Raw genomic sequence first — 59,973 nt, forward strand, 5'->3', positions numbered from 1 at the left:
TCTCCCACCCTCTGATGTTCCCCCCAATATACTGCTTCCCTCTCATGGACATTGGGGGCAGCATCTGTTCCCCATCTTGGATTGCTGCCCCTTGGAGACCCAGTTCCCTACCACCCAGGGCAAGCTGCTGCTCTGATAATCATCCCTGAGGTCACTGGTCTCCATCTCACCTTGGCAGTAGACCTGTAAGGTGAGGGATGGAATTGCATGCATTTTCTATTCTGGCAGTGTTCCTAGTGACTAGCCCAGGGCTGGACACAGTGGCCCTATCAATGGTATTCTGTAAGTGAATGGCCATGCATTCTTATGATCCCTTCTGCATAGTCTCCTGTGGAAGGAGGAATGGCAGGGAGATGCTGAAATGTTCCCGATGGGGTGGGTGATGACGGAGCCAGGCCTTTACTCTTAGGAACGAAGCAGGCAGTCAGATAAAAGAACACAGGAGAGACAGTAAGAGACTGCATGGGGCTCCTACTGGCCCCCTTTGCCCTCCCTTGGCCTTACGAGGTCCGTGATCTCTGATCTTTTGGGGTGGGCACTGAGGGTTGGTCTCAAGGCCTCATGCTTGCTAGGCAAGTGCTCTACCACTTGAGCCATGCCTCCAGTCCTTCTGTTTCAGATAGGGTCTCAGGCTTTTGCCAAGTCTGGTCTCAGACTATGATCCTCCTGTCTCTACATCCCAAGTAGCTAGGCTCATAGGCGTGAGTCGCCATTCCTAGCAGTCTTTCCTTTTGTTTAATTTTCAAAAATTATCTTTAAAAGTCATACGAAAGTATTTTGCTTCAACATAGTGGTCCGTGAGTATACTGCATCTTGATTGCCATCCCTTCTGTTCTCCCCACCCCCCATCCAAGGAGCTAAAAAGTGGCTGTGAAGTACTCCTCTTCCTCCTGCAAAACCTCAGCAAGGGGTCAGCTTCGTAACAATCTTCCCACCAAGGGAGAGGGTAAGGCAGACGCACATGGCAAGCAACCCTAGGTGGCCTCGAAACTGGCAAATATGAGTTCCTTCCTGAGCTCATCCTCCCATGCACCACCCTGAGCTCTTGGGCTCTAAGCGCAGGTGTGAGGCAGAGTGGTTTTGACTCGGTAGTTAATGACTTGGAAAGACCCTGTGACTCCCTGCCCCCCGACCCATGTTCTCTCAAGGAAGAGTAAGGTGTTTGCATCCAGGTTCTGGACATGCAAGGGGGCTGGGACAGGCAGAGGAAGGGAACACAAGGAGAGGACTTCCTGGCCTTGACCTCATCCCTCTGTGGGTTTCACCTGCACAAGTAGGAGATGATTTAGGTAGCCATTGCCTCTGGGAGCCACTGACTAGCGCGCCCAAGAGGTAAAGCCCTGGACTGGCACCAGTGGCATACCTATAATCTCAGCTACAAGGGAGGCAAAGGTTAGAGGAGGACTGTAGTTCAAGGTAGCCCAGGCAAAAGTTCACAAAGCCCCGTCTCAATCAACAAAGCCAGGTGTGGGGCACACACCTGTCCCTTCAGCAGTGGGGACGTGCAAACAGGAGGATTGCACTCCAGGTCTGCCTCGGCATATCTATGAGAGCTCTTTGAAAATAACCAAAGCAAAATAGTCTGAGGGTGCGGCTCAGCAGCACAGCACCTGTCAGACAGGTGTAAGGTCCTGGCTTCAAACCCTAGTACCACAAAAAACGAGTTTTTAAGGAGGCGAGACATGGGGTTCGAAGGCCTTGCTAGCGTGTTCACTTTGGGAAGACAGATCCTTCACTCTGATGGATCTCAGGGTAGAGGATGTGGGAAAGACCTGTAGCTGCCCTCTGCCCCCATCCCAGAAGACAGCTGCTGCTGTGATTGACACACCAGTGATACCAGCTAATTAGCAGGTGTAGACCTTTATAATTTTCTAAGCATGCCTTTAGCTTTCTTTTTAGTTGGAGGCTTCAGGTTTTCCCTCAGGGTCTGTCTCTTTATAGATGTAGAAAATTTAAAAGGAAAAATTGAAGTGACTTCTCACACCCCAAAAGAAAATAATACCACAAACTGTTACTAAAATGTTGGCACATTTTTTTCCTATGCTTTTCCATATTGTGTATGTGCATATATATATATATATATATATATATATGTATATATATATATATATATATATATATATAAAATTTTATTTTTTGTCAGTTGTGGGACTTGAACTCTGGGCCTGGGCACTGTCCTTCAGCTCTTCAGCTTAAGGTGAGCACTCTACCATTTGAGCTACAACACCACGTCTTGTTTTCTGGTGGTTTATCGGAGATAAGAGTCTCATGGACTTTCCTGCCCAGATTGGCTTTGAACCTCGATCCTTAGATCTCAGCCTCCTGAGTACCTAGGATTACAGGCATGAGCCACTGGTGCCCAGCTTGTATATTGTTTTTTGAAGTATGCCACTTGTTGGTGAATAGATTCTCCTTTCAGGACATTAGAACATTCTAGGAAAGGCTAAGCCCTTAAAACTTCCTGGACATTGTAGGGCAGTGAGTGGACTATACTGTGATCACAGCTCAAGAGAACCGGCCTTCCTCTAGTGGCTGGTTTGCTTTTATGTTCTGGATCCAGGATTCCTTGCTCTAGTGTGTGTACTCCACCTTGGATTCTAGAAAACCCAGAGCCAGCAGCATGGCTCCTTGGGAAAGGGAGCCTTCCAGAGGCCCTGGTCTCCTGGCTTCATTCCTCACCACTTCTTGCTTTTCTACTCTTCTCTCTTTGGTGTGCTCTTCCTAGCCCAGCCTCTCTTACAGTTTTATTTCAGTGTGTGGAAGGCATCTGTTTGGAACCGAGGTGGCAAAGTGATTGTGATGCCAGGTGGGGGTGAAACAGTTGGTGGTGGAGCATCTGGGGTCTCATCAATGAGTTGGGGTGCTGTGGTCTCCTGGACCCCCCAGACTTCCTGTCCTAACGGGAGCTTCCGTCTCCTCTCTGAAGAGAACCCCCGATGCCAATTCACGGAGGCACCGTGCCTGCCGGTCTCAGTCCAACGCTGGTGATTCTCTTGTGCTCCTGGGCTTGGAGAAGTGCGTCTCTGAGTGATCCTGACTCCACACCGGCACCTCCTGCTACCTGGAGGAGGCCAGGAGGCCTTCGAGGGCCTGGCCTGACTTAGCCACCGCTCACCGGGGCAGGCCCCATGGCTCCAGAAGCATCTGAGGGTCTCGGAAGGGCTTGCAGCGGCTGAACTGTAGATGTTTTTTGACCTTTCTGTAAATTACTGAGAAAGTTTGGTTTGTGGCAGCTCAGCCTCTAGGATTGGAAGTTCTCAGCTCAGTTGCTCCCAAACTAGTCATTAGTGGGACTGTGGAATGGAGGTCTGGGAAGGGTTTGCTAAGAGGCAAATGTTGGAGGGAAGAGAGGATTGGATTACAGGCCAGGAGGCCTGGGATTTGGTCCTGTGTCACTGCTCGGTGACTGTGACCCTCAACAAAACTCTTCGCTTTCTTACCCCTGGCAAGTGTGGTGCTATGCTCTGGATCTCTGGGTTCCTTCAGGCACCTCAAAAGGACCATGCAAGGCTGCTAGGAATACACTCACAGACAAGGCTAATTCCTCTCATGGGCTTACTTGTGCTCTGGGGAGTGAAGAAACAGAGTCATGATCAATTAAGCCAGTGAACAAGGCTGCTTAGACATTGATGTGAAAACAAAACGGGCTCGGGGGAGTGTTTGGGGAGAAGGCAGCTGTCCAGGCCTCTGACGCCCTGACCTGAGGGTCAGTAATGGGTGTGTGCGTGAGTGTGCAGACCCCTGGGAGTCAGGAGGATTCCCGTTTGGATTGATGTCCTTCACAAAATAGCCCTTCCTGAACAGAGGTGACGGAGCCGGGACTCCAGCCCTATGCACTGGAGGCTTCCTGTGTGCATAGAAAGGAGGTTGCCAGCCCTCTGCTAGACGTAGCCTGGTAAGAGTTCTTCCTAGCCACCCAGGAGGCTGAGATTTAAGGCTTGCAGTTCAAAGCCAGCCCGGGCAGGAAGGTTCATGAGACTCATCTCCCATAACCTACTTTTCTTTTTTTTTTCCTGGTCATGGGGCCTGAACTCTGGGCCTGGGCACTGTCCCTCAGCTCTTCAGCTCAAGGCTAGTGCTCTACCACTTGAGCCACAGTGCCACTTCTGGCTTTTTCTGCTTATATGGTGCTGAGGGATCAAACCCAGGGGCTCATGAATGCAAGGCAAGCACTCTACCACTGAGCCACTTTCCCAGCCCCCCCATAAACTACTTTAAAAAAAAGGCCAGAAAGGAAGCTATGGCTCAAGTGGAAGAGCACTAGCCTCAAGCAAAAGAAGTTCAGGGACAGTGCCCAGGCCCTGAGTTCAAGCCCCAGGACCAGCACCAAAAACAAAACAACAAACCCAGTTCTTCCACAGAGCATGCAACACAGAGCAGATCCCTGTGGAGCCATCGCCTGCGCTCCTGCGTGGCAGGCGATATGATAATAGGGCCTCGTGGCTTTTGAATCTGTTCTCTACTGAGGATGATTGGACAGAGTGGGCTCTGTGACCACGCCGGGCTCCTAGGCAAACGGTCACATTTTCCCTAGTAACAACCCTACTATGGAGGTGCCTGTCCCATTTTGAAACAGGGAAAGCAACAGTTCAGATCACTTAAGTAACTCCACCAGCATGCGACAGGACTGACATAAAATTGTTCAGAGTACACGGAGGCATGCTCTTTCCGGTTGGCACAGGGAACTTCAGGTAGGGTCTTATCCAAGAGGGAAAATTTCAATCCAACTTGTGCTCAGAGTCCCAGCTAGGACAGCACACAGGTGTGTGGAGGGAATGCACCTGAGGCGTCTGTGTTTCATCTGTGAGGCAGAGCACGCCACAGAAGCAGAAGGAATTAGGGGAGCGTTCATGAGCGCACTGAGTTACCCGAGTGCGATTCTGTTCCTTCTCTGGGCCTCAGTGTCTTCAGCCACAGAAGGAAGAGGAAGCTGGAATCGATGTCAGCTAAGAAATCCAAAGGCCTCATTAACCTGGACCACTGGCAGGGGTGAAGATTGGCCTCCGCCTCTGTCATTTCTTGTCTCACATGTGATAGAAAATGGAACAAAAATGATTATATCTTTTCTGGACCCAACTGCAGCCGACAAAGCAGGAAAAAAGCAGGCGAAAGGTCACTAAAAGCCAGCCATGTGGCAAGGCCAAGGCCCCAGGTGGCAGGGTGGACAGAGCCCTGGGCCTCTGAGTAAGAGAGCCAAGGAACATAATTCTGAGGACTTTTCAGAGTGGAACAGGAATCTGGACTTACATAGAAACCCTGGCTTTTGATTGCCGCCCACCAATCCCAAACCTAAAACAAATGGGGTGATGACTGAGGAACATGGGAAAGACAAGTCTATCTAGGAGCTAACCATACCCTGGGCAGGGCAGGGCAGGGCAGGTGGTCTGGAGGCCAGGCCAAGAGGAGGTACAGTGGTGGTCACAAGGCTGAACTCCCTAGACACCATGGAGTCATCATGGTCTCTGGCTGTCCCAGTGTGGGCACACTGGTCAGCACCGGTCAGCACCGGTCAGCACCGCCTGCTCTTCCCGGAAGGCCCAGCTCTCCCTCACTGTCTCTCCTTTCCTGTGTCCAGCCAACATGATCACGGCGGTGAAGGTGAATGGAGTATGGGCCATAGATTGGAAAGAGAACATCCTGAGTACATGTTAAGGACTAGATACTTTACAGACCTGCTGTCACAAAGAGACAGGGATGTAGGCTCGGGCAGTGAACCTGAAATCTCACAGTGGCTACGTTGATCATCCTGGGATTTCAGCTTCACAGCTTGTATTGGAGAGGCCTGAGCTCCTCTTGCTAGATCTGCCTTTTCCCTGCACACTATCAACTCCCTTCCAATCATTCCATGCCAGTACTTTTTCTTGCTCCAGGGGGTTTGAGGCCCACAAATAGTGAAAATCAACTTAGTTGATCAAACTAACATTTAAAAATGAAATAGAGATGGAATGACGTCGGTCAGATGGAAGATTAGGAGTTCCCACCCCTCGTTTACCCACAAAGCAATAATTTAACCAGTACCCACGGATGAAAATAGCTCTGGGTGAGCTCTGGGGTACAATTAGGAAACTTTATACTTCAGTGGAGAACATAAACTGAGGACAGACACACAGAAAAGTGTAGGAAGTAATTTGCGTGCATTACCCCAAAGCCCAGCCGACATAACTCAGTACCAAGAGGCTTCACCACAGCCGTGCCTTCCTACCGTCAGTGAGAAGAGCAGGAGGAATCTCCCACTCCACCAAAGACTCCAACAGCTCTTATGGTTGCCAGGGCACCGAGAATGTCCACCTCTGAAGAATATGGATTCTTGACCAGTGCAGCTGGTAGAGCTTGCTTAGACCCAGAACTGCTACTGTGCCCTCCGGGCCCAGGGTGGAGCCTTTGTCTTTTTGGTGCTCTACTCACCGCCACATATGCATTCATGCTCACATCTGGGCTTGGACTCACCACCATGCGTGGGCTCATGCTGACATCCCAGCTCCAGGGCTCTGTGCTAATGTCCCTATCACTAGCAGTGCTCACCCATTGCCACCGCCTCCACAGCAGCTACCCCTCTTGTCCTGTGACCTGTGTCCCAGCGCATGACTGGGCCTGACACCTCCACATCCCACCAAGACAGTGTCCTCACTCATAAGTGGAGATCTCTCCCCGCCATGGCAGCCCATGATGCCATGAAGAGGTAACTGCATCTTCAAGTGTGCAGATGGAATAAAGGACAAAGAACACACACTAGCAAGGAAGCATGATACCTCCTAAAGCCACAAACTTCCAAACACAACCTGAAATGAATACAACGCCATTATTGCCTGTCAAATAATTGTTCCTTTAAGAAGCCTATCAAAAACCAGACAAGTCAATTACATCTATAAAACAGTGCTTAAAATGAAAAGTTGAACAAAGAAATAACCAAAAAAGAATTCTGGAATTGAAGAATACAAAGGAAGAAGTGAACAGTTTCAATATGTACTATCCACAGGAGACTTAATCAAGCAGAAGAAAGAATTGTCTGTCAGACGAGGAGAAAATTGTGCAATTTATGGACCATCATCAATTGGACCAATATACACATTATCAGAATCCCAGAAAGAGAAGAAAACGCAATGTGTCCAGACAGTGTATTTACAGAAATAACGACCAAAAACCTTATAAAACTGAGGGGAAAGATGGATGTCCAGAAAGATATAGCATGAACCCAAAGGCGACATGGGCACGTGCCTTTATCTCTTTCTTCCCCTCCCAGAGCGCTACTACACTTGCGTTTGAGTGATCTGCGCAGGCTGGCAGTCCCTGAGGCTCTGCTTCTGTGCTTAGCCCCTTCTGCTCTCTGCTGTAGGTTTGATAAGCCCTGTTGCTCTGTCTTCACATTCATCGCTCTGTCTTCTGCTACCTCATGTGCTGTTGAGTCTACCACATGACCTTTCAACTTTGGCCATTTTCCGGTCTAGAAATGTACATGAAAAATCATTTTCATTTCTGGGACTGGGAAGGTGGCTCAGTGGTAGAGCACGTGCCTTGCATGCCTGAGGCCCTGGGTTCGATTCCTCAGCACCACATAAACAAACATGCCAGAAGTGGCGCTGTGGCTCAAGTGGTAGAGCGCTAGCCTTGAGCTGAAGAGCTGAGGGACAGTGCCCAGGCCCAGAGTTCAGGTCCCACGACTGGACCCCCCCAAAAAAATCATTTTCATTTCTCCCTTAGATTTCTCGTTTGTTGACTCTCCTTAACCCACATTTAGTTCTTCAGCACGGTTTCCTTTGATTCCTTGGACAGACCTGTAGCCGTGGCCTGAAGTCCTGTCAGAATCCCTTGTCTGCTTGGTTTTGTCTTTCTGGTCACTCCTGTTTTTTCCATGTCTAGTAACTTCTAGCTGAAAACTGGACATCATAGGAAATTGGTTTTGTTTTCTGGAAAGTTAGTGGTTTGTTTGTTGAAGCAACTTAGTTAAATTTCAGAGTTCATTACCTTGATGGTATGGAGCTGCTAATATCACATTCTAATTTTTTTTTTTTTTTTTTGCTGGTCCTGGAGCTTGAACTCAGGGCCTGAGTGCGGTCCCTGAGCCTCTTTGTGCTCAAGGCTAGCACTCTACCACTTGAGCCACAGCTCCACTTCTGTCTTCTTTCTGAGTAGTTTATTGTAGATAAGAATCTCATGGACTTTCCTGCCTGGTCTGGCTTCAAACCATGATCCTCAGATCTCAGACTCTTGAGTAGCTAAGATTACAGATCTGAGTCGTTGGCACCTGGCTTCACATGTATTTTCTTTGTTTTTTGGTCTGGTTCCCTGAGGGTGTATAATAATGATCAGTATTTGGGCAGAGATTCTGCTCAGATCTCTTGAACAAGGAAGCCTTCCACCCCCTACTTGCCAAGCTGTGTGTAGTTGGAGAAATACAAGCCAGTCCACAGCCAGTCCCTGACTCCCCTGCTCTTGATGCCGGGCGTCCTCTCTCGGGTCTCTGCCACCTGTCCTGGCACCCCTGTGTGAGCAGTCAGGTAGGAAGGGTCTCACTGCTCTCTAGGCCTTCCTACACATAGGCTCACCTCATTCTATTTCTGGCTGGTCTTCTGTCCACCCTGAGCCGAGGCTACCACCTCAGCCAGCAAAGCTGCTAGTTCCCTTCTTGTCTAGATTCTTACACTCTGAGCCTATGCAGGGTTCCACCATCTCATCCCAGACAGAATGCTGCTGATACAGCTGCTGGTCCTCACTGCCCACCACCCACACTTCCAATCCTGTGTCTCCTCATCCAAAATGAGGTGGGTGCCGTCGAGGTGGGGCACTAGGCAAGAAGACTCAGGGCCGTTCGGGTCCACTAGTAATTCCTCAAGATGAGGCTCTTCTCACTCAATTTGTTGTCAGCCATTGGCCATTTTCTGGGGCCTACAATGATGGTTCCGTTTCATTTTACAATGTTATCTATCTTTGCTCCGGCCAGCTTCGCACACTATCATCTTGGAAAGGAAAGTTGGTATAGATTGTATTTTTCTTCCACCCAAATATTCTACTGCACACGGCCTTTGATGGTAACCAGAGAAGAACTGGCATGAGGAGGCTGCTGTAGACTGGGAGAAGGGGAGCTCTGAATTTGCATGAGTTGCGTCAAATGTGCAAAAACAAGTTGGGAGCTAACGAGGTGGAACACTGAAGTAGGAGTTTCAGAGCCGGCGTCTGGTCTCCTTCTGCTGCGAGGACATGTCTCAGGGTCTCTGTCTAATGGATGACACCCATCACCTTAGCCACACACCTGTCTTGGGTCTTTTGATCCTTTCCCACCACCTCGTTCGTGGACCCTGTGACCCTGTGGGGGAGAGAGGGGCTGAAACTTTCACTTCTGCTCACACATCTGGAGCCTAACAGCAATGTCATTTCCTCGTTCTATTCTGAGTAGCTGCTAGAATCCGTGTGTGAGTGTGTATGTATGTGTGTGTGTGTGTGTGTGTGTGTGTGTGTGTGTGTGTGGCCCAGCATCTGTGTAGGGAGGGTAACAGAAAGGTGAATTTCCCCCTCTCAGGCTCCACACAGGCCAGCATAGCTCTGTAAGCTCTCCCACCCCTCTAGCCTCAAGTAGGTAGACCAGTGGTAGTGGAAACTGGATTTCTCCTTAAGAAGCTGGGTTTCCTAGCTCTTCCTTATACTCTCTATAGCCTCAGATCCAAGTACATAAACATCATCCAACATTATACACTCAGGCTCCACTGAGAAAACATCACAGGCACTTGAGGCAGCATCTCAGGATTCCCTGGAAATCAGTAAATTGTTCAACCCAGGGGTGATGCGTGGAGAGGCAGTTTGGAAAATTCCTAGTCACAGCTCCTGTTCAAAGCCGCATCCTGGCAACTGCCGCAGAAGGCCCTGTGCCCATGTATACCTGCGTCTCCAGCTCTGCGACGCCTTCTGCAGAGTAGATGCTCAGAAGTTTATTGTGTTCATTAAATCAAACAAAAAGCCAGAGTAATCTCATCTCAAGTCAGTAACGTTTTACACTGTAAGCATTTGGAGCTCTTCCAACTTGTGTTTAATGGTTAGGTCCAACTACTAGGAGTTAAGAGTTCAACACAGTAATAAAATTAATAAAAGCTACTATGCACTGAGCATGTCTAGTACTCTGTACATCATTCTGGGCTCCGTGCTGCCAAATACAGAAGACAAAGCAACTTTACAGATCAGATGTGGAACTGAGATTTTCACACTCGACGGCAGTAATTTAGCTTACTGTGTCCCAATAGGGTGATAGATGCTATATGTGTGTGTGTGTGTGTGTGTGAATGTGAGTGTGCACACCAGTATCAGAGCTTGAACTCAGAGCTTTCTCTGCTCAAGGCTGATGATCTACTACTTGAGCCACACCTCCATTCCAGCTTTTTATTTATTAATTAGATATAAGAGTCTCAGCAACTTTTCTACTTGTGTTGATTTCCAACCATGCCCCTCTGATCTCAGCCTCCTGAGTAGCTAGAATTACAGGCATGAGCCACCGGCACCCAGTTATGATGGGTACTATTTAGACTTGAATCCAGTTGTTCTCTTAAAAAAGCTTTTGGGAGAAGACACACATCGATCATTCCTATGGCACCTTAGACCTGGCAGCCCCATGCTGCTGCTGGGGCTGTGGATGTCGGAAAGCTCTTTGCTGTAGGAACTCGCCAACCCCATGCTCTAACCCAAGCAGACAAAGCCAGGTGTGAGAGGAAAATGGATTTTCTCCCTAAGTTGAGTGGTAAGTGGGAAAACCACTGCCTTTGCCCTAAGGTCTGAGGAAAGAAACCACAGGAGGAGACGGAGATTCTGGGCTGTGGTGTAGACACTGACTCATCACACACACACACACACACACACACACACACACACACACACACACACACACACGGCTCCCAGACTAGAGAGGGAGGAAGGATCACCCACCCCGGTGAGGAGCAGCTCCTGTGGCTCAGGGCCTCAGGTCACTTCCCTGGTCCTGTGGTCCCTCAGTGGTGTGGGATGGGACACTAATTTGCCACTCCAGATGTTGGGGGCTCTGTCTGCATCGCCCCCACTGCCTAAGCTCCTCAAGTTTTCAGAGCCAAGTGAAGTGGAGCTGTTGAAGAACTCCAGTGCCGGAAAACACACCGTGGATGTGCATTTATTGAGCACCAGTTCTGGCCCTGCCGGTCACCGCATTCTGCCAGCGAAGTCTCCCCGTGTCTTGTGACTAGCTATTCTTAGTATCACTGAAAAGCAAAGCAAAACCAGTGAGTTGACAGAGCGCTGCCTGGCTCCCCCAGGTGGCACGGATAGAGCCCGCATTCCCCATGGGCGAGGCTGAGCGGAATCACCTTCCAGCATCAGGTGCGGGTTTGCTCACCCTGCCCGACCCAGAGAGGAAGAGCACCAGCCATGCCGTTAAACCAAAGCCCCACGAGAAAACACGGTGGCGGCAGAGGGGCGTGGTGACTAACGTGTCCCGAGACTGGAAAGGCCAGCGCCCACCGTCCTTCCTGCTCAGCTTCCCTGGGGGCGGAGGGGCCACGGGACGCGGTGAACCCCCGAAGTCTTGGAGGTGCCGGGTGCATGTTGAGCTGCTCCTGGGGGAAGTGCTCGCTGAGGGGGTACACACCTGCCTGTTACCAGCAGGAAGCCACAAGCTACACAAACTGATAGAGATGAGAGGAGCCTGGGGACCGGCCTTTCCTTCGGACCTGCACCCAGAGCTTGCCGGTTACCGCTAGAAGGCCGCTCCACCACACAGGCCCCGGGAGCTCGTGAGACACCATGAAAAGCCACTGACACCCTGGGAGGTAGGCTCTCTCCTTCCCGAGTCTGCACTACGCCGTGGGCCTCTCTCCTTCCCAGCTCTGCACTGTGCCAGCAGAGTGCTTGAGGCATGCACATTAGACGAGCAGGCAGGAACTTTGCCCTGGGTGCTGTAGATGGAGAAAGGCATTACCATGGTCTGTACCATGACTACCAATGGATTACCTCACAATTTGTGCTTCCCCCCTCCCTCCCTTCCTTCGTTCCTTCCTTCCTTTTCCTTATTTTTGCTGGTATTGGGCTTACACTCATGGCCTGGGTGCTATTCCTTAGCTTTTTCACTTAAGGCTAGCACTGTACTACTTAGCTAGCCACAGCTCCACTTTCAGCTTTTTGGTGGTTGGAGATGAGTCTCATGACTGCCCGGGCTGGCTTTGAACCTCAGTCCCCAGATCTCAGCCTCCTGGGTAGCTAGAATGACAAGAGTCGAGCCACCAGAGCCTGCCTTCCTTTGCTCTACTCTATGGCAGAGAGATTTTGGACTGGTAACAGTGTGTCTGTCCCTCAGGGAGGACCCTGCGTCTGTGGGCTCCAAGCTGCAGAGGACCCAGATTCTCTGTGTGTGGCAGGGCCAGGGAGAGGGCATAGACCAGCCACGGAGCTGGAGGCAACTTAACTGATCTCTGGAGAGGAGGGCAGCTAGATCTGCTGTGCCGGGCTGAGCAAGGGTGGCAGTATGTGTAGGAATGTCTGGTTCAAGGTCACTGATTGGCTCTTGCTTTGTTTTATTTTGTTTTGAATCAAACTTGTGGCACTTTGGGGGCATTGCAAGGGTTGGTGGCGGCAGATAGAGTTAATGAGCTTCTTGGCTGAAGGATTAACTTTTCCAGGAAAGGACAACTGTGGAAGGGAAGGTTGGTTGGTCATGTGTTTTGAGCAGAGCTTAGAAGATTCTAGGGTTTTGACAATTGTTCTGTTCGCTGTAATTGGCTGTTGATTTCATCCTCATGGACCCATACTACCAAACTGCAGGTTGTTACCCCTGTGTGTCTGTGGTTCTAGAGAGTTCCCTCCAGACAGGCAATCTTCATCCACCTGACCTTGTATGAGAACTGGATCCTGAATGTTGGTAGGAGACCCTACCAAGCCCAGCTTCACCCGCTCACCAAGGTCAGGCATATGGCTATGGTGTAGTCCTAATCATGAGGAAATGGCCAAGAAACCCAATGTATTTGACCTTCGTCACTATCAAAATTGTAGAAAACAAGGAAAAATTGGCGCCAACCAGAGGACACTAAGAGCTATGACAACTAAATGCAGAACTCATCCTAGATCAAATCCTAGTGCATCAACCACAGAGGATGTAAAGTAGAAAAACAGCCTGAAGTCTCTATTAATATCAAGTCAGCCTGAAGTTCAATTAATTTCATTCCACTAATATGAATTCCTTAGTTGCAGCAAAGTGTTATCATTCAAGGGAAGCTGGGTGAAGGCTATACAAACCTCCCAGGTGACACCTTCACAACTTTTTACAATGCTGAGCCCTCAGGGGACAAGGCCTCCGCACGTGGTCCCCTCCCTCTCTCCGAGGCTTATGACCAGGGGAGCATTTGCCTTTATCATCATCCAGCCCCATCCTATTCTGGGGCAGCGCTGTGAATCCCTTTCTCCGTGGTATTTATCACCCACTCATTTTCTGGTTGGCACATAATTTTGAGTGCTCATTTGGCATTGGGTGATAAGGCTGAGCACTCTGTCCTCCGGACTTACTCCCTGACTCAGCTCCCAAACCCAACTCTTCTCCAGGAGGGAGAAAGATGCCATTCTGTCTCTGTGAGGTGCACAGCCCCCTACCCAGCAGAGTCAGCTGTCCTGGGGTCCCTACGCCCACAGAACCAGCGGCCGGTCACACAGCTGTGACCTGTGCTGCAAACATTCCCCCCAGAGTGTGCTACGCTATGCAGATGGAGCTCTGGAACTGCTTGACGGGGCCTGACTTTGGCCTGGTAGCTGCTGCTGGAGAAGAATGGAAGGCCGCCCTTGGTCTAGCAGCCTCCTGGGAACGAGCAGCCAGACAAAGCGGCAGGCCCCGCCCCTGCCAGCTTGGCGGGCAGGTGCACCTGCTCTGAAGGGATGCTTTGGTTAGATGAAGAGATGTTGGGATGCTGGCAAAGAAGGAAGTTACAAAGCTTCAGGAAGACAGAGCTTAGATCAAAATCACCACAATGAGATGAAAACCTTAAACCACCGACACTCAGGGTAGAGGTCAGAGAGGTGGTTACCTTTCCCACCACATCTGCTTCCCTGAAGCCAGCATGGACTTGAGATCTGCCCCGGGCCGTGGATTCTGGATTGTACCCCAGCCTGCTCCGTGGGTCCTCTGCCCGCACGGACGCAGCTTCTCTGTCCTTCTGCACAGGCCCAGCGTGGGTGTCTCCTCTCTGCTCATGGCACCCAGGCTGTCGCTGAGTCCTCCAGCACCTCTGCACCTGCTGGGACCCTGTCCTGAATGCCGACTAGCCTCTCAAGCCCTGAGCTCTTCAAGATCAGGATAGACTGTCAGGCCCTCTGCACGTTAGCACCTAGCACCCAGCACCACGCCTGGCTGGTACAGGATACCCTGTAAAACCAGTTTTGTTTTGTTTTTTAAATAGTAAAGCAGCAAGTTTATTGAAATTGGAGAATATAGACTTTCCTCCAGAGAGGAGTCTCAGAGCTGAGAGTCCATTGAGGTCCCCCAGCAAAGTGGACTTTATGCTTTAGTAAGTCTCCTCTCACCCTGGGACATGATTGGTCAGTGACCTGGGCCCCTCATCCGTCTCTGCCACGAGGCACCAGCATGGAAGTAAGTCTGATGGGTGCTAGCCAATAGCTCATGAGTACAAAAGTGGATCTGATTGGCCATGCTCGATTCTGCAAGAGGTATTAACTCATTAATTCTGAGGAGGAGCCCGAGGCATGATGGGAAGAAGAAGTGTTTGAGCAGGAGCCGGAAACACCATGGAAACAACCTGTATTGTGATGGGCCCTGTTGCTCCTTCCAACCCAAAGCTGACCACCGCCGGGGAGCTGTCCCCAGGGTTCTGCAGTGCCCAAGCCATCGAGAGCCTCCGGATCCCACAGCACCGTGGACCTGTCCTCAGCTCCTGCTTGCTTCCTCCAGATCAGGGCTGGATCGGATGAGGGGCGGCCATCCGGAGCCCAGCTGGGGAGGCTGCTGGCCCTGCCTTTACTGAGGAGGCCACACCGCAGTGCCTGGCCAGGCCTCGGGGGCCTCCTGCGGGAGCTGTCCCTCTCCACTGGTCAGCCCGACTGCAGTCTCCTGTCAGTGCCTGCAGGGGAAGCTGGGACCTCACGCTCCCGGGGGACGCCGTGGAGACCCCTGGGATCAAGCTGGGCCGGGCTGGCACCTGACAGCGAGGGCCTCTGAAGTTTCTCACCACCAACATGGCACCGTGTACCGGACCCTGGATGCCATTCCACCCGTAGCTGGCAGGAGCAGGGAAAACGAGAGGGCCTAGTGCATTTAGATATGGCACTTCCTCACTCGGGTTGCCCAGGTCTCCGCCGAGGACGGAAGCTGCGTGGGGTCTGCTGAGAACTGAGGGAGGGGCGCTGGAGACGTGCACCCAGCCCTCTCTGTGCTCCCTTATGCCAGCTGGGGGCTTGCGGACATGGGGGTTCGGAGCTCCACATGTGGTGAGAAGCTACAGAAGGAGCTGGGTGGCCATCTGGGGAGCAGGCTAGCTAATGCTCCAACTTTACATCCCCAAGAATAGATTGAAAACAGATATAAGCCTTGTGCCCTAAGAGCTGCATCTCCATTTGCCTGTAGGTTTTCATCGCTGGAAGCAGGAGGGCTTGATTCTGTGTGTGCATTTATGTGTGTGTGTGTGTGTGTGCGCGCGCACACGCACGTGTGCATGCCACCAACATTGGGGCTTGACCCCAATGCCTCATGTTTTTGTTTAGTTTTTTTTTCCACTCAAAGTTGGTGCTTTACCACTTGAGCCAGATCTCCACTTGCAACTTTTTGCTGATTAATTGGAGATGAGCGTCTTAAGGATTTGTTTGTCCAGGCTGGCCACAGACACCCAGCAGTGGGTCTTGGTTCTGACTGTTTCCTTTCTCCTCTTCTTTTTTTTTTGTTGGTCGTGGGGCTTGAACTCTGGGCGTGAGCACTGTCCCTGCGCTCTTCAGCTCAAGGTGAGCACTCTACTGCTTGAGCCACAGCACCACTTCTGGTTTTCTAGTGGTTTATTGGAGATAAGAGCCTCACGGACTTTCCTGCCTGGGCTGGCCTTGAACCGTGGTCCTCAGATCTCAGCCTCCTGAGTAGCTAGGATGACAGGCATGAGCCACTGGCACCCGGCTTCTCTTCTTTAATTTAATAGAAGCATCTTTCCAAGAATCCATATCCATTTTCAAGGCTGCATAATATTTTTTTGTGTTCAAGAGCAGTTATAGTTTGCTTATATGTATTTTTTTAAAACCACAGTAGAGAACTGAGATGAAAAACAAAATAACACGCAGCTTGCAAAAGCTGTTCTGAACTACATCATGCAAGTGGAAGCTGCTCTTTCATAATCATTCCAAGAAATGGCAATTAAATGGGGAGATGAAATGCTACATGGGGGGCAGGGGGTGGGGGGAGCAGTTGTGAGTCGGGGCGCTGCTGGCCGAGTGCTTAATTCTCTCTCGTCTGGCTCCCTGACGACCAGATTTCTGGCCAGGCTTGCTGATGTGGTCTTTGGCCAGAGAACAGACTTTTCTGTCTGTGAAATAAAATGACTCAGAAGGAAACAACCCTGAGAGCTTCAGCCTCATTTGTTCGTAACCAGAAGTCTGTGAATCCTTTTGGGGGCTTTGCCGGGAAGGGGCCCTGAAATTAGGTGCCACATTTGGCATGTATGTTTCTAACGTTTTTTAATGTTTATCTATGTTAAATGTTCATAGTATTAAAATATATGAGCAAATCTCCCGTACTGGGCTTTAAAAATAAAATGGAGCCAGTTGAAAAGCATTGGCATGTGCTGTGCTGAGCTGCCGCCTCTGTAGACTCTCCGGTTCCCCCAAACTCCCTGAGGACTGTGGCCACTTTAAAAAATTAATGATTAAAATATTGCTTAAAATATTATTTTAAATAATAATACTTCAAACCAACAATTATTTTAAAAATAATCTGTGTGTGTGTGTATATGCTCTCTTTCTCTCTCTCCCCCTCCCTTCTTTCCTCCCTCCATTTTCCCTCCCCTTCCCTCCCTCCCTCCCTCTCTTTTCCCCCTCTTCCTCTGTCCCCCTCCCCTGTTGCTGGGTTGTCTGGGATAGAAGTCACAGAAATGTGGAGATCTGTGCTGAGCGCTGAGGCCTAGCCATTGCGGGGGCACACGCTCTGGGGTGAGAGATAAGGAAAGGGAGGCTCAGGAGCTCTGGACATGGGATTAGCATATGGGGAGCCCTAGGCTTGAACCCGAGTCCCTGTCACCATTATGACCTGCCTCCCCCCATACCCCACCTTTTGGTACTGGTTTAACTCAGGGCCTTGCACTAGCGAGGCTGGCATTCCGCCATTTGACTTAACAGCGCGGACCATGTTGCCTTCTTTTTCAGGTAGCGTTTTGAGCTTTGTGCCTGGGCCGGCCTTAGACATGATCTTCCTACCTCTGTGTCCCGACTAGCTGCGACTGCAGGTACGAGCCACCACGTTCAGCTTGGCTTTTAAGCATCATGTTTTCCTTGCCGGGGGTCAGTCCTTCCTTGCCTCTCTGGCTGCACTGACAGGCCCGGCCGCCATCCCCGGCCATCTGTGGTTTGTAACTAAAGGAAACGTTCTGCCATTTTCAGACTAGATCAGCACCCACGAGCTTTGCATTTCTCACCAGGAAGTCAGACTGACATAGAAATATTTGTGGTTGGTTAATTATCTTTTCCTGCTACCAGCATGAACCATAGGAGGCAAGCTGTAGCTGTCAAACTGAAATGTTAGTTAAAGCTGAGGGAGCAGGAAAAAACAAAAACAAAAACAAAAAATCCCAAAACTTTTTAAAATTCCAGAGACCAAACTCAGAAGTTCAACATCAGGGTGAAGCCATCAGTTCCACCTCCCCTGCCCTCCCTGCCCCTCCCTGCCCCTCCCTGCCCTCCCTGCCCTCCCTGCCCTCCCTGCCCCTGCCTGCCCTCCCTGCCCCTCCCTGCCCTCCCTGCCCCTCCCTGCCCTTCCCTGCCCCTGCCTGCCCTCCCTGCCCTCCCTGCCCTTCCCTGCCCCTGCCTGCCCTCCCTGCCCCTCCCTGCCCTCCCTGCCCTCCCTGCCCTTCCCTGCCCCTGCCTGCCCTCCCTGCCCCTCCCTGCCCTCCCTGCCCTCCCTGCCCCTCCCTGCCCTCCCTGCCCCTCCCTGCCCCTCCCTGCCCTCCCTGCCCCTCCCTGCCCCTCCTTGCCCCTCCCTGCCCTCCCTGCCCTCCCTGCCCCTCCCTGCCCTCCTTGCCCTCCCTGCCCCTCCTTGCCCTCCCTGCCCCTCCTTGCCCTCCCTGCCCTCCCTGCCCCTCCCTGCCCCTCCCTGCCCTCCCTGCCCTCCCTGCCCCTCCCTGCCCCTCCTTGCCCTCCCTGCCCTCCCTGCCCTCCCTGCCCCTCCCTGCCCTCCCTGCCCCTCCCTGCCCCTCCTTGCCCCTCCCTGCCCTCCCTGCCCTCCCTGCCCCTCCCTGCCCTCCCTGCCCTCCCTGCCCTCCCTGCCCCTCCCTGCCCTCCCTGCCCCTCCCTGCCCCTCCTTGCCCCTCCCTGCCCTCCCTGCCCCTCCCTGCCCTCCCTGCCCTCCCTGCCCCTCCCTGCCCTCCCTGCCCTCCCTGCCCTCCCTGCCCCTCCCTGCCCCTCCCTGCCCTCCCTGCCCCTCCCTGCCCCTGCCTGCCCCTCCCTGCCCTCCCTGCCCCTCCCTGCCCTCCCTGCCCTCCCTGCCCTCCCTGCCCCTCCCTGCCCCTCCCTGCCCTCCCTGCCCCTCCCTGCCCTTCCCTGCCCCTGCCTGCCCTCCCTGCCCTCCCTGCCCTCCCTGTCCCTCCCTGCCCTCCCTGCCCTCCCTGCCCCTCCCTGCCCTCCCTGCCCTCCCTGCCCCTCCCTGCCCCTCCCTGCCCTCCCTGCCCCTCCCTGCCCTCCCTGCCCTCCCTGCCCTCCCTGCCCTGCCTGCCCCTCCCTGCCCTCCCTGCCCTCCCTGCCCCTCCCTGCCCTCCCTGCCCCTTTTCCCTGCCCTTCCCTGCCCCTCCCTGCCCTCCCTGCCCCTCCCTGCCCTCCCTGCCCTGCCTGCCCCTCCCTGCCCTCCCTGCCCCTCCCTGCCCTCCCTGCCCTCCCTGCCCTTCCCTGCCCCTGCCTGCCCTCCCCACTGGGGCTTTGCTCTTCTAGCAGCAGCGACTCTGATCAACACCTCACCCCTGGGCACCTTCCTGTGTGCTCCATCTCCGTCTCCTCAGCTGCCTTACACTCTGGGGTGCATGTGGAAAGAAAGATGGGAGAGGAGGTCAAGTCTACTTCTCCCGGCTCACCCCAGGACTGTCTGCTCAGCCCCGCCCCCTCTTATTCCTGACTATCGATAGTCTTCACAGATAGGGAGTGGCCCTCTGAGTGAGGGCAAGCCATCCTAGTCAGGAGACCACCTCTGATACAGCGCCACACAGGTCAGTGGCCTTCAGCCCCAGCAATGGACTGAAGGCCCCAATCCGTGTCTAGAACGACACTGGCTTTGGTTATGATCGACCCTTTGCCACCACTGCCCAGCATGAGTGACGGTTTGTTCTTTGTGCCAGTGGAGTGTTGGGGGAGATGAGTAAGTAGCATGTTGTTGTAGTTTGGTTTTCGTTGATTGCTTCATTCGTTCAATCTGAGACAAGAACAGTATCACCTGAGTCCTCTGTTGCGCATGATAAAGGTAAATAGCCCGCAGGGAGCCCAGCTGGAGGAGTCTTGCTCCGAAAGTGGACACAGCTCTCCACGTGTGGTCTGTACAAGGTGGGGGCCACTGCGGAGAGGTGACTGGCCTGGACTCAGGGTCCTGGGGACAGAGCCACAGTCCATCTAGAGCGAACACTAGTTCCTCTGGAGGAACCAAGGAAATCAGGTGAAGGCTTTGCCCGGCTCTTTTCCAGAACTTTTCCTTCTTCATCTGGCCCCGTGGCTATGGCGCTCCACTTGTAAAATTCCCCGTCTCCCACCGCAGATGGCCCCTCCGGCAGCACGGTGGTGCCCGAGTGGGCCGAGGGTGGTCTTGGGGATGGATGCTTCTGATGGATAACTCTTGCCTTCGGCAGAGGTTTTTATATGTAATGTTGTAGCTTATGGATTACATTAATACAACTTAATTTCATCTTTTTGAGCAACCAGGACACAGATTTCTACCCCTGTTTGTTGGTAAACCAACAGAGGATCGGAGATTTCAATTTTCTTTTTGCGGGCTGGGAAGGTGGCTCAGTGGTAGAGTGCTTGCCTTGTGTGCATGAGGCCCTGGGTTTGATTCCTCAGCATCACATAAGCAGAAAAAGCTGGAAGTGGTGCTGTGGCCTTGAGCTGAAGAGCTGAGGGTCAGCGCCCAGGCCCAGAGTTCAGGCCCCACGACCAGACCTAAAAAAAAAAAAAGCCAATTTTCTTTTGCCCCAAATCATACAGGCCATTGAAATAGTAAATAATACTGTTCACGATCAGTCCCGTGCCATGCTATAAGGTAACCTTTCCATGCCCATCCAAAGTAGGTTCTACATTTCAAATCACTTCATATGAAATCATTCAGGAACTTGCTCTCCTAAACATCCCCTGTGGCCTCTTTCCCTTTGTTTTACCTTATGATGTCAAATTATCCACTCTTGAAGTCTTTGGGGTTTGACTTTTAGGAAGTAATTATGTATTCAAGAAAGGCAGGGGCAAGATTCTCTGGAAAATTCCTTTGTCCTTGATGAAATGTTTCCATTGCTGGTGTGTCATCCTCCAGAGCTGCCCTCCGCTCCCTCTGCCTGGGTGGCCTCAAGTTCAGCCTTCGGTGACAAGGCTGCTGACCACTCAGTACCATGGGCTCTGGAATGTGGAGAGAGAGAGAGAGAGAGAGAGAGAGAGAGTGTGTGTGTGTGTTGATACTAGAGCTTAGAGCTTGAACTCAGGGTCTGGGCACTGCCCCTTATGTTTTCCACTCAAGGCTGGCATTCTACTTGAGCCACATCTCCACCTTTGGCTTTTTACTGGTTAATTGGATATAAGAGTCTCACAGACTTTTCTGCCCCCACTGGCTTTGAAGCGTGAAGGCCAGGCGTCCTCAGCCTCCTGAGTGGCTAGGATGACAGGCGCGAGTCACGGCACCTGGCTTGTGATCAGGGTTTTGAGGACCTGCACATGGGACTTGGAGTCTACTCTGAATGAGGAACTCTGCGGCCGTATGGCTCCTCTCTCACAGGGAATCACGGGTGCCTTTTTTGCCTTTTGGGGTGGGAGGGCAGAGGAAGGAACGGGGACAGTGGTGGCTGGAGGTAACTTCAGCTGCTGAAGATCAGACGCCTCTCTAGTGAAGCCAGGGCTCCTGGCTTCTGGATGCAACAAAGCCGCCGCCTGGGAGGCCCAGCCTGTCTGTCCAGCCACGGTCCTGTGGTCAGCCTTCTCCTCCCACCAGGCAGAGGTGACCCTGTTTCCCATGGCCCTGACCAGTGGAGCCCAGGTCAGGGTTCTCTCCCAGCAGAGACATTTCCCAGTGGCCACAGAGCCCAGCCTGTGCCCAAGCAGGGGAGGAAGCTGGAATTGCCCTGTTCCAGGGCAGGGGCTGGGTTTGGGGGTTGCCCCCCACTGCCAGATCATGCAAGGGACATGTGTGCACATAGGGGTGCGGGAACTCAGATCCCTCTGCAGAAGAGGAAACTGAGGGCCGCAGGAGCCAGCCTTGCTGCGCCCGCACGAGGCACTCACGCGTTGAGCCTCTGCTTGGGCCCCGAGAGCCCACGCTGCCCCGATATGCTCACGTGTCCACCAGAGCTTACTCCACACATGGGGCCTTCCAGAAAACTCCCCTTCCAGGGATCTGCAGGGGACCGGGCTGTGGTTCCGAGCAGACCCTCACCCTCGGCGGGGCGGGAAGCCACCTCCCCCTGCACACGGGCCCCTCCCACCTGAGCGCCGCGGCATCCCATCTCCACCCATGCCCCCTTCCTGCTGACACCCCCCACACCAGCCGGCCACCTCACCTCCTGCACACAGTCCCTGCCTCAGCCTGCACCCCATCTTCTCACCCAGCGGAGGCAGCCAGCGAGCTTCAGAGGAGGTAAGTGGTCCCCCGCTGAACACCAGGCCGGGGGCCCCAGACTATGGAATGGAGTCTGTGGTCTCTACCAAGGCTGGCGATGCCGCCTCCTCCTCCCCCTCCTCCTCCCCCTCCCCCCCCTCCTCCCCCTCCCCCTCCTCCTCCCCCTCCTCCTCCCCCTCCCTCCCCCTCCTCCCCCTCCCCCTCCTTCTCTCCCTCCTTCTCCCCTTCCTCCTCCCCCTCCCCCTCCTCCTCCCCCTCCTCCCCCTCCCCCTCCTTCTCCCCCTCCTCCTCCCCCTCCTCATCCCCCTCCTCCTCCTCCCCCTCCTCCTCCTCCCCCTCCTTCTCCTCCTCCTCCCCCTCCTCCCACTTCCCTGTGCTCAGGTGGCAATACCACCACTCCTAACCCTGCAGCCTCCTCAGGCCTTGCCTCTTACACTCTCCCTCCTCTACTCTTCTAGACCTTTCCATGCTGTCTCCTTGCCCATCAGATCTGTATACATCTAGACTGTAGTGCAAGGAATCATAGAAAACAGCTTACACACACACACACACACACACACACACACACACACACACACACGGTAGCAGGGAAAGGGAAATGTTTTTAAATGGTGTAAACTAGTTATTATTTTCAGCTCAGCTTTAGTGCTGGACTTGAAGGGACATGGGTGCTTGTAAATTGTACGTTAGGTTTTATATCGAGTGTCTCCTTCCAAGACTCCATTTTAAACCTGTATCACATTGATTTCAGTTTTATAACAAGTTTAAAAAGGCGGATGTCTCCCCTCCAAAAAGACTAATACACAGAATACTAACAGAGACAGCCTCTGAGTATGGAAATTATGACACACTTTTCCTATATAATCTTCCATATTGATGTTTTCCTATGATGCCATACATTATTTTCAGATAAAGCTTTGCGTCCTCACTTAATAAATCATTAGGCTGGGTACAGTGGCGCATACATGGAATTCCAGCACTCAGGGGAATCAGGCTGGAGGGTTGTGAGTTCAAGGACAGCCTGGACTGTTAAGAGACACTATTAAGAAAAGAAAGGAGAGGGAGAAGAAAGGAAAGGAGAGGGAATGGGAGGGAGAGGAAAGAAAAAAGAAATCATCGCACCCAAAACTGCAAATAGATTTAGCTTACTGATACATAAACAAAAAAATAATACTTCTAAAACAAGCAATTTGGGTCAAACACAATATATAATGTTCTGGAAGGGTAGAATTCAGTTCACAATGAAACACATCAATGTTAAGAAAACATACTCATGAAATTTTATCCTAATCAGAAAGACAAAATGGAAAAGTGCGGTTGAATGGCTAGCTAAGTGTTTAAAAGTCCACAGAATTTAGTGACATTTCTATAAAGGTTTCTTGGGACTCCGAAAAAGAGAAACATCTAGCTATTTAATGCCAGCTCACAACCAAATTCCAAAGACCGAGGTACCTGCTACCTGCTATTCTGTTTAATGTTGTTGTGGAGCTTACTCTCTCATTATATTCTCATTATATTTCTTCTAATATAACAAGGAAAGGAAGAAAAAATTATGAAACATGACATCTGTTTTCCACATGATAAATAAATGGCAAAGCACAAGAACTAATAAGAGAACACCAGTATCCAAAAGCAATAGCTTTCTTTTTTTTTTTTTTTTACAATAATTACAGTAACTTGGCTAGTTCTCCAAAATAATATATGAATACAAATGTTATTTTGATTTGTCAAAAATACTTCTAAAATGCAAAGTGCTAGTGGCTCATGCCTATGATCCTAGCTACTCAGGGGGCTGAAATCTGAGGATTACGGTTCAAAGCCAGCCTATACAGGAAAGTCTGTGAGACTCTTATCTCCAATTAAGCACCAGAAAAGTCAGGAATGGAGCTGTGGCTCAAGTGCCTTGAGCACAAAAGCTCAGGAAAGTACCTAAGCCCTGAGTTCAAGCCCCAAGTTTAGCACCAAAAAAGAAAGAAAAGAAAAGAAAGAAAGTCTTGAAAAAGAAGGAATTAAACGTCACCACTATCAGGAGTAAGTGCTGTGTTCTGTGCAGGAGCAGACAAGGCCCAGAGTCAGCCTTGGGGACTTCAAATCATGGAAATGGAGGGTACCTTCCAAACTTTTGTTATATAATATTTGATTTGTTAGTTCCACAACTACCGATCTTTCTTCTAAAGATACTCTCATGGAGTTTTCCTCACCATTAAGCTTTTGGCCTTTGAGGTGTCGATCTCTGACTGGGATTAGGAAGCCGTGGCAGCATGTGGTACAGTTTTGTGTTATGGGAAAACAGTCGACTCAGTATCGTTTCCAGATGACCTTCAGTGTCTCCTGGCCTCCCCCACACCTCCACCTGTGGGGGTCTCTGGGGTCCCCCTCTTGTCCCTGGTAGCATGCATGCACCCTTTGCCAACGCTACTGTATGACTTTTAGAGAGCGAGCGGATGTCTGTAAGATGGAGGTGTCTCTTGTTCTCTGTGGTATCTTCGCTGTTCTGGATCCATTTCTCATCCACAGAAACTTAGAATTAGCCTGCGTGAGATTCCTCAGAGCCGGGAGCTGGTGGCTCATGTCTGTGATCCCAGCTCCTCAGGAGGCCAAGAAGGTCTGAGGATTCCAGTTTGAAGTCAGCCTGGACAGAAAAGTCTGAGACATTTTGCCGGGCCTCTATAGCACCCAGCAAAAATTCTAATAAATATGAATATGAACATCTCTGTTGCAAATGAGAGATGCAGGCTGAGCATCAGAGTGTTCCATCCTCGCCTGCCTGCGCCCCTTCCAGCTCAGCCCCTCCCCGCATCAATCCTCCTTTGTTCCTGTGGTCTGCCCGTCTAGTATTTCACTCCTTGGACTTCTCTGCTGTGTGTGGGGTGGCATTCGGCTTCTTCCGCACGCACAGCACTTCTGAAGCTCACCGTGTCGCTGGAGGTACCAGTAATCTATCACAACCACAATTGCTCCAACCCACTCACCACCTCACACACACTTCTGTGGTTCCCAGTTGGGAACGACTCTTAGGAAAACTTACTGAGAGCAAGGCTGACTGAGGTCATGCATTTTCATTTCTCTTTGGTAAATAGAAAGTCTACTTACCAATTTCCTTTGCGTTCCTGGGTTGTACAGCTGCTCATATATGTAAAGAGTCATTTAAAGGGCACCTAAATGGCTCCTGAGTTATCTTAGTTTTGCATTTTATATTTGGTCCCATGGTTCATTTCAAACTGAAGTGTGAGGGACATGTGTCCTGTGTCTGGAGCCCCTTGAGTTTTTGCATGCAGGAGTTCAGTGTTCAGTTTTCTATCACAGTTCTGGACAAGACTCTCCACCTTCTGTTGAGCTGAATGATCTTTGTTGAAGGTCATTTCTGGGCTCTGTTTTGTTCCAGTGGTCAGGCCACACCACTTTGTAGCTTTAGAGAAAGTCTTGAAGTAGAGTCCATCCCTAACAGTCCCCCTCGGTTCTCTTCTTGGCTCCTCGATGGCTTTTGTCTCTGCACAGAGATGCCAGAACTGGTTTGTTAACATTCATAAAATAACATGCTGAATCTTCTTATCAAGTTGAGAACATTTACGTTTTTATAATAGGGAGTCTTGTGACCTTTTCTTTTATCAAGGATACGTAATTGTCTTTAAATAGACCTGGTGCCTATTTCATTAGACGTAGACCTGAGTGTGTGCCTGGGTGTAGGGACTCATGGTGTTATTGGAGGTGATATTGCTGGTTTGGTTTGGTTTGGGGGCAAGGCCTCACTGCATGGCCCAGGCTGTGCTGACACGCACAGTCCTGCTGCTGGACCTCCTGAGTGCTGGCATACAAACCCCGCTTTCATGTCCATTTTGTTGTCTAGGATCTCTGTTGACTCTCTACTGACTTATATTCCACATCACTAGCAAACAACCGAGACAAACTAATTACTTCTCAGTCATCTTTTTAATTTGCAATAATGTCCTTTTCTGGTTATTTCAGAGGAGAAAGAGTGAGGGAAGAAGTAGAAGGAGGTGGGAGGAGCATAGAGGAGGGGAGGACGGGGAGGGGGAGGTGGGAGGAGCAGAGAGGAGGGGAGGACGGGGAGGGGGGGAGGAGTAAAAAAACCCTTGGAAAGTACCACAGTGATGCTGGTTATCACAGAAGAAAGGGTACTTCCTCTTGTCAAAAATAAACCCCTTCAGAAATAATGAACACTTGTATGGAGGAGAGAAGAAATTCATTTTCCTTATAAGAGGATTATTTGAGTGAGTGGGAGAAAGGAATTTCCAGGGTCTGCAGGACTGTCCTTCAGTGGGTTTTACAATACCTACTCCACAAGCAAGGCCAAATGGAAAACCTATAATCCTAGCTACTCAGGAGGCTGAGATCTGAGGACGGTAGTTCAAAGCCAGCTAGGAAAGTCCTTGAGACTTTTAACCACCAAAAAGCCAGAAGTGGAGCCATGGCTCAAGTGGCAGAATGCCATCCTTGAGCACAAAGGCTCAGGGAGAGTGCCCCGTCCTAGAGTTCAAGCCCCACAGCACACACTAACTCCACCAAAGTAATGAATCCGTGAGTTTCTCACCTAGTGTTTAAAATGAGAACAATGTAAAAACACTGGAAAGGTTAGGTCTTGTTCTATCAATACAAAATACACAAATAGCTGCGTTGCTATCTGAGTGTGACACTGAGTGTGACCCTAGATCTGAGGTGTCGCTATTGTAAGGGTGCATTTTCCTTCTAGCTCTGGGGTTCTAATGTTGGGTAGGCAGATGAGCCTTTGGCTTGGCTTTTTTCAGGTATTTTTGCCTGTGGCCATCCTCTGCCCATGGCCTTCCTCATAGCTAAGATAATAGGTGTAACTACCATGCCTGGCTCATGGATTGTGATACGGTCTCACAAGTGTTTTTCCTGAGCTGACATCACACCATGATCTCAGCCTCCCCAAGTAGCTGGATTACAGACACGGGCCTGAGGACTTTTAAAAATATACGCATCTACAGTATTCTCCCCACCAAAAAGAGACAGGGGATTTTATTACCCCGTAATTGCCTGGCGCATTTCAGGCTTGCCGGCTGTGGAACTGCACGCAGGCAGCTGGGGGGGGGGGCACACCGAGCGCAGCTGTGCAGGAACAGCATCTTCCTTCCTGAACTCTGCTCAGAACCTCAAACTTCTTATCGTCTGAAAATCATTTCTATTGCCCTCACCGCAGTGGGGGGGGGGGGGGGGCGGGGGGAGGGGAGAGAATTTCCACCCCAGAAATACGTTTGGTTTATCACACTGGATTAGCCACAGGGGTGTCTGCTCCCCAGAATCGCCAAGGGCCTAGGTCATGGCTGTCGGCTTGGGGAGCACACTCGCGCAGTGCCCTGACACCCTCCTCGTGCAAGGACAGAGCCGCGTGTCTCCATCAGACCCTTGCTAGTCTCGCGGGGAGCTAAGGCTGGGCCTGTGTGCGCTGGAGTGGACGCCAGCTGGGCACCGGCCGCTTCCAAAGTGCTACACAAGGCTTTCATCATGGTGCCTGAATAACTCCATCCCACACTCCCTACAAGCCAGCCAGTGTTTCGCCATCGGGCTGCGGACTCCCTGAGCCTACATGTGTCTTACCATCACTAAAGCCACACCGCGTTACGCTCACATGGCTCCTACAAAACATCCCGGCCTGAGGAAGGAGAGGCGCCAGGATCTGACGCAGCCCGGGGCACCGACCCAGTGATGAGCACAGAGGGGGGAGGAGGGACAGCGAGGGAACCACTGCGAAGAAGCAAGTGCACACATTCCAGAGGACTGCTTTCTAGACGCTGACATGACACCAGCCCACATGGAGACAGGACGCTGTCCGGTTGGAGGCCCCGCCATCAGGAATGGGGTGTGAACCTCGTTTGAATCCCAAGCAGAGGAGGAAAAATACACCCACCAAGCAGGAGGCCTGTGTGAGATGCCGGTGGGTTCTACTACGCAGTGACTTTGTCTGGCAGATCCTCTTAGGCAGGACACAGCAACGTGGCGGTCACGGGATCTAGAGCCGTGTGCGATGTACGGGGAGGCGAGAGGACGTTTGTAATTTGTCTCGGACACTGAGCGAAACGTTAGCCTCGCCATCGAATGTGGGTGATGAGTATGCGAGGGCTTATAATACACCTTCGCCTCCTTCCACGTCTGCTGGTGTTGCTCCCAGGTCACTGACTTCTTGCTGAGCACACAACCTCCTCTGCCGGTCATTTTGCCTTCCTTGACTTGCCGGCACTTAGACATACATCCGGCCCATTTAGCTAACCGAGGGAGCAGAGTCCCTTCCGGCTCTGAGTACTTCACTGTGCTGACACAGAGCCTGGTGCTTACAACCAAGGGAACAAAAGTACACGGCATCCGAGGAGCCATCACCGGCCCCTGCGTGTCCAGCAGTGGGGCGGGGTTGAACCTAGGTCAGCCTGGCTTATCCTGACACCAGACGCTAGAAACGTGTTTCAGGTCAGTCTTCAGCATTATGCTACCCCGAGATATGCCTTGTAATCCTAGCTACTCAGGAGGATCTGAGGATCGCAGTTCAAAGCCAACCCAGGCAGGATACGTCCGTGAGACTTATCTCCAACTAATCAGGAAAAAAAACAACAGAAATGGAGCTATGGCTCAAGTGGTAACAGCACTAACCTTTCGCATAAAAAGCTCAGGGACTGTGCCCCAGTCCTAGAGCCTGTAGCCCTAGGAACACACACACACACACACACACACACACACACACACACACACACACACACACACACACACACACACACACACACACCCCTCTCTCCTGGTTCCAGAGATGTGGAAAAGGTGCAGACACACTCAGGACACACCTCAGAGAGGCGTGCCTTGGGCTCTTCAGTCCGAGGAAGGTCCACAGTGTAGGGCTGGTGGGACATGAGCGTGGGAAGGGGTGGGCTCCCGTTAGGGGGCTCTAGCAGGGACTCTGTGCCAGCACTCACTAGCTGGCACCAGCTATTTCCGCTCCTGGTCCCAGGCGGCGAGGATGGGTAGAGTTCACGGTGTGGTCTCTGGGGTCATACTCAAGTTTGTGAAGAACAAACTTGACCCTGGTTTTTTTTTTTTTTTCCCATCTCAAAAGAAGATTCCTGGAAAGCTGTCATTGGCCTTCAATCTTGCGTGATCTGTCCGTCTGCCCTACGTGCCTAGCATCACATGTTCTAACAAACTCCCCCCCCTCAACGCAGGAGCCTGGTGCCCACACATCTTTCCTGTGACACAGTTGGCCAGGGGCAAAATGACAGTGCAGGTCACGGACCTGGCGTGCACGCCCCTTCAGAATCCATGCGCCGCTCTGCCAGGAGCCTGTGCCCCGGGGTCCTGAGAGCCACGCCAGCAGCTTTGGGCTGTGTCAGGCCCAAGCGTTTCTCTTCTCTGGGCCACCGAGAAAGAGAATGCATGTAGCTCTCCAGCTCACCCCACCCCTTCATCCACTTGGTGATGCCCAAGTCTTCACTGGCCCCTGCTTCCACCCTCCAGTCCCACCTGGAGGAAGAGGCTGGGTGCAGAGGCCGGAGGCCGGGGCCTCACCTTGCTCTGCTCTGTGCTCTCCACAGGATGGGGCTGCTGAGCAGTAAAAGGCAGGTCAGCCAGAAGGTGGAGGGCCCCAGGAAGGCCCGCCCCCAGAGTGACGTGCCCCCTCCACTGCCACCCCTGGTAAGTGACAGGTGAGGGGCTGGGGGGGGAGAGCGTGTCCCAACACACCGGGGACTCGGGTGCCAGCTCCTTGGGGGGAATTTCAGAGTGGCATGTTTCCAGATGGCTCTGTACCCATTGTCTGGCTGCAAGCCTCGGTCCATTGGAGTCCTGCAGGTTCGGACGCCGTGGTTTCATTGGAGCAGGGATGAGGACGGCTGGTCCCATTTTAGAGCTGAGCCAGGTCTCTCATCCAGCGGCAGCCCAGCATAGGCCCACGCTTGGCACACGAGATGTTTGTTGAAGGAATGAATGAAGGATCTTAGGGACAAACGGATCCAATTTCATGATTTGGCTTCCCAGAGCCCCCTGGAGTCAGAGCTGCTGCTCCAGCCCCGCTTCCTGCGCATTCTTTTTTATCATGCATTCCTAGAGCCTCTGCGCACCGTGCAGACGTCTACTTCAAACCTTTCAATAAGTGCGGGATAGCAAAGAATGTCCGTAACGCAAATGTCCACGCTGGAAGGAAAGGAGCACAATAAAACACAAGCAATCACCTCTTGTATCCGAACGCAGAGCCCCCGTCTGTCCCCCGCCCCCCTAAATGTGCTCACTGGGCCTTTCTGTGCTCCCTCCGAGACACACGTCCCCTCAGCACCGTGGTTCTGGGGTCCACGCTGTAGACTTCGCGTCGCTGAGTCCCGCTTGGGCTCTGAGCTGTGGCTCCGGCTCAGCGTGGTGCACAGCGAGGTGGCGTCCATGTCACCGCCCGGCCACGCGGCGTGTGTCCCGCCACGGCCCCGTGGACTTATTTCTGTGTTGTAAAATCATCTATCCGTCAGTGACTGTTGCTGGGTGTTCTTGCCGTGTTCCCCGGTCTGCGGATGCAGAGCTGTACCCACCGGGCACACACCTGTGAATGTGTTGCTCCGGTTTTCCCCCCTCCCCCCCCCCCCCCCCCGCCACCTTAAGGCATCTCCACTCGGGTCAGGGCAAAGGTGCCGGGTGTCTGGGCTTCCTCTGGGGCTGGCCCGGCTTGTGTCCCACAGCCGGCCAGGCCCTCGCTGTCCGGGGTCCCCGCGCAGGCCCTGTGCACACCGCAGCTGCTGAACGGACTCTGTTTCTGCCTCAGGTCATCTTTAACCACCTCACCCCTCCACCCCCGGACCAGCACGCAGACCGAGGTAAGAGGCTCCGGGAGCCTGACTCCGTGCAGGAGACAGCAGCCTGATGGATGGGGGGGGGGTCCTCCCGGATGGGGAGGGGAGGCTCTGCCGGGCGGAGAGCAGCGCGCCCCGCCCACCTCCCCCCTGCAGGGCTGTCCAGAGACCAGGCTGGCCTCTTGTCTTGAGCCTGAGCCAGGGCATGGGAACAACAAACGCTTACAAAGTATGGATGAAAGCAAAAAGCTGCAGGAAGTACAGACAGCCGCTCGGGCCCCAACTTCAGAGGGGATGGCACCGGCCTTCCCACCCTGCTGGGGGGGGGGGCTTGCAGGGAGTGCCAGCCTGTCTCCACTCCCAGGCCACCTCCTGCCTTCCCTCCTCCTCCTGCCTCCCGCCTCCCCCCCTCCCCCCTCCTCCTCCCTCCTCCTCCCTCCTCCTCCTTCCAACTCCACTTCCACTCTGACATCAGGACTGCAGGGCTAAGGGCATGCGTGAGCATGGCCCTCTGGGTCGGAGGCCCAGGCAGGGCAGGGCAGGGCAGGGCAGGGCAGAGCAGGGCGGGGCAGGCAGAAGGGATCAGGTGTGAGGTGGTGACAGCAGTACCCGTCCTGGAGGAGCTCCCCTGCTCCCCCTCCCCAGCTGCGCTGGAACTGGCCAGCGTGTCCCCGTGTCCCTGAACCTGCCGGGGACCCCTTCCTCCCCGCTTTCGTGTGGAGGGGTTCACGTCTCCAGAAAGGAGGCTGGGGAAAGGGAAATCCGCCCAGCCTTGGCTCACGGACTCGCGTCCCGCACACGGGGAACCCGTCACCCATTCCAAGGATGTCATGCGCGGCGGCCCCGGGAGGCAGGCTCCTGCAGGAGACCCGGCCAGGCTGCGGGGCCCTGGCCCCCGTGGTGGGCAGCCCGGGCACCCCGGCCTCTTCCTGCCACCGTCCAGCCACCTCCCAGGAGCGGCCGGCGGTGCTGGCCAGTGCTACCGGCCAGCCGCTGGCTGTGGAGCTGGGCCCCAGGGCGCGGCGCCTGTGCTCTGAGCGGGCGGGCCGGCGGGATGAGGGGTCAGCCAACACTGGCTCCGGGGTTGGGTGCGCAGTGCGCCGGTGAGCTCACGGCTGCCTCCCTGCGGCCGGCCTGGGGACTGTGCTGGCCCGGGGATTTAGTGGGCTCAGAGGGAAGCTGGCTGGGCTCTGGGGGGCCCGTAGCAGGGCCTGCTGCAGGCCTGAGTCCTTCTCCGGGATGAGAATGTCCCCTCTAGCCTGCCAGGTCTTCCCTGTCCCCACGCCCCTCCCCCGACCCCACCCCTAGGCCCAGGTGGCAGCATGTCTTGTTGGTTCTTGCAGAGGAGCGTTTTGTGGTGGCCTTGTATGACTACGAGGGGGTGAATGACCGGGACCTGCAGATGGTGAAGGGGCAGAAGCTGCAGGTCTTGAAGGAGTAAGTTTCCCGAATGCCGCCCCTCTCAACCCCCTCCCTTCCCCTGCCCCCCGCCACGCCCTCCACGGCTGCCTGCCTGTCCCTCAGTCACCTCGTCCCTTTCCTAGTTGCTTGGCATCTTTCTGCCACTTGCTATTAAACTCCTATACACCCTTCAGAGCCTATGCCACACGTAGCCTCCTCCATACATCCCTCCTGGTTTCCTCAGGCCTGTAGGCCCCCCTTGGGGTTCACCCGGTGCTTTCCTGGATGTCCCCTGGGAGATCTTTGCACCCCAGTCAGTAGATCTTTGCACCCCAGTCAGTTGTGTCCCTCTGGAGACACGATGCTGCAGATTTCCCCCCAACCACGTCTGCTCTCAGCCCTGGCAGGCTTGTTCTGCGGAGCGGGGAGGCGCTGGCTTGTTCCTGGGCTTTGCCACGGACAATGGCTTCTCCTTCTGCAGCCAGTCCCAACCCAGTCCTTAGATTCATCTACACGGGGCCTGCTGGGGCACTCAGGCTGTCTGGGCAAGCTCTCTCCTGCAGGGGGTGCCATCCCCTCCTCCCTGCACAGGGAAGTCTAGTGGTTACCTCACCCCAAGCTGCACACACAGCGTGGCGACGGGGGATGGGGCGTGCGGGACCTCTGCTGATTTCCTTCCCTTTCCCTCTCCCCTCAGAACCGGAGAGTGGTGGCTGGCCAAGTCGCTTGTCACGGGAAGAGAAGGCCTCGTGCCCAGCAACTTTGTGGCCGCCGTAGAGTCCCTGGAAGTGGAGAAGTAGGTGCATGGACACAGCAGCCTTGAACCAGAGGAGTGGTGGCTGCTTCTTCCTGAGAGTTCAGGGCAGGGGGCAGTGCTAGACTGGGGCTAGTGGTGGGCTTGAGGCTCCAGACGAGACTTCGGAGGGCAGGTGAAGGAGCTGGCCTCCGCCCGTCCCCAGCACCTCTGCACTGGAGTCTTGCTTCCCGAGGGACTGACTCCTCCCTTCTAAAGCAAGAACCGGCCAGGCGCCGGTGGCTCACCCTGTCGGTCACCCCAGCTACTTAGGAGGCCGGGATCTGAGGATCAGGGTTTAAAGCCAGCCCAGACAGATAAATCCAAGAGACAATTTACCTTCAATTAATCAGCAAAAAGCAGAACAAGGAGGTGGGGCTCAAGTGGCAGAGGGTCAGCCTTCAGCGAAAAAGCTGGGCAAAAGTGAGAGGCCCTGGGTTCAAGCCCTAATACGGCACGACACAGACACACACTAGAGCAAGAGCTACCGTCCCTGGCTGCTCTCAGTGGAGCTGCCCCAACGCCACCAGTGGTGTGCGACTCGCAGGCGGACACCAGGGGGGTGCAGGCTTACCGGTGGACACCAGCACCAGTCACACGCCCTGTAGTCTCCAGGGATGGACTCGGGTTGGAACTGGACCCAGCAGGGTTCCTAGCACCCACTACCAGCTTCCAGGAGGCATCATTAGCGCCCTGGGTCTGGGCCTGCGTCATGCGGCCCGTGGCTGGGGCAGGAGTTACAGCAGGTGGCAGGCAGCTTCTCCCTCTCGCCTGCCACCCTGGGCGCTGGGCCTTTCTGGAGAAGAGGGAGCGGGAACGTGGGAGCCTCCACCCTGAGCAGCCCGGGTGGCAGGACAGCAGGACTCCAGGCTCCCAGCTCCTGGGCGAGATCACTCACTCGGTACTGGGAGGCCGGGCGGGTTTGGGATGGCAGCAGCCAGGGCATCAGAGAGGGTGGGATCCTGTGCATCTTTGCAAAGCAACCGTATTAGTCACCCAGACAATGCTCTAGGCCAGTTTCAGGAAAAGAGCTAGGAGAGCAGACAGGAGGAGATTGCAGGGACAAGACGAGGCGCAGCCTTGGGGTCAGCTTTGGAACGGTTCTCTGGGGGGAGAGGGCTGCCCCTGGCATGGCCGCTCTGCCTGTGCTGTTTTGCAGGTGGTTCTTCAGGACTATCAGCCGGAAAGAGGCGGAGAGGCAGCTGCTGGCACCCATGAACAAGGCCGGCTCCTTCCTCATCCGGGAGAGCGAGACCAGTAAAGGTGAGCGGTGTCCCCTCAGTGTCCCCTTGCTGGCCCGCTGGGCGCTGGAGGCCCTGCAGGGCCTTGCTGTGGGACGAGAAGCAGCAGCTTCCTCCCAGTCTTCCTCCTGGCTTGAGTGGAGAGAGTCTCGCTAAGAAAGTACCCAGGCCGGGTGCTGGTGGCTGAAACGTGTCATCCTGGTGAGCCGGGAGGCTGAGGTCAGGAGGATTAAGGTTTATGGGCTTCCTTGGGTCTATTTATGAGATCCGGCCTTTTCCACTAGCTGGGTGGGATGGGGGAGCCTGTCACCCCGGCTAGCTGGGAAACAGAACTGGCAGGTCCACCTGGCAGGAAGCGAGACTCCATCCCAGAAACAACCAGTGCAAAAGGAAAAACAAAACAGTGCTGATTGGTTGTAGTCCTCACAGGGGCCAGGTTGGGGGGGGGGGCAGTGTGGTGGGGGGAGAGGACCCCAAGGCATGAGCTTTGCCTAGTGGAGGAGAGCCGGGGATCCTTGGCTTGTGATGAGGGCCCGCCCCCCCCCCCACTGCAGTGTGTGAGGAGATGGGTCCTGGGGGCACAGTGGACACCAGGGAGGCGGGAGGGGTAGCCCCAGCCTCTGGCCTCTCGGCCTCCTTTTGCAGGGAGGTGGTGAAGGAAAGGCTGGTCAGTGGGAAGAGGTTTGAGATCAGTGGTGGTTGTGACCTGGGAGAAGGGCAGCGCATCAGGAAGTTGTGGAGAACGATGTGTCTGATACTGACCCCTGGTGGCCGCTGGGGAGAACAGCAGGAGGAGCCCCCGTGACTGGCCGGGACCTCACATCCCCTATCTCAGATAGACAGACTCTGGGAGCAAGGGGCGCTTTTCAAAGACACGTCCAAGGAAAGGAGGTTTTAGCTGGCATTTTTTAAAACCTAACTTGTTCTTGACCCACGGCATCTGCTACCTGCTGTGTGTGGAGGAGCCAGGGGATGGATGACAAATACATAGACAAGCAGCGGTGAAATTGAACAGACTCCTGGGAAATTTCTCACCTGCTACCAAGGACACTGGGGTGGGGTTCAGAGGCTCCTTGGGGAGTCCCCGTTCTCCGTGTTCCGTGGCAAATGGTTGCCACGTGGTCTGGCGGTGGGGTGGAGGCTGGGGTGAGCCGGGCTGTCCCACTGCTCCGAGGTTCTGAGAGTGGAAGAAGGAAGTTCTGCTGGAAGCCATGGAAATGGAGCACAGACTCGTGTTTCCTTCACCTCGGGGCCTTTATCTTGTTAACCCTCTAGGTGCCTTTTCCCTGTCTGTGAAGGATGTGAGCTCCCAGGGGGAGGTGGTCAAGCACTATAAGATCCGCTCTCTGGACGAAGGGGGCTATTACATCTCCCCCAGGATCACCTTCCCCTCCCTCCAAGCCCTGGTGCAGCACTACTCCAGTAAGAGGGGTGCCTGCGGTGGGCGGGGTTCATGCAAGAGGACCCCCCATCTCTATTAACTTATGGACAGTTTGGGAGTGGGAGGAGGGAGGCAGACTGAAGCCAGGCCTCAGGAATTGGTCACCTCCGCAGATTGAATGATGCAGCGCCCTCTACTGGCTCAGCCATGCGGAGAAACACTCTTAGGCATGCTGCCCTACTGTGTGTGTGTGTGTGTGTGTGTGTGTGTGTGTGTGTGTGTGTGTGTGTGTGTGTGTGTGTGCGCGCATGGGGGGACACACATCACGTTCCAGGAAGCAAGGGGACACCGTGGGGACTCGTGTGGCTCCCAGTGACGCCCTGCCCTGCACCCCAACTCTTTTCTTTCCTCTGCAGAGAAGGGGGATGGGCTGTGCCAGCAGCTGGCACTGCCCTGTGTGGCCTTGGCCCCCCAGAACCCCTGGGCGCAGGACGAGTGGGAAATCCCCCGGCAGTCACTCAAGCTAGTCCGCAAACTCGGGTCTGGGCAGTTTGGAGAGGTCTGGATGGGTGAGTTGGGGCGGCCCCTTTCCCTGCCCTACATCCTGGGGGTGAGGGGGAGCAGATGGCACAGCGTGGGTCACAGGGAACCGGACTCCCCAGGAAGCCTGGTGAGGGGAGAGGCTGAGAGACCGACACAGATGCCTCACGAGAGGCCCTGAGGCCCCGGCTGCAGAAGGGACTGGCCCACGGTGGTTAGAGTTCCGTGATGGTGGAAGGAAAGAGAATCCAGCCCTCCCAGCCCAATCCTGGCCAGGTGCTGGCTGGACAAAGGCCGCCGCCGTGGTGTGGGAAGGTCCCAGCACCTTCCCATCGCCCCTGTAGCTGACCACAGCTCCTGCTTGGCTGGCGCTTCCACCCATGGCTCTGGGCCTCAGCCCTGGAGCTGGGTCTCCATCCGGCCTCGGGCAGGAGCTGCTGGGTCCCCATGCAGAGCTGGATCTGGGCCACACCTTCCCCAGACAGGGCCAAGCCTGGCCCTCTGGAGGCTGGGAATGGCAGGGGGCTGCCCAGGTGGGCTTGTGCCTTCACGGGGTGCGACCTGTGCCCCAGCCCGGGAGCAGGGCTGGCCAGGGAAGCCGTGCTGGCAGTCCTCGCCAGCCAAGCTGAGGGCTGTCCATCCTCTCTGCTCCTACGGGCCCAGGTTACTACAAAAACAACATAAAGGTGGCCGTGAAGACGCTGAAGGAGGGAACCATGTCCTCCGAAGCCTTCCTGGGCGAGGCCAACCTCATGAAAACGCTGCAGCACAAGAGGCTGGTGCGGCTCTACGCCGTGGTCACCAGGGAGCCCATCTACATCGTCACGGAGTACATGGCCAGAGGTGGGGCCCCTCCCACGGGCCCTCCCTCCTCCCTCCTCCCCGGGCTCCAGCCCTGGGCTTGCCTGGCCAGGAGCTGGACTAGCTGTGCCCCGCTGCTTTCGGACCTGCCGAGCATGGAGAAGAGGGAGGAGCGAAAGGGCGGGGTGGTTCTCACACATCGCAGGGGCAGTGTAGCCCGTGCTTCCACTTCCGGAGCTCCCGGAGACTCAGAAGCAGCTGATTGGCTATGCTGGGCAGGGGAGGGGGGCGGTGGGAGGAGCACGCAGGCTGATATCCACAGGTGGCTCTGCTTCCAGCTCCAACCCTTCCCGGCCACAGGTCCACGTGCAGTGGTGTGAATACACCGGGCTGGGCACAGGTGTCCTCGTGACCCGCAGACTGGGGACCAGGCCTTAGCCTCTATCACCTCCTCCTGGCCTCCCATCACCCCGATGCCATATTGCTTCCTCTGGCCTTAACATGGCTGTGCCAACTAAGTGTGGCTGAGGGGGCTGGCCTGGCAGCCCGGGCCAGGGGCTGCACCTTGGCTAGCAGCGTGCGGGTGAACTGCATGATGGGTAATCTCCTCAGCTGAGCAGGAGGAGGAGCTCCCTCTGTCCCCACTCCAGGTCTCCCTGTCCTGGTGTTTTCTTGCTCTGGGGCCGTCCCCCGTCAGTCTCTGCCAGGGAAGATGGCTGAGCTAATCACACGTGGAAATGCCCTTTGGGGAAATAGTGCCAACCGCAGAGCCAGTTCCCTCCTCCCGTGGTCCCCAGACCTGGCTGAGACTTCATTTCCGGGTGGCTAGGGGCTTTGCTCCAAGGCCCGCGAGGCCCGGGGCGCAGCTGCGCTGTCTTTCCCTAGGATGCTTGCTGGACTTCCTGAAGACGGAGGAAGGAGGCAGGCTGTCCATCCCAAGACTTATCGACATGTCGGCCCAGGTTGGTGAAGGCGCACGCACTGAGGGCTCCTGGAGGGAGGGCTGCCCCCCCCCCCCCCCCCCCGTGCCCGCTGCGGGTCGCGGCCTCCCCTGGGGTGGGTTAGACCCAGGCAAGACTGTGAGACCCAGAAACCCTGACGGTGTGACCGTGTCAATGTCCAGAGCTGGGCAGGCCGGGCAGGTAGGAGCCTCCACCCCTGAGTTTCTTCTGCCTGCAGGGAATCTTAGCACGGCGGCTTGCTGTTCAAGATGGTTGCGTGGGCACCACCAGAACAGACTACCTCCTCCCTCTGGGGACATCTCTTTGACCTGGCTACATGCCCCCTGGATCAGCCGCTGCTAGGGATTCTGGGAAATGTAGTCCTGACTCTGGGCAGCCATGACAGATGAGAATGCTTTCATTGGAGAGAGGAAGGGAGGAAGGGAGGAAGGGGGAGGAGGGGAGGAGGGGAGGGCAGTGGTGCTGTGAGAGCCCAGGAGAGGTATTTATAGGTAGTAGCTGTGCTTGGTGGGATCCGTTTCCTCCACAGATGTATGCCACCTTCCGTAGGAGGCGGCTGTAAAAACACTGGCCTTGTGTCACCGGTCCCAGGTCCGGGTGCCACCCTGGGATTGGCTCGGCCACATGAGCCACATAGAGTGCGGGGACACTCCTACGCTGAGAAGTTCTGGGAAAGTTCTGCCATCAGGGAATCTCAAGGGCCCAGGCCCTCTCCGCGGCCCAGAGCGGCCCTCTGTGTCCCTTTGGGTCACATCCAGAACGTGCTAGACTCTGTGGGAGAGCAGAATGAAGGGGAGGGCTCCTTCCTCCCCGGGAGACGTCAGCAGACGGCGCTGATATAGCATCTGGTGGCCGTGGGGTGTATCTGTTAAAACCTATAGCTCTCAGCGGGAAAGCTGTGGTCTGCGGTCAGCCTGTGTGACACACACACACACACACACACACACACACACACCTCCCTGCACCCTCACCACAGTTATCTGCCACTGCTAGCATGGCAGGAACGGAGGCACAGATTTTTCCACTGCGGTGAGCAGGCACCTCTAAGGCAGCCAGTGAGATGGACGTGGAAAATTGGCGCTGGTGCCTGGTTTCTAACAGCCCGTCTGCTCCGTCTTCCTCTTCCTCCCCTCGCCTTGCCCCTTGGCTTTCGCAGTCCTGGCTGCAACGCTTGGATTGCCCAGGGGCAAAGTCTGCAAGGGCCATGCGCTCCGGACCTCCATGTGCTCAGACACCAGGGTTTGAGAGCTGGAAGAGCCAGCCCCTCCCTGAGGACAACTTCTAAGCCAGGAGCTGGCCTCTGCACGCACGTGTGCACTTACACGAGCAGGTGCACATACACACCAGGCACACGTGCCCACACCCGGTAACCAGTCCCTCCGCTCCCCTGCCCAGAGGGCCTCTGCTTCCTTCCCGATGGCCCTGTCAGCAGGACCGAGTCACAGCCATTTCTACTAACGTTTCCTACATGGGAGCAGGACGGTCGGTGCTCTGTCTTAGCCTCAGTTTCTCCCTCATCACTGGTGATTGCGGCTTAGTTTCTTCAGCTCCAGGCGGCAGCTTGACTGCAGAGAGCTCTGAGCCCCCACCGCCTGGTGGCACCCGCAGCGGCGGCTTCTCTGTGGAAACAGGTCTGGGCCCACCCATCTGGGCTTGGGTGCGTTTCCAGTACTGGTCAACAAGTAGTAGGTGATGAGCTGAGTACTACAAACACTGCCCAGAAGGTGTCAGCGTCCTGCACTCGCTGCTGTGCGGCGGGAAGGCTTTAGCAAGGGAATAACATAAGTGCGTGCTGCAGACACTGCTGCAGGTGGAAACAGGTGGATGAGGCGGATGCGGCTCGGGGTGGAGCTTTCGCCACACAGCTGGCCCTAGCCAGACGCTGGATGGGGGGGGAGCTCCCTTGCTGCGCACCTCTGCCTCCCTGGATTCTGCTCTCACTTCCTGAGTGCCCAGAGCAGGAGCAGGGTTAGAGCTTCATCCACAAGCAGCTGCTGCCTCCTCCCGCTGCCCTTCCTCCTCCTCCTCCTCCTCCCCTCCTTCCCCTTCTCCTCTTCTTCTTCCTCCCTTGTCCCCTCCTCCTTCTCTTCCTCCTTCTGGTGGTGCTGGGGTTTGAACTCAGGACCTTGTGCTTCTTCTAATGCTCGCCCTCACTCTGTGTCTTGCTCAAGTCAGAGCGTGACCTCTGAGGGAGGTGACAGGGCTTGCTGGACACCGGGTGTCCCAGGCAGAGCCCAGCTCCCTTTTCCTCCCCCTCCCTCTCTTCAGGGCCATCTTCGCCTTCAAGCATCCTTCTGCTATGGCTGCTTACAGACTCTTGGAGACGGCTGCCTGGGAGGGAGGGCAGGAGGCGTGCTGGGGAAGAGAGAACGCTCCCCACAGCATGCACCCCTGTGTGCATGCACCAGCCCGATGCCACCACCTCCCTGCGCCCCGCAGCCTTGCCAGAGGACAGCGGGCTGCACCCAGGCTGACTGAGGGCGGGCCGGGCTGCCTCTCCCACAGGGCTGTGCGCAGATGCTGGCCGGCGCTGTCCCTGCCCTCCCCTGGTGAGGAATCTGTCCCCGCAGATTGCCGAAGGAATGGCGTACATTGAACACATGAATTCCATCCATCGCGACCTGCGGGCAGCCAACATCTTGGTGTCTGAGACCTTGTGCTGCAAAATTGGGGACTTCGGGTTGGCCCGGATCGTGGATAGTGAATACACAGCCCAAGAGGGTGAGCAGAGTCCCCCAGCCTCGTCCTGCCCGCCCCCCGGCCTCCCTCCTGGCTCCCCAAAGCCTCATCCTGGGAAGGACCCCTAAGGATAGTGGGAGTGACCGCCCCCAGCCCAGGGCCCCACTCACCCAGCCCCTAGCCTCAGGTCCTCATGCCTCTAGATGTGTCTCACTGGGTCCAGTGGCCAGCCATGGGGCCGAGGAAGGGGCAGGAGGGGTGGCCGGGGGCGGGGGCAGCCAGGCGCCCCTTGGAGCTGCTGGGATTCTTTTCTCTCAGGAGCCAAGTTCCCCATCAAGTGGACGGCGCCCGAGGCCCTCCACTTTGGGGTGTTCACCATCAAGGCGGACGTGTGGTCCTTCGGAGTCCTCCTCATGGAGCTGGTCACCTACGGCCGTGTACCCTACCCAGGTAGGCGGCCACCGCCCGCGGCCCCCCCCCCCGCGCCCCTGCATGCCCGAGGTGACACCCCGTTCTTGGAGCCTGAGACCACCACCAGGCACAGAGTGGGGATCGAAAGCAGAGAGAGAGAGACCCAGACACAGGCTTGGATTGTGGGGTTCTGCCCTTCACCAGCGTTGCGCTGCGCCCCTTCCTCCAGAGAGGGCAAAGGAGCCCCCAAAGCCACCATCGAGGCGAAGGTCAGGTCCAAACGCAAGTCCACTCCTGTGGTTTGTCTCAGTAGTGGACAGGTCACCTGGGCCCTGCACCCAGGATCTCCCCAAAGCCTGTCCCCATGGCACGGATCCTGCCAGCCCATGTCTGAGGGGGAGGGCTGAGTTTTGGGGGCATCTGAGGCTCACCAGGTGCCTGGCCATTGGAGGCAACAAGGTAGGGTGCCCTTGAGGAGCCGCCTCTGGAAAGACCACGGCTTGCGTCCGGCTTGTGTCCAGACAATAGAAAGCAAAGAGAGGACCCTTGGTGATGCTGTCTGTAATCCCAGCACTCCGGGAGCTGAGGCAGGAAGATTTTGATGTGGAGGCCAGCCTAGACTACATGATGAGACCCTATCTCACAGAAAGAGAGAAAGCTGAGTGCTGGTGGCTCATGCTTGTAATCCTAGCTACTCGGAGGCTGAGGAAATTGAGGTCTGAAGCCAGCCAGGACAGAAAAGTTCATGATGGTTAAAAAAAAAAAAAAGTCCATGATAACTCCAATAAACCAGCAAAAAGCTGAAAGTGGAGATGTGGCTCCTCCGATGGCAGAGCACCAGCCTTGAGCCCAAAAGCCATGCCAGAGCATGAGGCCCTGAGTTCAAGCCCCAGTACAGGCACAAAAGGAGAGAGAGAGAAAGAGAAGGGAGAGCCAGGCAAGCCAGGGCGTCTGCACCTGTAAGTCTCTCCCCCTCCCTCCGGCTGTCCTTCCTGCCCCTCCCACGCCCCTGTCTGTCCCCCGCAGGCATGAGCAACCCAGAGGTCATCCGCAGCCTGGAGCGGGGCTACCGCATGCCGCGCCCAGACACCTGTCCCCCAGAGCTGTACCGCAACGTCATCTCCGAGTGCTGGCGCAGCCGGCCGGAGGAGCGGCCGACCTTCGAGTTCCTGCAGTCAGTGCTGGAGGACTTCTACACGGCCACCGAGGGCCAGTACGAGCTGCAGCCCTAGCCGCCGCCCACCTCCCCGGGGCCAGCCTGGCCGCCGCCCACCTCCCCGGGGCCAGCCTGGCCGCGGGCAGCCGGGGATGGTGCTGGCCAGGCGCTTCCCACATAGCGGCCGCGGCTGTGTGTCCTCCGCGGTCACTCCCCGCTCCTCCTCGCAAAGGGGCAGCGGGGTGTTCGCACTTCACCTTCTTGTCTACAAGTCTGTCGGTGCGCAGCGCTCACCTGACCACTGTAGCCGTGCAGGGCGCAGGGCTGGTGCCGCTGTCCAGAGATGGGCAGGTGGCGGGACCAGCTCTCATAGCACGGTCCACCCTGAGCTGCATTCTGCCCCCTGGCCCAGAGCCAGGCCTTCTGACCTAGGCCACCCCGCAGCACCTGGACTTTCAGACAATAAAGTTGCGCCGCTGACCTTTGTCCACGTGGTTACTGGTGACATATTCCACGTGAGCTCGGGGCTGTGGCAGACCCAGCCATCACTTCCTCCAGGGCCTGCAGAGGGCGCCCTCACCCCACACATCCTTGGCAACATGGGGCCTGCTGGGTAAGGAGAAAGGGTGCCAGGGTCAGAGACCCAGCCACCAGACCCATGATGAAGCCAAGGACGGGAGAGCCACAGCGCCCACAAATCCCAGACATGTCCCTCATGTGTCTGGGTTTCACTTTGCTTTAAAAAGGCATTTTTTAGCAGTAAAAAAAGGGCGGAATTGCCAAACTTGTCATCATCTTCCCTCCTGACTGATGCCCTTTCTGAGATCCGGCCGTGGTGAGGGCATTTGTGCATCTGCCCTGATCGGCCAGCGCCAGTGCCTTGTCATTAACGAGCTTGCTGTGCACGCTGTGTGCACCGTGAGCTGTGTGCTCCGTGCCCTGTGTGAGGTGCGCTGTGCGCTGCCCTAGGTACCACTGTGACCTCATTGTGCACAGTCCCCCCCTAACCTCAAAATGCCGCCTGTTCACCCACTTCTGGGCCAGCCATCAGCAAACTCACATATCAAAATGCCAACTCGCTCAAAAGGTCTGCCATTAGTGATGTATCGTATGATTCCTTCAGGTTCTGATAGAGTCCCGGGCTCGAGCTTCCCTGGGCCCCTAGTTTCTTTTTATGTCTTGTTTTTGGTAGGTTGTTTTTTTTTCTCTCGGGGCTCTGTCCTTGTTTTGCATGTGCTCTACACCTTGAGCCCCAACTCCAGCCTTTTTTGCATTCAAGATTTTGAGACAGACTTTTGCTTTTGGCTCAGGGCATACTGGCCTGCGGTCGACCTATTATTACACTCCAGGAAGTGTAAATAGCCAGGATGATGTCATGAGCCACTACACCCAGCTTGGTGGTGGTTGTTTTTTTCTATTAAGATGAAGCCTTGTGGACGTTTTCACACAGGCTGGCCTAGAATGACAGAACTATGATCTTCACAATCTCAGCCCCCCTCATGGTTGGGCTGGCAGGCATGAGCCTCTGGCACCCTGCTTGAGATTTCATGTAGAATATACGTACCATAAAACCAATCACACTCTAAGTGTGCATTGAGTAGTGTTAAGTATGGCCAACACCATCTATCCAGAATATTTTCATCTTCTCTGACTGAACTCTGCCACTGTTAACACTAACTCTCCCTCCCTAACCCCCACTGTCTATTGCTAGGATCTGAGCGTCCAGACCCCTCCTATGTGCAGAATCCTGTACTTTGTGTCTCTTGGACCATGCCTTATCCCATGTGACCTCGGGGTTCATCATGTTGTGGCCTATGGTACAACCCCATTCCTCTGTCAATGATGAGTAATGCTCCAGTTCATGGACATGCCACATTCTGTCTGTTCATCTGTTTCTGCGTTGGAGCCGCTGTGAGTAATGCCGCTGGTGACGTGGGGTGGGGTCTCGATCCAGCAGCCGCTGCTCCGGGTTTGGTCTTTGAGAGGTGGTGGTTCTGCGCTTCCAGCAGCAGCACGCGGGCTCTGGCTTCTCCCTGTCCTTGCCATGTCGGTGGCCTTCTGGTTTGGTCTGGTTTTGCTTGGGGGGGGGGGGGGGCGTGGTGTCTGTGCCAGTAATAATAACCTCATTTCTTTACTTTGGTCACCCTTGGGGCTCAGTCTTCCCGAGCCAGGCCTTCCTTCCGCGGGCCTACGTGGAGGGCCAGCTGGGCACAGCCTCGTGGCCTGTCCAGTGCCCTCGGGGGCAATCCCTTGAATGGGGCTAAGCAGACCTTTCCTAGAGGGTGACGGGAGGGTGCAGGAAGGGTGGCGGAAGGAAGCCAGGAAGAGAAATGCCTGGCATGGACCGGGCCACCAGGATGAATGGACTCTCACTCTGGGCCGGGTCACCGTCCCTGGAGAGGTGAGGTGGCCAGACATGGTTGCTGAGGAACTGACCCCTGACCGCCTGACTCAGAGTTACAGCTCTGCTGACATCACTGGAGACCTGAAAATAGACCGAGGGCGTGGCCAGGAGATAACGGGGCAGAGTTAAAAATTGTAGGTGCAAACCAACAGTGGGAAACTAGCACCGTGGGCCCTGGGTGACCTGCAGGCCCGTGCATGGCCCTGGAGATGTCCAGCCCAGGCACGGCGCTGCCCCGCCCACCTCACCCTGCCACCTGCCCTCACCCTCAGAAGCTGTTGGGATGGTATGGGAACAGCCCAGGCTCACAGCCACACCTCACTTTATCACTGTGCTTGGTCTCCTCGGGCACCCGACAGCCTAAGTTCTGTGCTGTCCCATTTTGTGGATGGGAAAACCAAGACCCAGAAGCTAGGCCATCTGCCAGCTCCACAGCCAGACCCTCCCTCCCCGCCCCCCCCCCCCCCCCCCCCCCCCCCGTCATCCCGAGCGCCTCTAGCCAGTGAACAGGAAGAGGTGGAGCCAGGCTCTCGGCACACAGGTAGCACAGGAAGTGAGGGCCTTGGCCTCGGCAGCTCCCCTCCAGTGCAGCCACAGGACATGCTGGGCCCCCTTTTCCTCTTGGTTCTGCCTCTGACCTGTGTGGTATCCGGGGATCCCTCACTGGGCCTCGGACTCATTGCCTTTGAAGTGGACACAGGGTACCTACCTCCGAGGGAGCCACACACCCCAAGCTGATGTCCTAACTTTGCACAGAATTGTGCATGCAGTAGGACGCCAGCTTATGCACACACCTTTCCCCCAGCATGTTTGGAAACCAAGTCCTCATCAGAGGACCCCTGCCCCAGGGTTACCTGGGGGGTCTGCCTGCCAGGCTTCTGTTCCTGTTCCACATCCCTGACCCATCCTCCCCATTTCCACCCAAAGCTCGGCCCCAGCTCCCTGTGGGCAGCGGAGGCTGACAGGGTCTGACGGGAGCCAGTCCCCACGGGTCTGAGGCGGATGCCCGAGGAGTGGCAAGGTGAGGGCGAGGCTGTCCTGGGCTGACGGGAGGCGGGAGGACGGGAGGCGGGACGGTGACAGGGCACGCTGATCTCGGCTCCGGGACTCGGGGAGGGCCTAGGCACCATCTAGGGGCATCTCTGTGGCAGTTGTCCCCCCCCACGCCCCGTACCAAGGTCACTCTGCTGCTCATGGTTAAAATTAGCCACCTGCTCATTTCCCTGGACCGTGAGTGGCCTTTCCCATGAACCACTGGGACTCGGCCTCACACAGACACACTGGGCCATGCACTCTGTGCTCTCTAGAGAGCACATAGACCACATGCCATGGTGCTGAAGGCACAGAAGTTAGCGTACGTGCATGCATAACTGCGTGTGCGGGCTGGCATGCTGCCTGCAACTAACCCCTGGTGAGCCAGGCTGGAGTCAGCTGTGGATGTGATGTGGGTATCACCAGATTCATTCCTTGACCACTCCGTTTCTTGCTTACCTGCACGGTTCCCACATGACAACTGATGGTGTCATTTCTAGCCCACCCATAAGCAGGAGGCCTTCTGCTGACCCCTGTACCACTCCTGTGTGGCCTTCCTACAACCCCACCTGTTCTCAGGTGGTGGTAAGCAAATGAGCCAACAGTAAAGCAAAATGAGGAGCAAGTTGGTGAGACTCGACCCTCTGTTGAGCTGGCTGCATATTTCCCCTCAGTGTCCTTAACTCCTGCAGAGGAAGTGCCCTATGGAAATTTGTGCATCATATGAGTGAATAGAACGAGTCTCTAAGATGACACATTCTAGCAGGGCTCAGGCAAGGATGGTTTGATCCACAAGAAGGTCTGGGAGACAGCTGGAGAATCTGGGTCAGACAGACCTGGGCTAATGTCCTGCTCAATACATGTCCTAACCAAGACACAGCTCCCCACTGCTTCCCTAAGCAGAAGCCATGGCCAGGATGGACCAGCGGGTGCCTCTGTAGTTCTCCACAGGACGCTGGGCACAGCACAGCCCCGGGCAGAGGGTGGCTTTCAGGGTGCAAGTGGGAGACGTGTGGTAAACATCCTGGAACAGAGATATCACGGCTGCTGACCCTGCCCCGGGGGGGCTCACGAAGGACTTGGGATCAAAGTCAGACAGGCAGAAAACACTGGCAGCGCCTGTCTAACAAAGGATTACTGCAAAGAAAACCCAAGGAGCACTTCCTGTTCCCAAACAAGCCGGAGACAAATGGGCCAGTGATAAGAATGAGTACTGTTCCGGAGAACAGCTATAACCACAGCCGCACCAGCGCCCGGGAAAGCAAATCCAACAGCCCTGTTCAGTGTCTCTCCATCAGACTGGAAAATGAAAATCATGCCAATAAATAGCCAACATCGGAGAAGATGCGGGAAATAGTTACTGTCAGGAAGGCTGGGGAATGGAGGGGAGAGGCTGGTGGGAAGCATCATACATACCACTCACAGTGGTGGGCTGTGGATGTGGGCTGCAGCTATGTACTCCTCCCCAAGAAAATAGCCCTCTATCGTGATGCAAGTGTAATGTACTTGCACGAAGGAGGAGTATTCAATATTAAAGAAGAACAAAATGAGGTCAGTTGAGGGAAAGTGGGTGGAACTGGGGGTTGTTAGATGCAGCAAGAGAAGCTGAGCTAGAGAGACAATGCTGCATGGTTTTGCTTATGAAAACTAAAAGGCAAAGAAAGAGGAGAAAGAGGAGAGAGGGAGGAGGAGAGGAAGGAGCAGAAGAGGGAGGAGGAAGAGGAGACATGATGGTAAATGGGGAGCTGTTTTGGGGAAAGACCCAGCAGGAGGGGGAAGAGAGAAAAAGAGAATGACACGGAGTGACTATGATCAGAGAACTTTGTGTGTATGTAGGAAAACGGTGTGATGAAATGCACTACAGTTTTTAAAACGAGAGGTGGAAGGAGAAAGTTAAGAAGGAATAATATGGCTGGGGTGAATTCGATCAAGTGCATCCTACGTATGTATGGAAACACAATAATACCCACTTGTACAGTTATGCTAACAAAAGAAATTAAGAACCCTTTCCTGCAGTGACGGGTGCTTTTATTCCCAGAGATAAATGCACGGCGCTCATCTCTGCCAACCACTGTCTTCCCAGGCAGAGCAAACAGGGAAGGGAACGAGAGCTGTTCGGTCATTTGCCTTGCTGCACCCCGGCATTTCTCAGGTCGGATTTAGGTACATGGTGGGAGCAGGGAAACACAGATGATTGTACGCATGCGGTTTGTAATTGTAACACACACACACCCTTACGTGTATGTAAACACAGACCAAAGGGACTCCAGGGTTACGGACAGAGAGGCCGGTGACCCCGGAAGACGCGGGTGGGCTCATACTGGGCGGAGGGGGACAACGGCCGATACTCTGTCTGTGTTGCCAGAGTCGTTTAAAGTAAGAATGCATTAACGCATTTTGGAGAAGAAAGCCAGGCGGGTGGCCGTGATGGATGGGTTGTGCCATTGTGCCTGGTGGCCGGGAATGGAGGACATGACCTCCAAGAAGGGCGACTCCTGCCCTGGGCTCTCCGCCGGGGCTCACTGACCGCCCGCCCATTCCTGCCCCTCTCCACTGCTGATAGCGCAGGGACCGCCCCTGGCCGCTGGGGTGGGATGGGAGGCAGGTGGGAGGAGGGCCATGTTCTCTCCAGTCCAGCCCCCATGGCAGGTCCATAATGGCCCAGTGCAGCCCCCAGCCCAGGCCATAGCTCAGCCAAACCTAGAGATGTCCTCCAGCCGCGCTCTCCTGTGGTGACGGTCACCACGCAGAGTTGGCTGGGTCCCTCTTTGGCCAGACACCATCCTGGAGGACAAATCTGGAGCTGCTGCTTCCCGGTGCAAACACCCTTAGCCATCGTGAGTGAGCCTGAGAGTCAGGACTGGGAGCTGGGGCTACAAACACATGGCAGAGGGCCACCCACAGGCTGCCCACGGGGCAGACGCCCAGTGGGCCTCAGCGCCAGGCTGGGGTCAACCGCCCACCCAGGCCACTCGTTCTGTCTCCTCTCCCTGGGCGCTGGAGGAGGAAGCTTCCCCTTTGCAGGTGGCAACGATCAACAATGGCGTCCACACGAACGTTCACTGGAGCCCACCCATCTCCATCGTGACTCTCGTGGCTTTTCCAGGCAGCCGGCGGGTGGAGAGAGACTTGCAGAATGATGAACCCGGAGCAATCTGGACTCGGCCAGGCCACCCTAGCCTCACTTTGCTTGTCTGTAAATGAACATAATAAAAGGATATGTATAAATGAGATGTGAGAGGCCCGGCAAACACTTGGGTGTTTGCAAGTCTAGGACAAGACCCCAGAACCTGTATTGTTGGAACTGAGGGTCTCCACCACCACCAGCCTCACACCCAACACCCCCTCCCTCACCAGCATCATCATTAACATCACCACCGCCATCACCGCCACAACCACCATCACCACCACAACCACCATCACCACCACAACCACCATCACCACCACAACCTCCATCACCACAACCACCATCACCACCACCATCACCACCACAACCATCATCACCACCACAACCACCATCACCACCACAACCTCCATCACCACCACAACCTCCATCACCACCACAACCACCATCACCACAACCACCATCACCACCACAACCACCATCACCACCACCAACACCATCACCACCACAACCTCCATCACCACCACAACCACCATCACCACAACCACCATCACCACCACAACCACCATCACCACCACCAACACCATCACCACCACAACCTCCATCACCACCACAACCACCATCACCACCACAACCACCATCACCACCACAACCACCATCACCACCACCAACACCATCACCACCACAACCTCCATCACCACCACAACCTCCATCACCGCCACAACCACCATCACCGCCACAACCTCCATCACCGCCACAACCTCCATCACCGCCACAACCTCCATCACCACCACAACCACCATCACCGCCACAACCTCCATCACCACCACAACCTCCATCACCACCACAACCACCATCACCGCCACAACCACCATCACCGCCACAACCTCCATCACTATCCATCACCATGGTCAATTCTGAACCATCTTTTAGTTGTGTCATCTGCCGAGTCAAGGTGAATTTCTTTGGCACTCTCCTGCAGGAAATAGGATTTCCTAAACCTATCGCAGCGAGTGAGATCTTTTCTCCTGCAAAGTCTTCCAAGAACTTCCAGAAATCTGTGGAATGTGCCAGCTTCACCTCCTCCATCTGCCTTGTCTAGGAAGTCACAGCTCCCTCTGGACCCTGAAAGCATTTCTCAGAGGAGGAAGCTGCTCTAGACCCTAGATCTATGGATCTAAGAGGAAATACATCCCGACCTATTTCTGTGTGCACTTAAACTCCATTGTTCCTGTCAAGTTATCTAACATCTTTTTGTTTGTTTTGTTTTTATTTTCTAGTACTGGGGTTTGAACCCAGGGCCTTGTGCTTGCTAGACAGGCACTCTACCACTTGAACCATAATCCCAGGCCTTTGTTATTCTAGTTATTTCTCAGGTAGGGTCTTTCAGTCTTGCAAGGTAACTTTCTCATAACCCTAGGGGAGATTTGCAGAAGGGATCTGATTAGATATCAACCATCAGAATGTTATGAGACAGGACCAATAAAAAGCTACCTTCCAAACCTCTAATGTAAGAGGGACAGCCTGGACAGAGCCCAGGGTGTTAAAAACCCTTGGACTCAGCCACCAGGGGACAGAGCAGGCACGGCTGAGATGCTTCTCTTTTGAGCTCACCCTTCATTGTCGTGGGCTTCATTCATTGAATTCCTGGGACAAGAACCAGGAGGCGTTGGCCAGCAATGGAGCTGAGACGCCGGCGGCAGGCAACGCCTTCGCAAGGCTATAACCCTAGCAGTCTCTGCTGATGCCGGTGACACCAATGGGCTGTGCCCAGCAGGAGCTGCAGGAGCAATGCTGGCGGGGGACAGATGTGTCATGAGAGAAGAGGGAGGTGGTGTGAGTCGGGAGCTCAGGGTGGGCCACAGAGGGACTTGGAGGGGTAGGACTAGAACCAGGGCAGTAATCTCCTAACCCAGAGCCCCCTGCATCGGTAAGCGTGACCATGTTTATAGGGCCTCTAGCCACCCAGCACCCAGGGGATGAAACAAGATGGAGAAAAGGATGAAGACCGTCTACCGTGGCCGTGTTGGTGGGCTGGTGGTGGCTAGCAGTGGGCGGGGGTGAGGGGGCTGCAAGCCTGGTCTAGCCCTGGAGCGAGAGGGAGGTTGGTGTCTGTCGAGTTTCGGCCACGCCTCTTCCTGGAGACAGAGGCAGGTGACTGAGGCCTCACTCTGGCCATCGGCCGTCGTGTTTAATGACCTTAAAACCCTCTGGGGAGTTCAGAAGAGGAAGCTGAGGTGCAGGGGCGGCTGTGGCCACATGGCTTTTTGACCTGGGACTTTCTAGCACATTCCGTTGGGTTGTACTGTAGGAAGCTACCGCAGTTGTTGATCAAACACGATTGAAGGGTTTTATGTAATGGGATTTTAGCTCATTAAGACCATTGGCACAGATCATGTGCTTTAAAGCAAATTAGTTTTGTGTTTAAAAGAAAGTATGAACTGAAGGGCTTGGGACTTGTGCCAGTGTGGGCAGCTGGGGGCTTGTGCCCAGCACCAAAGCCACGTGATCACTGAATACAACGATGTCATGTGGTATAACCTGTCCAAAATAACCACTCAGCACCCGGGGGCTGGGGGCGCTCCTGGCCAACCCAGGGGCTCTGTGCTCTTCCCCCTGGCCTTCCCGATCTGGGTTGGCGGTGAGAATGTGTGGCTGCACGTGTCTCTGGGGGGGAGGGCCGAACTCACCCCTGGAGCTGGGAGGCCAGGTGGGGACACCCACTCCCTTCTCCCCCCACCACTGCCTCTTCTGCACCACAGGCCTCCGAGATGGAGGCCCAGACGTAAAGGCTCAGCCCCCGTCTGGGCATGGACTCCGGCAGTACACTCACCTGCAGGAAAAGTCAGCTCCTGCCACTTCCCAGGAGGGGATGACCTCTGAGGCCAGGTCGCTGCCCTGCCTGCCTCGGTTTCCTCGCTGCCCCGTCCCGGTGCCTGCTCTGCCTGGCTCTATGACGGTGGGGCGCTAAGGGCGATCAAAGGGGTTCATGGCGCAGTCCCGTGCCTCTGGCTCAGTGAGAGTCCCCTCCCGCAGCAAGCAAGCCGGTCCTTCCCTGCGGTCCCTCTGTTGCTGCCCGCCCACCACGTCCGGCTGCATCGTTGGTGGTCCCAGGCCCCCGCGGGACTGTCTTCTGTGATGACTAGGAGTCGGGGGTCATGGGGGTCGCCCAGGGCGGCTGCTGGTCCGGCGTATTCACTCTCCCTGCCCAGAAGGGCGGGGCTGGAGGCCAGGAAGGCCAGGCCGGGCTGGGGGCCTGGGCTCCACAGGAGAGGCAGCGGGCTTCCTCAACGGGAAGCGCCTTGTCCTTGGCTGGGAGCTGGAGGCCGGGCTGCCCAGAGCAGTCCCAGCGCAGGACGGCCTGCCCCGGGACCCCTCCCCACAGGGGTGACCCGGGACCCCCTCCCCCCGGGAGTGCCCCAGGACCCCACCCCCATGGGGTACCCGAGGCCGTTGGAGCATGGGTGTGGGGGCCGGTCTCCTCTCCTTAGACATGGAACTCCATTCTTCTAATCTGTGCCAAGGGCTGTGGCTCACGCCTGTGAGTCTCGCTACTCCTTGGAGGCTGAGCGGGGAGGATTAAGGTTTGAAGCCAACCTGAGCAAAACAAAACTGAACAGCTTTAGCATGAGGCCCGGAGGGCCCTGTCTCCCCGAGCAAGCACACAGACGCACGTGAGTCCTCACTCACCTGAGATGAAGGCGGAGATGCATGGTGCCTGCTTCCCAGGCCCCTCCTCCGGCTCCAGGAGCACCTCCACCTGCTGTGGAGCGTGAGGCCCGCGGAGGGGCCCGCACGTGACAGGTGGGATTCTGAGTGAAATCTACAGTCTTATAATGTTCCCCTGTGTGTGTGCCCGTACTGGGACTCGAACTCAAGGCCTGTGCTCTCACTTGACTTTTTTGCTCAAGGCTGAAGCTCTAACTACCACTTGAGCCACTTGGTTTTTGGTTTTGTTTTTTTTTCTGGTTAACAAAGAGTCTCTCGGATTTATCTGCCTAGGCTGGCTTTGAACTGAGATACTCACATCTCAGCCTCCTGAGTAGCTAGGATTATTGTTTTGATTATTTTTGGGGGTGCTAGTCCTGGGACTTGAATTTAGGGCCTTCACATTGTCCCTGACCATTTTTTTTCTCAAGGCTGGTGCTCTATCATTTGAACCATGGCTCCATTTCCAGCTTCTTGGTGGTTTATTGGAGTTAGGAGTCTCAGACTTTCCTGCTTGGGTTGGCTTTGGACTGGGGTCCTCAGATCTCGGCTTCCTGAGTAGCTAGGATTACAGGTGTGAGCCAGGTATCTGGCAGTCCTGTGATTTTTAAAATCACAGGACTGTGATTTTAAAAATTTTCTTGCTTACTCCTTTTTCCTTCATTTTCTCTTTTCCTTCCTCTGAGGAATTCCTACTACCCCTCACCTCCAGAGATGATTCTGGAACACCACACAGCCAGGCCTTCGGTTCCTGGCAGGATGTCTTGGTGTAGCCTTGGTGCACAGTGTTCTTGGTAAAACAGAGAGTCCAGCACTGCCCTGCAGAGATGAGGGGGCGGGGCTGGGCCTGGCCCTGGCCTGCTCTCAGCTCCTGACTCTCTAGTCTCTGGTCCATCCACATGAAGGTTCCAGGGCCGGGGCCTCCTGCCCTGAACACCGCCTCACCTCCCTCATAGCCTCTCTCAGCAGGGCGGCTATCTGCTGCCCATCAGCCGGACAGAGCATCTGTCAGCATTAATGGACATGGAGCTCCCAGCCCAGCCTGTTCTGGGCCTCCCTGGGGCTTTGATCTCCTGGTTCGCACACAGAAATAAGAGGATTACTGAGCACCAGGAATGGCTCTCCTAAGAGCACGTTGCCTGCAGAAGATAAGAGGAGGAAGCTGCCATCGCTGGGCCATTAGAGCTGAGCTCCAGGGGACTCGGCCAAGGCAGGAGCCGGTCAGGGAAGGGCTGAGCGGGGTCTCCTGTCACCGTGTCCTGGTGTTGTTTAGATCTATGTGCCCAGAATAAAGAAGCCTGTCGCTCTGGCACCACCTTTACCGACTGAAGATTACCGTCAACGGTGACTGACATGGGGTCACGCATGGTTACTGTCAGGGGCTTTGGAGGTGGGGGCTGGGTAGGACAAGGGGCGCAGGAATCTCTAGGAGCCTCTGAGTCCTCACTGGCTGAGGCCATCTCTCCACACCGTCAGGAAACAGCAATGCCTCTCCTGCCTCTCCCCCTCTCCCCAGGGAGAAAGGAAGGACAAAAGGGAAACTGAGGGCAGTTGCTCTCCCCCAACCCCCCTCTCCCCCCGTTCCCCCCCCCCTCCATGGGACGGGGAACAACATTCGGAGATGGGAATTCCTTGGGTGCCCAGCCCTTGTTAAGACAGCAGGTGGGCGGGGTAGCCATCCACCAGGCAGCCCTGATCCACGGGACAGGCCGGGCACCGCGCCTGTGGAGTTTCCTCCCTTCGCCAGCCGAAGGCTTTGCGTCTTCACCTGATGAGGGCCTCACGCCGGCTGTGTGGTTGGCAAAGACGCAGCCAAGCTCGAATCCTTCCACCATGGTGTTTTCCACACTTCCTGTGCCGAGGGGAAAAGCATCCCAATGCATGTTCACACAAAGCACCAGCCCCAAGGCCTTTGTCCTCCCTGCCTCTGAGCAGAGCGGGGCCAGTGTGGACTGTGGGGGGGGGGGGGGCGGGGGGGGGGGCCCACGTGGGTTCCATGCGTCCTCCTCCAGGACACGCTACTGCCACCTGCTGGAAAGTTGCTGTGGTGCTCCTGTGAAGCTCCGGTCCCATAACACACGCAGACACACAGAGATGCAGAGACACAGAGATGCAGAGACACAGTGACACAGAGACACAGAGCTGCAGAGACACAGAGCTACAAAGACACAGAGATGCAGAGACACAGAGACATAGTGACACAGAGCTGCAGAGACACAGAGCTGCAGAGACACAGAGACACAGTGACACAGAGCTGCAGAGACACAGAGCTACAAAGACACAGAGATGCAGAGACACAGGGACACAGTGACACAGAGACACAGAGCTGCAGAGACACAGAGATGCAGAGACACAGAGATGCAGAGACACAGTGACGCAGAGACACAGAGATGCAGAGACACAGGGACACAGTGACACAGAGACACAGAGGCACAGAGCTGCAGAGACAGAGCTGCAGAGACACAGAGCTGCAGAGACACAGACACAGAGACACAGAGACACTGAGACACAGACACTGAGACACAGAGACACAGAGCTGCAGAGACACAGAGATACAGAGACACAGAGATGCAGAGACTCAGAGACATAGTGACACAGAGACACTGAGACACTGAGACACAGAAACACAGGGACACAGAGACACAGAGACACAGTGACACAGACACTGAGACACTGAGACACAGACACTGAGACACAGAGACACAGTGACACAGAGCTGCAGAGACACAGAGCTGCAGAGACACAGAGACACAGAGACTCAGAGACACAGGGGCACTGAGACACAGAGGCACAGAGACACAGTGACACAGAGCTGCAGAGACAGAGCTGCAGAGACACAGAGCTGCAGAGACAGAGCTGCAAAGACACAGAGCTGCAGAGACACAGAGCTGCAGAGACACAGAGCTGCAGAGACACAGAGACACAGTGACACAGACACTGAGACACTGAGACACAGAGACACAGAGACTCAGAGCTGCAGAGACACAGAGCTGCAGAGATACAGAGACACAGAGACACAGAGACACAGTGACACAGACACTGAGACACTGAGACACAGAGACACAGAGACTCAGAGCTGCAGAGACAGAGCTGCAGAGACACAGAGCTGCAGAGACACAGAGACACAGTGACACAGAGCTGCAGAGACACAGAGACACAGAGACTCAGAGCTGCAGAGAATGCCCATACTCCCCCACTTCTCCACTGGTGCAGAAGGAGGCTGAGGAGACTAAACACTGGGAAGAGCCAGTGGCCACAGTCAAACCCAATGACTTTTTAAACTGTATTTTTAAGGAAACAAAAAACTTCCCCTGGCATAGGGAACCCCTCCGTAAGATGTCAGAAAGCCTTTCTCTGCCCCGCTCCGTCCTCTCCTGCTCTTTTACCACCCCGCACCCAGTGCAGACAGCCCGCAACCTGCTACCGTCCTACTCCACAAGCTCACCCCCAGGCTCCACCGGCCCGAGTTGCTGCTGCCTGTAAATCTGGACCCTTCCGGGGCCACGCTGGTCCCCTCTTGGTCCCATCACTGCCTGCCCCCCCCAGGCTGCTGTGGGGCCCCTACCACGCAAGGAGCTCCACCACCCCACCTCCTGCTGTCAGGCAGCCCGCATCCCTCCTCCCTCCTCCCTCCTCCCTCCTCCCTCCGGGCCTGTGGGCCACTTTCTGAGCGGGCACTCGGGCCCACCCACAGCCACCATCAGAAAGCAGAGCAGTGCTGCTGTCTGGGGACGTCACTCCGCCTCCGGTAGCTGGGGACCGGCTGGGGGTGGAGACGGCGGCTCCCTCCACATCTCCGTCATCCCCAGAGGCCACACAGGAGGGAAGGCCACCTGCCGGAACACAGGGCCACCCTCCATTGCCGGGTCCCCAAGCTGACAGTTCTCTTTGTGACTCTGTGCTCCTAGTGCTCCTCGTGCTCCCTGTGCTCCTTGTGCTCCCCATGCTCTCTGTGCTCCCCATGATCCCCGTGCTCTCTGTGCTCCCCGTGCTCCCCGTGCTCTCCGTGCTCTCCGTGCTCTCCGTGCTCCCCGTGCTCTCTGTGCTCTCTGTGCTCTCTGTGCTCCCCGTGCTCTCTGTGCTCTCTGTGCTCTCCGTGCTCTCCGTGCTCTCCGTGCTCCCCGTGCTCCCCGTGCTCCCCGTGCTCCGCGTGCTGTCCGTGCTCTCCGTACTCTCCGTGCTCCCCGTGCTCTCTGTGCTCTCTGTGCTCTCTGTGCTCTCTGTGCTCTCTGTGCTCCCCGTGCTCTCCATGCTCACCGTGCTCTCTGTGCTCTCCGTGCTCTCCGTGTTCCCCGTGCTCTCCGTGCTCTCCGTGCTCCCCGTGCTCTCTGTGCTCACCGTGCTCTCTGTGCTCTCCGTGCTCTCCGTGCACTCCGTGCTCTCCGTGCTCTCCGTGCTCTCCGTGCTCTCCGTGCTCTCCGTGCTCTCTGTGCTCTCCGTGCTCTCCGTGCTCTCCGTGCTCCCCGTGCTCTCCGTGCTCTCCGTGCTCTCTGTGCTCCCCGTGCTCTCTGTGCTCACTGTGCTGTCTGTGCTCTCCGTGCTCTCCGTGCTCTCTGTGCTCTCTGTGCTCCCCGTGCTCTCCGTGCTCTCCGTGCTCTCCGTGCTCCCTGTGCTCCCTGTGCTCTCTGTGCTCTCTGTGCTCTCTGTGCTGTCTGTGCTCTCCGTGCTCTCTGTGCTCTCTGTGCTCTCTGTGCTCTCCGTGCTCTCCGTGCTCTCTGTGCTCCCCGTGCTCTCCGTGCTCTCTATGCTCCCCGTGCTCTCTGTGCTCTCTGTGCTGTCTGTGCTCTCCGTGCTCTCTGTGCTCCCCGTGCTCTCCGTGCTCTCTGTGCTCTCTGTGCTCTCTGTGCTCTCCGTGCTCTCCGTGCTCTCTGTGCTCCCCGTGCTCTCCGTGCTCTCTATGCTCCCCGTGCTCTCTGTGCTCTCTGTGCTCTCTGTGCTCTCTGTGCTCTCTGTGCTCTCTGTGCTCCCCGTGCTCTCCGTGCTCTCCGTGCTCCCTGTGCTCTCTGTGCTCTCTGTGCTCTCTGTGCTGTCTGTGCTCCCCGTGCTCTCCGTGCTCTCCGTGCTCTCCGTGCTCCCTGTGCTCTCTGTGCTCTCCGTGCTCTCCGTGCTCCCTGTGCTCTCCGTGCTCTCTGTGCTCTCTGTGCTCTCTGTGCTCTCTGTGCTCTCCGTGCTCTCTGTGCTCTCTGTGCTCCCCGTGCTCTCTGTGGTCTCTGTGCTCCCCGTGCTCTCTGTGGTCTCTGTGCTCTCTGTGCTCCCCGTGCTCTCTGTGCTCTCCGTGCTCTCTGTGCTCTCTGTGCTCCCCGTGCTCTCTGTGCTCTCTGTGCTGTCTGTGCTCTCCGTGCTCTCTGTGCTCTCTGTGCTCTCCGTGCTCTCTGTGCTCTCTGTGCTCCCCGTGCTCTCTGTGGTCTCTGTGCTCCTCGTGCTCTCTGTGGTCTCTGTGCTCTCTGTGCTCCCCGTGCTCTCTGTGCTCTCTGTGCTGTCTGTGCTCTCCGTGCTCTCTGTGCTCTCTGTGCTCCCCGTGCTCTCTGTGCTCTCCGTGCTCTCTGTGCTCTCTGTGCTCCCCGTGCTCTCTGTGCTCTCTGTGCTCTCTGTGCTCTCCCTGCTCCCTGTGCTCCCTGTGCTCTCTGTGCTCTCCGTGCTCTCCGTGCTCTCCGTGCTCTCTGTGCTCTCCGTGCTCTCTGTGCTCTCTGTGCTCCCCGTGCTCTCTGTGCTCTCTGTGCTCCCTGTGCTCCCCGTGCTCTCCGTGCTCTCCGTGCTCTCTGTGCTCCCCGTGCTCTCTGTGCTCTCTGTGCTCTCTGTGCTCTCCGTGCTCTCTGTGCTCTCTGTGCTCTCTGTGCTCTCCGTGCTCCCCGTGCTCCCCGTGCTCTCCGTGCTCTCCGTGCTCTCCGTGCTCCCTGTGCTCCCTGTGCTCCCCGTGCTCTCCGTGCTCCCCGTGCTCTCCGTGCTCTCCGTGCTCTCTGTGCTCTCTGTGCTCTCCGTGCTCTCTGTGCTCTCTGTGCTCTCTGTGCTCTCTGTGTTGTCTGTGCTCTCTGTGCTCTCCGTGCTCTCCGTGCTCTCCGTGCTCTCCGTGCTCTCCGTCCTCTCCGTGCTCCCCGTGCTCCCCGTCCTCTCCGTGCTCTCCGTGCTCTCCGTGCTCCCCGTGCTCCCCGTGCTCCCTGTGCTCTCCGTGCTCTCCGTGCTCCCCGTGCTCCCCGTGCTCTCTATGCTCTCTGTGCTCTCCGTGCTCTCTGTGCTCTCTGTGCTCTCTGTGCTCCCCGTGCTCTCTGTGTTGTCTGTGCTCTCTGTGCTCCCTGTGCTCTCTGTGCTCCCCGTGCTCTCCGTGCTCTCCGTGCTCTCCGTGCTCTCCGTGTTCCCCGTGCTCTCTGTGCTCTCTGTGCTCTCTGTGCTCCCCGTGCTCTCTGTGCTCTCTGTGCTCTCTGTGCTCTCCGTGCTCTCTGTGCTCTCTGTGCTCTCTGTGCTCTCCGTGCTCCCCATGCTCTCTGTGCTCCCCGTGCTCTCTGTGCTCTCTGTGCTCTCTGTGCTCCCCGAGCTCCCCGTGCTCTCTGTGCTCTCTGTGCTCCCCGTGCTCTCCGTGCTCCCCGTGCTCTCCGTGCTCCCCGTGCTCTCTGTGCTCCCTATGCTCTCTGTGCTCTCAGTGCTCTCTGTGCTCTCTGTGCTCTCTGTGCTCTCCGTGCTCTCCGTGCTCTCTGTGCTCCCCGTGCTCTGTGGCTCTCTGTGCTTCCCGTGCTCCCCGTGCTCTCTGTGCTTCCCGTGATCCCCGGGCTCTCTGTGCTCTCTGTGCTCTCTGTGCTCTCCGTGCTCTCCGTGCTCCCCGTGCTCCCCGTGCTCCCTGTGCTCTCCGTGCTCCCCGTGCTCTCCGTGCTCTCCGTGCTCTCTGTGCTCTCCGTGCTCTCTGTGCTCCCTGAGCTCCCTGTGCTCCCTGTGCTCTCCGTGCTCTCCGTGCTTCCCGTGGTCTCCGTGCTCTCTGTGCTCTCCGTGCTCCCCGTGCTCTCTGTGCTCTCCGTGCTCCCTGTGCTCTCCGTGCTCTCCGTGCTCTCCGTGCTCTCTGTGCTCTCTGTGCTCCCCGTGCTCTCTGTGCTCTCCGTGCTCCCTGTGCTCTCTGTGCTCCCCGTGCTCTCTGTGCTCCCCGTGCTCTCCGTGTTCTCTGTGCTCCCCGTGCTCTCTGTGCTTCCCGTGCTCCCCGTGCTCTCTGTGCTCCGTGCCGGGCCTCACAATGGCAGGCTCCATCCTGGGCAGGGGCTGATTTAGGAAGACCCTCAGACGCCACGGGTTCTTTAAATGCCATTTAGTTTGATCACTGAACTACTTTTAAGGTTTCTGAGATGAGGGGGCCAGAAACCCCTCTGCACAGCACTGCGGGCCTCCACCCCAGCCGGCCCAGCATCCCGAGGTGCCAGTCCGAGGGGGCAGCCCCCTGCAGGCCACAGGGCGGGCGCCCGCCTGGCCTGGGTTCCATCCAGCTGAGCCAGGAACACGCAGCTCTCCTCCCTACACGCAGCCAATTAAAAAGACAAATGACCACGGCTTATCTTCCCTCCGCCTCCAGCTCCACACCCAGCC

General features: G+C 55.7%; 1 protein-coding gene across 3 annotated transcripts; it reads left to right on the top strand.

Annotated features, from left to right (window-relative positions):
- Window positions 1-11,301: 11,301 nt before the first annotated feature.
- Window positions 11,302-42,625, top strand: Blk (BLK proto-oncogene, Src family tyrosine kinase). Of its 3 annotated transcripts, XM_042699886.1 has the most exons (14): window positions 11,302-11,777; window positions 17,344-17,423; window positions 29,542-29,641; window positions 30,753-30,804; window positions 32,124-32,217; window positions 32,879-32,977; window positions 34,134-34,237; window positions 35,491-35,637; window positions 36,013-36,165; window positions 36,800-36,979; window positions 37,823-37,899; window positions 40,470-40,620; window positions 40,897-41,028; window positions 42,016-42,625. In XM_042699886.1, the coding sequence occupies exons 3-14, from the start codon at window positions 29,543-29,545 to the stop codon at window positions 42,219-42,221; spliced, it is 1,494 nt and encodes a 497-aa protein (XP_042555820.1). In that variant the 5' UTR covers window positions 11,302-11,777; window positions 17,344-17,423; window position 29,542; the 3' UTR covers window positions 42,222-42,625. The 3 variants fall into 3 exon arrangements, with proteins under 3 accessions (XP_042555820.1, XP_042555823.1, XP_042555822.1); XM_042699889.1 differs by lacking the exon at window positions 35,491-35,637; XM_042699888.1 differs by lacking the exon at window positions 17,344-17,423.
- The last annotated feature ends 17,348 nt before the right edge of the window (window positions 42,626-59,973 follow it).

This window comes from Dipodomys spectabilis, unplaced genomic scaffold, assembly GCF_019054845.1.
Source record: "Dipodomys spectabilis isolate Male_0828 unplaced genomic scaffold, ASM1905484v1 ptg000263l, whole genome shotgun sequence".
Taxonomy (NCBI): domain Eukaryota; kingdom Metazoa; phylum Chordata; class Mammalia; order Rodentia; family Heteromyidae; genus Dipodomys; species Dipodomys spectabilis.

What these genes read in the sequence shown, in the direction of transcription:
- Blk (XM_042699886.1), top strand. Translation starts at nt 29,543, where the DNA reads ATGGGGCTGCTGAGCAGTAAAAGGCAGGTCAGCCAGAAGGTGGAGGGC. An exon ending in AAGCTGCAGGTCTTGAAGGA is followed by an intron (nt 32,218 to 32,878) that starts GTAAGTTTCCCG and finishes CTCTCCCCTCAG; the next exon opens with AACCGGAGAGTGGTGGCTGG. An exon ending in CCTGGTGCAGCACTACTCCA is followed by an intron (nt 35,638 to 36,012) that starts GTAAGAGGGGTG and finishes TTTCCTCTGCAG; the next exon opens with AGAAGGGGGATGGGCTGTGC.